The 72089-nt window shown below is 38.4% G+C and overlaps 1 long non-coding RNA gene across 1 annotated transcript; it reads right to left on the bottom strand.

Annotated features, from left to right (window-relative positions):
* Positions 1–26802: 26802 nt before the first annotated feature.
* On the bottom strand, positions 26803–53400 carry LOC144285391 (uncharacterized). The gene is made up of 3 exons (XR_013353663.1): positions 53267–53400; positions 27984–28129; positions 26803–27198 (listed from the first exon to the last, which is right to left on the bottom strand). It is a non-coding gene; the product is annotated as an uncharacterized LOC144285391 (long non-coding RNA).
* Positions 53401–72089: the final 18689 nt, after the last annotated feature.

Below are 72089 nucleotides of genomic sequence, written 5' to 3'. Positions count from 1 at the left end.
AGAACTGATGTTTACCTTGCTTATTTTTCCCCTGTCACACAAAGGGAAAGAATAAATCCTCCCAATGTACGATGAAGCTCAAAGCAGAAGTTGACAGGCACAGGGCAAGTAGGCTGAATGCATCTAGCCTCATCAAGGGTTGTTCGGTTGAGTGACATCACTAAATCCCTGCCTCCTTGCCTGTGTTTATAGGATTTGGAAAGAGACAAGGACTATCTGATGGATTTGGAAGAGCTCAAGTTTATGTCTTCAGATGTGCTAGAATGAGAACCATGATGTTCTTGGATGCCAAATGTGAAAGAATTTGTATATTAGCACCCTTGCAACCTTCCGGGGTGAGCTAGCTCATTGCTGGGCTGCGTAGATGAGGGCTGTTCAAGGCAACACTATGAAGTGCTCATCGTGGAAAATGTGCTTCACTCTCCAGGCACTCTACCACCATCATAAAGACCCATAATCCTGGTCCCTGATAAGTGCTGCCTTCTACATACCCTGGCAGCCAAACCAAATATAATTTAACCTGTTTGCTCTGTGAGCATGAAGTGAAGAAAGCCACAATGACTCTCCAGAAACTTTATTAGTTGTTGAACAATTGAGGGCTTTCATGGTTGCATTTTCAGGGTGATACAAATTAGTGGCAAAATACTTTTGCAGGTAAGGAAGATTTGGTCCTCAATCAAGTCATATCTCATGGTAAGGTAGAAATTTGAAATGTAATTATAGCAACAGCCACCCAGAATTGCTACTTGCCATTAAAAATTAAGTATTTCTGTCCCAATTAAGGAATATTCCAGGAAACACTGGAATAGACTTTGCTAACATTTGCCATAAGACTTATTGGTCTGATTCCTTTCCTATTCAGTTCATTTTATTTTTTTTAAAGATTTACTTATTTATTTGAGAGAGAGAGAGAGAAGCAGAGGGAGAAGCAGAGGGAGAGGGAGAGAAATCTTCAAGCAGACACCTTACCAACACCACCAAGCAGGATCGTCATGCTGGGCTTGATCCCAGGACCCTGAGCAAAAATCAAGAGTCAGCTGCTCAACAGGCTGAGCCTCCCAGGTACCCCCTATTCAGCACATTTTCAAATTTCCAAGCTGCTTCTATATAGATCATATTTTTGTGACTTCCCAAGTACCTTAAGAGTCAAAGCAAGGCAACCACCTTTGCAAGTGAGAGAAGTAACATCCTGAAGTGATAGACCCAGGGGTCAGAGCCACATAGTCCCAAGTGCCAGGATCAAGACCCCATCCAGATCCACACATGCTCTATCCGGTAGAGCTTTCATACAGAGCACTGCTTCCTCCTGGAAAGAAAATGAGGAAAGACAAATGACCGGAATTTCAAATTTCCAAAGAGAAACACCAGTGATTAGAAGAATTCCAGCAAATACGAGGGATGGCAAAGAAACCCAGACCTGGTCTCAGAAACAGGAAAAAGAGAAAGGGAGCTCTGCAGGGCAGTAAGGTTTACTCTGTGCTGCACTTCGGTTTTGCCATTGTTTAATTGTTTTAGGCAAAGCCATTCATCTTTCACGGGCATCAAATAAGCTGGGTGGTAAAAACAAGGCCTGTGTGATTCATGGGGAACAGGGGAACAGCGTTCGGGGGTGCAGGGGGGAGAACCGGGAAAATCAGACTTGTGAGACTTGCTGCCTGGATCTTAGCATGGGACTCGGGGGAAATTATTGTTTTTCATACAAAGTGAAAGAGGGGAACACAGGCTTCCCCTTAAGCAGCGCTGTGCACTAGGGATTCCACGTAAGGAAACTGATCCCGCTTTTACCCCAAGACCCATATCGGTTTCAAAGCCAGATATTTTTCTTCTCCTCCCAAGATAACAGATAACATAGGTATAGTGAATTATCAATATCTGCTTCTAGAAGCGTAAATTCACAGCCACTGCTGGCATAACCAGTTAGAAGTGGAGTTCGAAGTAAAAAAAAAAAAAAAAAAAAAAAAAATTGCAGAAAATTTATTTCACTTTTTCCCCCATCCCATGCACATAAACACTTCTGTGTGTTATTAAAATGACTACAAAGCTCCGAGTTCTAACAAATGCAGATTTCCTCTCTGAAGACTAAAAAATAACCAGTATTATTGTTGGAAAAATGGAAATTGAAAAACTTTCTAATTTCTTTCCTTATCAGAAATGAGGCAGAGCAAATAAGTTACATGATCTATTCCTCTGGCTGTGCACACCACCACCCCCGCAACATCTCCTAAGATTATAAAAATGGTATTAGGTTTTCTTTGGGTGCTCATTAGCTGAGCCCCTTTCTCTAATCTTAGGTCAGGGAAACAATCTCCTACTCTGGTGGGAACACCTAGACACAATGTGAAGAAGAAGGAGGAGGAAATATGAAATCTAATTTTTTTTCTGCCAGAGACTGAATTACCTGGAAAAGACTATGTTTTTTTTTATTTTTTTTATTTTTTGTTTTTTGTTTTTAATTTATTTTAATATTTTTTTAGAGAGGTGGGGAATGGTAGTAGGAGAGACAGAGAGAATTTTAAGCAGGCTCTATGCTCAATGCAGAGCCCAACATGGGGCTCATGAAGCTGAGATTGTGACCTGAACTGAAATCAGGAGTCTGACACTTAGCAACTGAGCCACCCAGGCGCCCTGGAAAATGCTATTTTTAAACCAGAGGAGACGAAGATATTATTAAGTGGCAAGTTATAATCCCCTTCCCGTGGTGAAAGTAGAAATTCAGAATCTGATGCAGGATCTCATAGTACAACACATCTTGTGGATATTTTAATATCTGACAACCTCCAAGAAACTTTCTGAAAAAAAATGTTGGCAAAGTGGACAGGGATTGCTGCAAGTCTTAAAATGGATAGGATATTTGGAGACCAATTTGTAAAGTGTCAATAAAAATGTGAATTTATAAGCAAATTTATTTCACATAAATTCCTAATCCTTTATTTCCCTATATAATTGTGGAAATTCTGGTAAAGAGTATTTGGAAATGGAAATGTACTGTATTGGGTTGGAATAGAAAGTAATTTATTACAAGCTTCCACCCAACTAAAACATTCAAGCATCTGAAACCTTAAGCCATGTTCGATTATTCTTATTAGGGCTGTTGTTTATTCCACTCATAAAAACGGAAATGGATGAAATTTCTTAAACTAGGATTCACTGGTTAGATAGATCACTTATGCAAGGGCTTTTCTTTTCTTTTCTTTTCATCTTTTCTTTTCTTTTCTTTTTTTTTTCTTCAGTGAATGAGTGAAAATCCTCTTATAGCCACTGCCTGTTAAATCTTTACTACTCATTCCAATCCTGAGACTGCCATTGACGTCAGTAGAAATCCTTGATATGAAATAAAAATATTAAAAAAACAATAAGCATAAAGGACTCTGTGTGTTCGTGTTTATAGTAGGTTACAGATGTACGTACAGGGCTCTCTGCAAATTGGTCTACTTAAATAAAATGTGTGCTTTTGCTTGTACAAATAGAGTTTACTTATAAGATGAATTAAGTACGATTAAGAAAAGAAACTTGCAGTAGCTATAAGTACCTCCCGTTTTCCTTATTTTTTTTTTTTACCAGAGTATCTTCTCTACCCATGGAAACATTTTCCTCATGAAACTGCACTCAAATATTTATTTTAAGGTGGCCAAGGACTTCCACCTAACGATACAATGAAGTGTTTATACTGACAAATCTAAAACAAAGTGAGATGTTAGAATGTGGCTCAGTTGTTAACCTATGATTTTTAGAGGAGAAATGTTCTAAAAAAAGATTTTGAAATAGTATATGATTTGCTTCCGTTAAGATGAGACAGAACTATCTGCTTCTTTTTTTTTTAAGATTTTATTTATTCACTCATGAGAGACACAGAAAGAGGCAGATACACAGGCAAGAGGGAGAAGCAGGCTCCCCGTGGGGAGCCCAATGCAAGACTCGATCCCAGGACCCCAGGATCATGACCTGAGCCAAAGGTAGACGCTCAACCCCTGAGCCACCCAGGTGCCCTGAGAACTATCCATTTTAGAGACAAATTATCCTTTCATGAAGTTGGTTAACTGGAAGGGTAACGTGAGGGAGACATGCAGACATAAACTGGTGGAAATCTGACACTGGTGAGAATAGAACATTTTATTTATTGCTGGAAGGGTATGAAGGATATCTCATCGTGTCAGATGTCAAACTTTCCAATGGTTGTCTAAAGAGTTTTCTAGAGTCATAAGGAACTTTAGGTTTCATTCTGTATTCTTTCTGATATTAAGTTAAGCCTCTTTCCCCATCTGTGTGATCTTGGGAGTGCCTCAACCTCTCTGGACCTCAGGGGCCTTCACTATGTAGATATCACTCTCTACCTCATGCTGATGAAACGTGCAACAAGGTCCATGAGTTAGCATATAATACATTTGCATTAATTAATGAGTCACATGTCTAGACGTTGGCATAAAGTATATTTCCACATCTCTCTGAGGAGTAATCTGAAAAATGTTCGGAGACCCTCCAGCGATAGATTCTCACAATCGTTTTGTCTCCGTAATCTGGACGTTTCCAGGAAAAGTCATTTTTCTTTCAATAAAATGCCCAGATAATTGTCTCCATTTCCTATCAGTGAAATGTACTTGATTTAAGCAAAAGTGAGTGTCTGTAAACCAGAGTCCGGCGAACAAGAGAAGTTGGTAGCTAACCTGTTTCACATGTGGCAACCACAATTACATTTCATACTGGAGCTTGTTTGCTTTCTTTGCCTTCCCCAAATGGATTCCACGGTAGCTGGGAACTTGCAAAATTATTGCCAGTTATAACTAGAGGAAAAAAATATATTGAGTTTAACTTCATTAGAGCGACAGCACTTGTATCAACAGAGCCTGGCATAAAATGGGAAAGTTGCCGAAATCCATCAAGTGACGTCACTGTTTAGAATAGGTGGTGGCGACTGTTGCCACTCCCAATTCCAGATCTTCTTATTGATTCTGCTGTTGTGGTCTTCTGGCTCGATGGGCTGTCGACTTGGAAGACTGAGGCCTAGCAGGCGTAGGCCATGGGCAGGATGAAGCCGATAGACCTAGGTTAGAGCTGAGGTAGGGCAGGAAGAAATAGGAAGGTACAGGAGTCCAGGCAGCCGGGCAAGATCCAGGGCCAAACAGATTAATAAGGGAGCAGCAATGAGCACAAATGAACATGGATTCTAGTTCAGAAACCTTGATTTATTCATGTCTTTATTCCTCGAGCATTTATTGAGTGCCCAATATCCGTAAAGCACTGAGCTGAATTTTGACATAGACCAGACCTGTGTGCCTCAGCCTCAGCCATTATTGACATTTTGAGCCAGAAATTTCTTTGTTTGGAGGCAGAAGGGTTCCTCTGCATTGTAGGATGCTGGGCAGCCTCCCTGGCCAGTGGTGATTGAATGTCAGGAGCAACCCTTCTCCCCAGCTGTGTCAACCAAAAATGTCTCTGGACCTTGTTAAATGTCCCCCGGTGGGCAAGATCTTCCCCATCAAAGATTTTAGGCTAGAGGGATAGAAAACACAATCCCCATACCAGAGCCTTCACATTCTCGGAGAACATTACCTCTGGAACTCTTGAACATTGCCGCTTGTGTGTGATTTGGGGCTTTGCATTATACCTAGAAAGTTGTCTGATAGACAAGAAAATCCTTTTATTTTCGGTAAATTTTGGGTAGTCACTCCCAAAATTTTATCAGATAAGGAGGTATAAAGTTTAGAGGTTCTCCTTTTCTTAAGCTAACTTTCCACAAGGAGATTTCTGAACTTACGACTCTCCATATATTGTTCGACTGGTAAGAAGAAAGTAATATGCTTGAAATAATCAGGGAGCTTGTAATGCTGAACTTTTAGAGTTGACTTTATATGAAGCAGGCTTCCAGAACAGTGAGAAATCACTTAGGTAATTGGAAATGAAAAGTGTTTGTAAAGAATCTGATTCAAGAAGAGCCGTGTGATCCCATTCATGGTGATAAGAGGCAGAGACCAGGGAGACAGAGAGAGAGAGAGAGAGAGAGAGAGAGAGAGAGACATATGTGGGAGAACAAGGAGAAATCACTTTAGAAAGAAACTCTCTTTGGGGCCCCTGGGTGGCTCAGTGGTTGAGCGTCTGCCTTTGGCTCAGGTCATGATCCCGGGGTCCTGGGATCAAGTTGCACATGAGGTTCTCCGCAGGGAGCCTGCTTCTCCCCTGTCTGTGTCTCTGCCTCTCTCTGTGTGTCTCTCATGAATAAATAAATAAAATTTAAGGAAAAAAAGAAAGAAGGAAGCCCAAGGAATTGAGCATGCAACTTAATCAAAATACCTCTGCAGCACTTTGTTCATGTGATTTTGACTCAAAAGATCCCCAAGGGCAACACTTCGTTTAGGACATTGACCACTTGAATCAAATTTCATCCATTTTTTAAATCTCTAGGCCTAAGCAGCAAGCCATTCAGCCAAAACCCACCATCTCAGGGCTCAGAGCTCCGATGTCACCTCCATCCTGAGACTGACACGGCTGGGCTTCATAGTTCACACACCAGGCCCCCAGTTCAAAGCTAACAGTGTCTGACATATGAAGCAAACACATTCTGCAGGCTGTTTGTTGCAGCAAGAAGGCCCACAAGCTTCTGGGCCCAGCCCGTGTGCTGGGATCCCTGGCCATGATGATTAATGAGAACGTGGAATCACCATGACCCAACTCCCAGGATGGTGGCTGTTGAAAGAATTCAGTAAGAAAAACAGTAAAACAGAACATTAAGGTAAGCACTGGGCTCAAAAATACCTCTGGGAGGCAGGGAGGGGGCTGGTGGTGGGGTGGGTTAATTTGTTTTTATTTGCAGGTTTCATTCTAAAAGGTGATGTTTGCTGTTACCTCCAGAACTGGTCCAGGGGAGGAGATAGGCCCCCATGAAGCGGAGGTGGGCTTCCCAGGCAGAACCCTGAGGAGATGTTTGTCAGAGTTCCAGACGCAGGTAAACAGCCCCCTGGATTCCCTGAGCTTGTTGTTATTAAAAGTGGGTTGAAGGCTGATGAAAGCTCCCAGGTCAGTAGCCTCTGAAAACTGTAGTTTAACAGCAGGGAAGATACAGCAAGGACATCCTCCAGTGCAAAGATAACCGCCCCCCCTTCCTTCCAAGCACTGCCTCCAGCCGAGCCAGAGTCTTTGGCAATGGACCTCAACTTTGATTTGCAGGATCCTAGGGGAAGAGAAAGTTATTCAAACTCCAGGACACCTTCATGCCAGACCCTCATTTCTATAAAAAGACCACTGCTTGTCAGTGACCCTTACGGTGTCTAATGAGGAGCAGGGAAATGGGGAGCAGGAGTTCTCATACATGGAGAAATGAGCAAAACGGGAGCAGAGAGGGCCCCGCAAGAATGAACGTGTGTCACAGTGTTTCCAGAAAGACAAAGAGGTCCTTCGTCATCTTAAATGCTGACAAGTTCCTCTTGCATTAATCCAACAGATCATTTCTTATATGATCTCCTGAGTAGATGTAATCCTTCAGAAAAATTAATGATGAACATCATCTTTCCTCAAACACAGTTTAGTACTTCAATGGCTTCCAAAAATGGTTACAGAGTCACTTGATTAAAAAGGCTTTATCTCTGTTTTTTTTTTAAGATTTTATTTATTTATTTATGTGAGGCAGAGACAGGCAGAGACATAGACAGAAGGAGAAGCAGGCTCCCTGCGGGCAGCACGATGTGAGACTCGATCCCGGACCCTGGGATCATACCCTGAGCCAAAGGCAGACACTCAACCACTGAGCCACCCAGGTGTCCCTTTATCTCCATTTCTATTGCTCTTTTCTCAACTGGAACTGGGTTTCAACAACATTTCCTGAATTTTGGAGTATCTTCCTTTTAGTGCTTTCTTTTTAAAGTGTCTTTTCTTCAGGCTTAACAGGCTGGGTCTAGCAATCTTATGTGCTGGGTAACTGCTCTGTTCATATTACTTGACTCCCAATGTGAGACACATTAGAATTGATTTCAAAAATCCTGACTCCTTTTCCAGAAGGCTGTGGTTGATATTATTTCTATTAGTTACTATACACCTGATTAATTTCATGAGTAATGATGGATTGCAACCACAGAAGGAGCGTGTGGGACCTGTATTCTGGAAGTCCTCAACCCAGTAATGAACGATCTATAACACATGTGACTGCCTGTCCTTTGCTCCAACATGCTTTTGCACAGACACGCCACTCCCCAGCACACATGCACACAAGCCTCGGCTATCATTGCTGTTGTCTTCTTCATACTCCCCCTGTCTTCGCGAGACCAAGGCAGTACATATCCAACCACTGGAATGATATGTGGCTTGCTGGTTCCAAGTGGAATGGGAGAGCTTATGTAAAATGTGACCTCTGTAGAGAAAGAGACATTTGAGGGATTCAAGTACAGAAGGCATTTTGTAAATGATGTCGGCTGAAGCAATTCCTAGGAACTGACTCCTTAAAAGTATTAGCCTGTTATAGAATATTTCTAGAAGGAGTCTATTTTGTGTTTAATGGAACTTTTTTTTGGAAAACCTTGAAAAAGATCCAACATGTAGATATATATCTGAGTTAGCACAATTGTAAAAATGCAGTGTCTTCAAGGAAACATGGCCCAGACACCTATGCTTTAGCGAAAATGGGTTAAATCAGTTCTTCCAGCCATCAGATGAAATCAACTGAACTTGGAGGGCTGGAATTTTGATGACAGCAATAGAGATAATGTTCATGAAATCAGGTAAGCTGAAGCCCTGGGTATGAGTAGTGAGAGCAGGGTATCTGTACCAAGGATCTCCAGTCACTATAGGAAGAGATGAGTGCAGGAAGAAGCATGAATTGTCTCTTCTAATCCCCTTAAATCCTTATTTTTTTAATACACCCCATCACTTTGAGGATTTAGTCTTTCCAGCACCGTCAGTGATGTACTCAATTTATTGAAGGCCATAGACTATAAAGGAGACCAAGAAAACAGAGAAACCAGTGCTCAACCTAGAAAGAACTTCACCCACTAACTTAAGTAATCAACTGCTGAGTAAACAAGATGGATTTAACTGCTTTGGAAATATCATGAATTTTCTAATGTGCTCAAAATGCTAATCCCCTTAGCAAAAGTGAAATGTTGGCCAACTTAAGGTGCAAATACATTGATACACAGAGAAAGCTTTTTTCATTTTTTCATTTTTCTCTGATTTTCAATGTATTTAAATATATGAACACATTCATTGTCTCGAGGCAAGCAAGGTTAAGTTATCTCTGGTCATGAATCTAGATGAGTCCCTATGTCAGAATACAGGTAGCCATTCCGTTAATATTCCTCTGTTTATCTGTCAGAAACATTGCCTTTTACACTTAGTTTTATCTGGATTCTTTCACTTACTTGTTCATTCTTTTGATTCATTCAAAATTATTTGTTGACCATCAACTAGGTACAACATACTATGTATTAGGCTACATACCCTGGAAAACAGTAGGATGGTTAAGGCTTTCATTTCCATGGCACTCACAATCTAGTGGGAAGCTTATAGTCTATACTTGTCATCTGTCATTCATTTCCCAGAACTTAATGCAGTAATATTTGTAGATACGGACAGTTTAACGGCATTTTTTTCTCCAAGCACGTGAGATTTTTTTTCTTGGTACTCTAAATCAAAGAAAATGTAAATGATGTTCTACTATTCCTTTTGTTAGTATCACAAGCATTATGATTTGCAAATATTTGTAAAAAAAAAACACTACTTCTATGAACAAGAAGTGATTCCTATTTATTTTGAAAAGTGTTCCTCCTTCCTTGAGAGGTTATCATCAAGTTACAGAGACTAGATAATCTCACCAAATGATGATGAATCATAAACCAAGAAACCAAGATGAATCATAAACCAAGAAACCAGTCACTGAGTGCTAAGTATATGACTCAAACAAGGAGTCATATTAAAATGAAGGAAAGTGAATAAACTCTGGAGAAATCAAGGAAAAGTCTGTGGATAGGATGGTTCTGATTGAAGATGGAGCCTGGGAATCACTTAGGATGCAGCAAATAGCAAGGAGTAGAGCATAGCCGGTCAGAGAAATGATTGAAGCAAGGGCAAAATGTAGAATAACACTGTATTGACAAATAAAATAAATGGGTCACCTTAATGGAGGCAGGGTTTCTGGGAGGGGAGAATTGAGAGAAAGTAAGTGTGATAAAAGTAATGATAGAGATATACAAATATGCACTTGAATTTGTCCAATATTGGTGGAGGAGCTCAGGCAGGAGGGATGATGCTTACAGAATATAACTGTTAACATTTCCTAAGAAACACTTAGCTCTGAAAATCTGTGTTAGTATAGGGCTAATAAATATTGTCGTAAGAGAATAAAATGAATATGTGAATCTGAAAGCAAGTTGATCATAGTAATTCAAGAAGTCACAAATGGAAAATTTACCTCTCTCGTTTAGTTAAATTAAAATTCTCAGAGGCATACGCGAGCATTACAATAAGCTTTGCGCCCTCTCACTTTCTTTCCTGCCACTTCCTGCAATTAGATTCTACAAAAGGAAATGAGTTACATGCTTGTTAGGAAAATTTCTGTTTGATTTATGTATGTTGATTAATACTTTATTTTTATTTACGTGTCTCTGATCTTAACACTGTGGGTCTCATAGGTCAATGCTATCACAATAATCTATCAGAAAAATAGAAGTCTCTTGAAATTCAACAAATATGTGCACATTACTCGTGTGCCAACTTTTCTTTCGTGGGAGTTTCTCAGTTCACAAGAATATTCAGTTAGCAAGGAAGGGGTTAGATGAAGAATCTCCCTTTTAATGAAATGTATCAATAAAGGGAAGGCTGTAAGAATCCCCAAACATGGGTTCTTGTAAAAATGTCTAATGATCTTTTACCTTTCCATGTTATCAAGATAATGATGATTTGTGATAATTATTCTCCATCTCCAATTCAAGAATCTTTAACCAGGATGGCAAAAATTCAATTGAGGAGGAGGGTTAATCCCTGTGGCACAGAGGTGGACAGTGAAGACTCTTGATGGTAGAGCTGAAATAATTTTCTGTGCATTGAACACAAGTCAAGAGGAAGGAAGCAGAATGTGTTCTTATTCATCCAACGGACTCTTTGGGTGAAAGAGGTTAAACTCATGCTCCAGAAATGACAAAAGCTATGACCGGATCTTACCTTAAAGAACCTACGTACGCTCTCCTAGAACAGAAGGCACAATGAAGAGAGTGCCGTGGGAGAAAAACAGTGAGGTGGAGTTATTTTGGCCACTGGGTAAGGAGGAATGAATTCATTTGTACAATTTAAATGTGAGGAAAGGGATTGCTAAATCTTGGTGGTCTGGGTGGGCTCAATGTATCTGGTATCCATTAAGATCCAAAATTTACTCGAACCTACGGATTAATTCTCCTGCAGGAACTGAGGCAAACCAAGAGCAGCTGAAAGTTAATCAAGCACTGATCTCCCCCAATCCTCCTAATCACCGCCAGCTGTGGTTTCAAACCTCTGCTCTGAGGTTCCCTGGGGCAGTTCTGCACGAGCCCTGGAGTGAGCACCCTCGACTTTTGAAGGGCAAGAAAGAAGTTAATAAAATAAAACTTAATGCCTTCAATCAAGGAACTGAAGAATAGGACTGGGACAGTCCACAGCTTTCTGTGTATTAACCTCTTTCCTTTTTCCCAGCTGCCTATCCCTGGAAGGCGTAGGATTTCTTCCGAACATTTGCTGGGAATCCTTTATTGAAGAGAGTAAAACAATTGGGAACAGTTGGTTGTTGGTCCATTGGGGAATCTCTATCTGTGTCTTGAGAAGTGATTTTTTTTTATAATGCCTAACTAAGCTTTGAAAATTTTATTGATATGATAACAGAACTTTTGAGTTTTTATAATAAATGTCACCCAGGTTGATAGGAACATCACTGGCCCAAGCTTAAGGAAGTCAAAACATATTTTGAGTACACGTATCTGAGCCCAGGCAGTTAGTAAATTCTAATACTTTAACTGCAAAGCCATAAAATTTGCAAAGGTGCTTTCCATAAGGCCGGTAGTTTTGCAATTTTACTTTTAGTTCAGCAGGATGAATAAAAGATAGTGTGACAGATAAAATGCTATAATTATCTAGCTCTTCCTCCGGTCTCCTATCCGCCTCCAAAGTTTTGGTACCTAAACTTCCTTTCTGAGCCAGTTCTCTTCCCCTGGGATTTACCTTTCTCTTTGCTATCATAGTTCAGCTCAGAAACTTGGGCCTTCCCTCTCTGTTGACAGAATCATGAAACCACTTGTCTATCTTCTTTTCCAAGTGTCTGTAATATTTCTGGACGTCTATCTCCTTCAGGGTTATGCTTTGTCATTTTTGGCATACTTCTATGCTGGGGCTCTCTGGTGTAGACAGCAAAGTACAAATGTCATTCATTGTTGGCCTTAAGTGTTAGAAACCATATTTTGTCTACTAGGTTAGGCTTTCTTCTATTGTTAAAATACCACAGAATTCACAAAAGCATCACGCAAGCATGCACTGAGCCACCTGCAATTTAGGATTAAATTATAAAATGAAGCCATAATGGATAAACTGATGTCTAAGTTAACTTCTCATAAAAACATAGAATAGATGTCATAAGCATATTGGTTACGTTAACATACCAGAACTGCTCTGTGACATGGTGATTTGGGCACAAATGTTTAATCTCCATCTTTAACTCACGCACAAAGGAATGTATTGAGAGGAGAGTACGGAATCCGATTTAGAAATAAGGGAATGCTTCCATCCATCTATAGAAATTTCAAAGAATGACTCGATCATGTAAAAATATTAAAGGATGGATCAATTGACCCATAATACACTGAATGCAAGGTGGCTGATTAAATTGAAATTGCATGGAAGGTATGACTCCTGGAGAGCCACACAACGATCTCCTATGAGATCCTTTGAGATAAGCTGCAAAATGTGTGGGGGTCATGACAGGATGTGGGACCATTGGCCAGCCACAAATCCAGATCCTTGCCAATATTTTGGAAAGTTCTCCGGCACAAGAGTGTTGAGAAGGAGGGCAAGATCCCACAGAAAACTTACTCCTGCTTTTCATTTGATGCAGACAGAAGTGGTAGGCAAAGTAAAGGTTTGGCTGCACCTGTTTTCAATCATAGACACCAGGCCTAACAGATAATGAGGGCACTGCCCCCAAGAATCTTTGATCACTGCAACAAACAAAAAAAAAATCCCCTATGTAATCTCCCAGTACTTTGCAAGTAGAGACACATGGGGATGAGTAGAACAAAAAGGAACCAAACACGTAGCAGAAGGGCACTATAAAACAGAACTTTCCAAGTCAGGATGACAGACCAAACACATGTATTTGCCTAATTTTCTTCACCAAATCCCACTGAACTAGCAATAAAGCTATTGAAAAATAATGAAGCCACGGTAGCAGTAAGAACAAAGGATAAAAGGTGCTGTCAGTGATTTAAAATACTAGAAATCTTCCTTTCTTTCTTTCTTTCTTTCTTTCTTTCTTTCTTTCTTTCTTTCTTTCTTTCTTCTTTCTTTCTTTCTTTCTTTCTTCTTTCTTTCTTTCTTTCTTTCTTCTTTTCTTTCTTCTTTCTTTCTTTTCTTTCTTCTTTTTTCTTTTTTTCTTTTCTTTCTTCTTTCTTTCTTTCTTTCTTTCTTTCTTTCTTTCTTTCTTTCTTTCTTTCTTTCTTTCTCCTTCCTTCCTTCCTTCCTATTTAGAGAGAGTGAGAGAGAACATGCAAAAGCAGGGCAGGGGGAGTGGCAGAGAGAGAGAGAATCTTAAACAGGCTCCATGCCTGATGAGGAGCCCGATGTGGGGCTTGATCTCAACCCTGAGATCATGATCTGAGCTGAAATCAAGAGTCGAATGCTTAACCAACTGAACCACTCAAGTGACCCCCCAAATCAAAACCTTTCTTAAAGAACAAACTTGTCATGTAATTGACATTATAGAAAAAGCAAACCTAAAGCTGAAGTAATGTTGGAGCAGCTGACTGCAAGGTAAGATCCGGTCAACATAGAGACAATGGCTAGGCTGTGCAGCCCTAGGGATTGGAGCTCACTGGAGGACAGCTGCACGGACGAATCCCTTCCTCTCTTCCAGGAAAATGAAGCAGGTACCTGCTGCCTTTTTTCCCAGCAGAAGCCCTAGCAGCTGCTCTCTAGGTTATACAGAGCAATTTTTGGAGATGGCATTGAGCCTGGAAGAAATTCAGAACAGAGACATATCTAGTTCTCTACCTTCCAATAGATCAGTAGGGAAAATTCTCCATCTGGCAGGGAATGACACCAAAGAAGCTTCATGCAGTCTGCATTAGCTTCCTGTTGCAATTGTAGTGAATTACCATATATCTAGTGGCTTAAAACAATATATATTTACTATCTTACAGTTCTTTTTCAGAGATTTTTTGAAGGTCTTTACAGAGTGAAATCCAAACTCTAGATCCAGCTGCCGAGGAGACCCTGTTATGCTGTGGGTACTGGCTGTGGCTTGGCAGGTGGCTCTGGCTTCCCACCCTTCTGTTCCATGATGTGGGTGGTGGGCAGTACCTCAATTTGGGTTCCACATGCTCATATGATCAGGGAGGGGCTTCTTAGGGCCAATCTTACATCTTGAGTCCCAGGGAAGCATGATTTTCACTTTGACACCCAGCATACGAAGAGGCTGCCACAGTTAGAATCTGGCTGTGGTTGTACCGCTTTCATAATAGGATAGAGCGGAAGGAAGAGAATAGTAGGTTTCTCAATACTACCTCACAGTTCTGAAGATCAGAGGTCTTAAATGGGTTTTCTTGAGCTAAAATCAAGGTGTCAGCAGGCTCTGCTCCCTCTGGAGGCTCTAGAGGAGATTGCTCCCTTGCCTTTTCCAGTTTATGGAGGCTGACTGCATTTTTTGGCTCGTGGCCCCTTCCTCCTTCTTCAAAGCCAGGAGGGTAACATCTTTGAATTTCTCTCTGATGCTAACTTTTCAGACTTATAAGAACTCTTGTGATTATATTGGTTTGTACCCAGATCATCTAGGAAAATCTCCCTCTCTCAAGACTTTTAACATAATCATAACTTCAAAGTCCATTTTGCCTTGCAAGGTGATATATTTATGGTTTTCAAGGATTAGAAAACAGGCCTCTTTGAGAGGGCTTGTCCCACCACTCACAACTGAGCAAAGTGATCCTTAATCTGGGGGGACTAATGCCTTAGTTCTCTCTGTTCATATGATATAAATGGAAATCTGACTGTGAATTCATAAGAATCATGATCTTTGAGATAAACAGGATCTATGCATCAGTAGAAGAAACTCAGTCAAGTTGCCTATGCCGATATCATAGCTCATCATTCACATATGATTAACCTCAAAGCAGAAACAGTAAATTTAAATTTAAATTTAAGATTAATTTATTAATATATTGGAGTCCTATTGTATGCCAGGAATGGGAGATAAATGGGGAGAAATATAAATATCAGGTCTCAGTATCATGTAAGTTATAGAAGAGGAAATTGATTTATTCATTTGCTCCTTTGACAAAAGTTCTCTGTGGCAAGGACTGCCATAGCCACTAATATTTAACAGTGAGCTAAACAGAAAAGCTCCTGCCTTCATAAGTTCACATTCTAGTATGAGGAGATAGACATGTATCTTAATATATAGGCATATATTATATATAATGTAGTAAATATATTTCTGTATTTGTATGGACACAAACTCTACTGTAGCAGGTGATGATCAGTGATGGGAAGGAAAATAGAGCAACATAAGAGGTGTTTTAAACATTAAGATATAATTACCCGTCCAATCTAGACAATTTTGAGAAGACTGGAAGATATTATTAATCATTATGCCATGACAAGGGGCATAATCTGAGACTAGCCCAGGCAAATTGGAAAATAGGATCATTGTAGATGTGTGTACATATGTATGTGTGTGTGTGTTTGTGTGTGTGTGTGTGTAGGAAGATAACAGAGTGTGTTATATACACAGAAGATCTTATTGACTCAGTCACTTAACTTCAGAGATTTGAAGAAAGAGTAAGGAAAACATAGGCTGTGGATAGTGCTATGCATGGTCTTAAAATAGAATTGTTTTGTTTTGTTTTGTTTTAGAGAGAAAGAGTGTGCTACACGCACTCAGTGTAGAGCCCAATGCGGGGCTCGATCTCATGCCCTGAGAACATGACCTGAGCTGAAATCAAGATTTGGATGCCTAACCAACTGAGCCACCCACACACCCTCAAATAGGCTGCTTTTTTTATACAAAGAGGTTAAAAGCTACTTTAAATTACAGTCAGAGAAAAACCTTAAAGAGATGACATTTAGGCTGAATCTGAGCAACAAAAGGAAGCAGCCATACTTCCATCAAGGAAAAAAACTTCTATGAGTTTCTACTTCCAGTTTTGATCGATAAGCTTTTATTGGACAAAGTGTCCTAGAGATAACAACTAAAAGCTCTGGACAAAATACAGAAACAATTACCCAAAGATGCTGGAGAATAACTGCAACGTGGCAGAAATTAGTTGGGGATTGACGCTTGAAAGAAGGAAATGGGATTGAAAGTTTTCTAGTCATTGGTTCCAGACTGAGGACATGTACCATTCTGGGTCTCAAGTGGAAGCTGTGGGGGCAGCAGGGAGGGCTAACACTTCTATAGAAAACCCATAGTGATTCTGGTTTGAAGAACCAAATGATGAAGTTGGTGTGTTTTCTAAGATACACAGAATTCCAAGCGTAAATTAAACGTGCCGTGACTTAGAGTGACAGGTGGAAGGCAAAGAAAGAGAACTTGCTCTTAGCATTTGGGACGTGGTTGCTTCCTTCCCTCCTCCTTCTTGGGAATGGAAACTACAGGTCATCCAGATAAAGATCGCCATTCCAGATTCCCTGCAATCATACGTGGTCATGTAATTTATTTCTGATTAATGGGGTGTAAATAGCAGCAGTATGACAATGCCAAAAAGGGCCCTGAAAGGGTAAGAGCCATATATCTCTCCTAACACCTGTCCCATCTTGCTGGGTGAAAAGTGAGTAGGATAATCAGTTGGATTTGAACATGAACTGACCTATCTCTGGATTTTGTTTATGTAAGAAATACATTTCCGTTTGTAATGACACTATTATCAGGGGTTCTCTACTACTCACACAACCTCCGATAACCTTCACTTTTTAAAGATTTTATTTATTTATTCATGAGAGACACAGAGAGAGAGACAGAGAGAGAGGCAGAGACACAGGCAGAGGGAGAAGCAGGCTCCATGCAGGGAGCCTGACGTGGGGCTCGATCCCGGGTCTCAAGGATCACACCCTGGGCTGAAGGCAGGTGCTAAACCACTGAGCAACCCGGGCTGCCCCGATAACCTTCATTCTTAAATTTTTCCCACGTGTGCTTTTATTAAATCAATTCTAAATGCCAAGGACAAAATTATTATTCATATTATGGTAACTATTAATATTTTTCTCCAATGACCATTGTGGTTTTGAAAATGCTGGGTTCCAGAGAACCTTCCGGTTCTACACAAGTTGTTGTAGTGATTCTGCACACATGGCATTCCGCATTTTTGATATGCATGATTTATATGCTTTCTTTGACACCGTTACAAACACAATATTTATCTGCAAAGTGTTTGCATTTTAGGAACATGTTCCTTTGTGCTGTAAATTGAACAGATCATGGTGAAAATTTCACAATGAGATATCGCTATTATGATACTTTTCCTGAAACTTGAGGGTAGAGCTTTAAATCGGTCACCATGTATTATTTGGTTTAACAAATCAAGGTTTTCTGAGTATTGTGCAACCAAATAAAAATACAGGAGCAAATAGTAATTGAAATGTAAGTAAAATTGCCATTAACACTTCGAAGCTATTATTTCAAGGATGTCCGTGTTGAACAAGGTGATCTTGTGGTTTCTGTACAATGCCTCAGCCATCATTGGAAGTTAATCATTTAATAAACATTAAATTTATAAAATAAATATAGTAATAAGATAATTATTTACCTGTTTTCACATATTAGGATTTCAAGTAAGATTACATGGAAAATCTGCTTACTTATGAAGAATTTGAAAATCATGGAGCTAGCATAGATAGAAAAATAAATATCTTTAAATATTTAATGGTTGCTTGCTTGCTAAAAAAAATTCTAATGTGGAATGACTCTAACAGATTACTTTTTAAAATAAAATGTTTTTTTCTCTAATGCGCAGTACTCACGTGTTTATATATTAAACTTCAAAATTTAGCTTCCTTGAAACCCACTCGAAATGAATAGAAAAGTTGAGTATACATGTGAATGTAAGTATATTAAATCATGTTGATTATGCCAAATCTATAAAATATAGAGTAGTTATATTACATTACTTGTAACACGAATAAAAAGAGTAATTTGGATGATTTAGTTAACCTACTAAACATACAATATCTGTCTGCAAATTTTTCTAAAAAGTTGCCAAAACCTAGTTATGTCATTTATGGAATCCTATAATTATCTTCCAGATTCCCTTTCAAATAGCCTCTGGCTACATGCTTCACAATGACTGTTTCTATTTTGCACAGATGCTTATTAATAGTAGCCAAATCATCTTTTTTTCTCTACACATCAAAATCTCAAAGAAATCAGGGTTATCAACAGTGAGTCATCATCTCATTGGAATTGAGGGGCTTGTCTTGATGGTAACAAAGTCCCTTTTAAATTGTTGGCAGCTAGCAACATTTTTAGTAAAGGGGAGTTAAAGCCATTACCCTAAATTACTTCCTCTTGGAAATGCTACAGTGTTATATTTTATATCATTTAAATCATACTATGCAGCTGTAAGCATATTATATTTAACAATTTGAAGTCATAGCTAGGCTATGCACTTGATTTTCTCATTAATGCTCTATCTGAGCTTTTGGTTGAGAAGGGGGTGACAGTGCTTCCATGTAAATTCACTCCAGGCCAATCCAGTTTCTCGAGTTGTACTATTTGCTTCCTTCTGGCCTAACCAATGCTGACCTTTTCTAATCAAATATTCCCTAAGCTAGAAAGAATGGTACAAAAGAATGAATTAAACTCCGATTTCACAAAAAGTTCTTATTAAAATTGTGATCAGACTGTGATGATCTAAGATTTGATCTCCTGATTCTGTCCATTGGAAAAAGTGATCAGTTTCTGTTCATTTTAAGGTTCGTGCCTGCCTGGTCATTCTTTAGTTTTTAAATTTTTTTTAAAGATTTTATTTATTTATCCATGAGAGACACACACAGAGAGAGAGAGAGAGGCACAGACACAGGCAGAGGGGGAAGCAGGCTCCATGCAGGGAGCCCGACATGGGACTTGATCCTGGGTCCTCAGTATCACACCCTAGGCCAAAGGCGGCGCTAAACAGATGAGCCACCCGGGCTGCCCTGGTCATTGTCTTAAAATGTAAGAAAGCTATAGAGTAAGCAGAGTACAAAACTGACAATTGGATGAAAAGTGTGACATTTAGAAAGTATAAGATTTTGGTGGGTCCTACTAGGCCCCACTTGTAATGAAATTAAAATAAAAAATTTGAATGGCAAATGTTCGTTTTTGAGATTCCAGTCACATCTCAATTTTCGTCCTTCTGATGATTCATAACAAGATGTGGAAAATGGAGCAAAATCAAGTATTGTACTAACATGGGTGTGTGTTCTTTGTTTACCAAAGAGCCCCTCGTTAAAACTTAAGGTCAACACAATGCTTGGTTTTACATGACAATCAATAGCAAGCATCCAGATCTGTTTACTCAGATGTATTCGAATATCAGTTCACTTGACTTTTGGCACTTTACAAAAAAGAAAAATACTATTTTTTGTTTGCTTAATTGAAGTCAGAGATATTAAAATCCAAAATGGTTTTCATTTTTCAGATCCTCAGGTGTTTTAGACTAAAACGTGAATCGGTCTGCAATGTCGAATGGGTTAATACAATGTTTTTCTGAAATGTAGATACTTTGATTACTTATAGGGCATGCACACAAAATTCAAATCTAATAAAACATTCTTATATAATCTTAGTGCACATCAGCCAAATATCTTACCATCACGTTATTTGCTCTATGGGAAAAGCAATCTAAAATGAAAAGTGGTTGATGTTAATGCAATTGCATTACATTACATTTAGCAATACAATACTATGTTAAATTTGGGTGAGAAATGGAAAATCTTTGAAGGTGAAAGAACCTGATTATGACTCTTTATCTTATAAACACATTGTATTTATTAAATTCCCATGGTTCTTTTAAGCATAGCTAAAAGAGGATTATAAGGGTTTTCCCCCCCATGTAGCAAAGTAATTTATATTCTATACCAGAATGCGTTACTGTAGGTGATGATATTCATTTGTGAATAAAAGGGAGTTCATAGAGAGTTAGACCTGCCCAGAGGTCTGATAGAAGTAAATACGGTCTTATTAAAGAATCATCCTAGTTATAGTATAAATGTTTTAAGTAGGTAGTCTAGGTTCCAACGTTGCCAAAATATGCCTTTAATTTAAAAGAACTTATTTTCCTTCAGAATGAGAAAGTCTGCTTCCATTTATTTCAGGCGACCGAAAGACAACGGGGCAGAAGGAAAAGTTTAACACTGGCACTGCAGTGTCTTGGAGCTAATCGTTTTTCACCAAACACACACATGTAGCAGCAAAACATCCTTAAAATGTAAAACATCTTGCTTTTTTTAATAACCCCTCATGGTATGTTTTTGCTTTAGCAATAATTGTATTTTCTTTTTTGCACATTTTATTTAACAACATTGCAGTGCCAGATAATCGGTTCCATGTGTTCAGGGTACTAGCAAAGTGCCTAACGGAGAAACAATTAACTTTATTGGGCTCCTGTTATTGGCAGACACAGCCTGACACCCTTACTTTTTCATGGTGCTGAGCCACATATGAGCTGCAAAGAATTTGATGTCCTAAGTAATCACACAGCAACCTGAATTGAGAGCCAAGTTGTCGTTAAAAAACATCATGATCATGAACTAGAAACAGAAGTTAAAGTCCATGACAAGATCAGAAGATAAAGTTCACTTTGGTTACAAAAAGCACCATGATTAGCGTAGGGCGTGTAGCCAATGGTTGATGAGCAAGTCTGGACTTTTGCAGAAGAACGTACAGCATGGTTGGAAGCCAATCCGAGCTCTGTGATTGGAATGCAAGCCCAGCTCCTAGAGTTATAGGCATTGAAACAATGGTTAAATGCAGTTAAGTGCAAGGAGTAACATAGTTAGGTTTTATCAAACATTAACACTTGTGCTGGAGAGTCCATAAAATTCTAATTGCCCTCTTCTGCAGAAAGCAGCCCCAAGAGGTTCTTTATGTACAAAACAGCTCTGACTTACCCCAGGAGTACCATGAGAAATAAACCCTGCTAGCCTAGCAGCTATTGATTGGTCAAGGAAATGATGCCAAAGCTGCAGCCACGATAAATAAGTTAGGCGTGAGATGGAACAACCAGCCCTGCTGTGACCCAAACCAAAACTCTGCATTTCTTTGGACAAATGGAACAGAATGAATCCTCTCTTACAAAGCAGTGAGAAGGGGAGGTATACTCAGGGAGGGAATATCATCTGGTGGAGGATGATGTCCTAAAGAAACCTGAGCTATGGGTCTGCTTCCCCATGCAACACACGATACATCCCAGACTTAGAAGTGCTGGCACCCAGGGTACATGTTACCCTGCCACTCCCTGTGCTCCTGTAATAAACCCCCATCGTTGGACAGAAGCTAGACAGCTCTTTTGGATTAGGTCTACTCAACTCACACTATGTGTTCAACCCATCCATCTGGATCTTAGAAAACGGCTGTTAATGAATGAAACATAAGATGAGACTATGGAATCTGACAGGGAAAGTCTCATTGATAACATGTTGCTCTAGTGAATCCTTAGTGGAAGGAAGCAGCACAAAATTAAAAAAGCAACTCCAGGGAATTTGAACCACTGAAAGGAGATGAGCATGTGAGAGAGGAAGAAAGCGGTGGTGAGGACATATTTCTATTTATTTTTGTTCTAGATGGTTCCTCTTGAAGGGGCACAATCAGCAGGGCACCATTGGCACATCATATATGTATCAACTCTTAAATTCATGAATTTAATTTTTTTTAAATGACACACATAAGCTATCCCACTACTTATGAAAATATGGCCCCACTGAATTCTGAAATGCTTGGAGATGATCCAAGGATTATTGCTGCTAATGCTGAATTTAACATTATTTTCCTATGTTAAGAAAAACAAACAACTGAATAAAACTACTTCAATTTTAGATTTTTTTTTTCTTGAGTTAGCCTTGTATAGTTAGTACCTGTCTTATCTACGTTAGCATCCAATATGTTGGAATCACTCTCGTGATATGATTACACAGGTAATTTCTTTTCACGTTTACCATTTCGATATTTCACAAATGAGATTCCTAAATTGTGGCAACCAGGGGATATAGGGCTCAGATTGTGCCTCAGGAGAGAATCCATTGAGACAAATATGGATGGTGGATAGCCTCCAGCTGCCACCTTTTGGGAAGGCAGGCTACGCTCCTTCCAGCCTTATCCCAGATAATGCCTGAGCACAGCTGGGATATTAGAGCTCAGCGTCTCCTTCTGAATGAAGGATTCTTCTTACAAATGATCTTTCTTGCTCCCCATCAGCCTGGCTAAGATTTTGTCAGAGCAGTCCTACAGGGTGAGGCCCATCCTCCTTCATTTCCTTCCTTCCCTCTCTTCTTTCAAAGATGTCAGACCTCTATCTGCTGTCTTCAAGCCTCTTCCCCTTTTTAATCCTTCAAAGATGTTTCTTCAATTAATGTGCTTATATCTAATTCCATTTTTATGTCTGTTTCTTAGAGAACTCAGATTGATACTCTGAAATTCAGGTACTCTGTTTCATAATGTTAAAAATTATCTTTCTAGGGGCACCTGGGTGGTTCAGTGGATTAAGCATCCGATTCTTGATTTTGGCTCAGGTCGTGATCTCAGAGTTGTGAGACCAAGCTCTGCGTCAGGCTCTGTGCTGGTCGTGGAACCTGCTTAAGATTCTCTTCCTCTTTCTGCCCCTCCCACCACTTCCTCTCATTAAAAAAAAAAAAAAAAAGATTTATCCTTCTACAGGATACGTAAAAAGTGGATGATATTACCTATATGGCTGAATCAACTATCACTTGAAAAAAAACTAATGTCACAAATAAGCTCGGATGGACTAGTACAGACTAATTTACAACTTGTAAGGAACCTGTTTGGGAAGAAATGTAAAGGAATATATATATTTGTAATAGCAGGGCTTGAGTCACATTATGGAAAGATCTAGAGTGCACAGTTTAAGTATAATGTTTCCTATCATATACTAAAAAGAGACATAACTTTTATACCGCAGCAGTCTCTGAACAAGAAGTCTTCTTTATTTCTATGGTATATTCTATTAATGAAATGAATAAAATGTTTTATATGCCATCCATGTTTTCAAACATTACCGTGGTTATAGTTACATGGAAATATAACCACGTCCTCAGGCATAGCATGGTGTATGAGCAATTAAATGCAGTTCAGTGTGTTTGCCACCCATCTCTGCTGGGCGACAGAGTCATCTAAGCAGTTACGTCACCATGTTCAAAAATCATTCTAAGTGGTTAAAGTTGGTGCTGGAACATAGTTTGGCATTCCCTTTCTTTAGCCACTGATACATTTTTTTTTCCCTGAAAGTCGATCTCATTAAGCATAACCTCTCTCTCAAACTACTTCACCCTATATCTGGAAAAACGATCTCACTCAGACTTCTGTGATCCCGAAACTAACTGATGAAACATGCACTCAATCTGTCTCAAAATGAAGTGCCTAAACTAATTAAGCTAAAAATATTCTTAAACTCTCTGGGTCTTCTGTTCCAACCACCCAGAAGACATTTGGATTTTTAGCAGCCCCAGGAAAACAAGAATCTTTTTTTTTATTCTCAGGGTCGTGTGAGAAGGGAAATTGATTTCATATTATATTTTGCACTTCATTGCTTCTGCCTCCCCTGTTGAGAGACCCTGTTAGATCTAAACAAAAGACATCACTTTTATGAACTGCCTATAACTCTAGGTCTTTGTTGGGTTATGGAAAAGTCTGCCAGTGGAGAAAGCTCGAATTCAGAGTGCTCAGTGAGGCTTGCCCAATGGAGGCCAGCTCCGTAAATCATATCTGACAGCCTTTTGTTAAAGGACTTTCTCAGCTCACGCTGTGGTGCTCTATATGGTCCGAGGATACAACCCCCACCCCTACCCCGCACCATACCCATCGCTATTGGAACCCACGATTTTTATATGTGAAGATTTTATGGTGCCTGCCAGCACCGACCAATCTAATTCTCGACTAGTCTAGTTACAGACTCTACTTTTTGAAAATAATTGAGAGAGCCTCAAAGGTCTTCTCTCTCTTTCTCTCTCTTTCTCTGTAGATGATGATACTATTGTAATTTACCTTTGCATCTTGCTGATAAGAGTTCAATAAATGGAGTTAAACTTCAAATGGCACTGTTTTGCAGGGGCTATTTCTAACTTTTGATAGACAGAAAATGATGTCAAAAATAACGTATAACCTTTTAAAACCCAGGAAGCCACTTACTTGCACCTCGGCCCCTTTCGTGAATCTCAATAGCTGAGATTGTCAGGGGCTCAAGTGAAGGTACCACCACCATCGATTCTTAAATAGATCGAGAAGTGAACATCGCTTCCTTGAATGGCATCACTCTTTATAGCCAAGAAGAGAGTGACTCTGCCTCTTTATGAAATTTGTTTTTTTCTTTTTTTTTCTTCTTTTTTTTCTTTATAAAATTTGAAGGGAATACAGTCACTGTCAGATTTCTACCCTTACCTCAGCTCTCCCTCTCCCACTTGACATTACTTTGTACAGCAAAACAGATGCTTGCATCTGTCAGATTGTCTTTTCATTTTACACTTTGCCGATACCATCTTTGTTGTGTGAAGAGCTGTGCCTCCAACTGCTCATACTTCCCGCAGACAAGTCATTTTCACCTAACTTTATATTAATGAGGAGCTTTAATCTTAATATTTATGTTGTTTTAGCATCAGCAAAGCCTTCATAAATGGCTGACATTCTCAGATGTCATATATATGTACAACTGTGAAAAAGTTTAACTTGGTTTTCTCTAAAAGCACCATTTAAGAAAAAAAAATTAAGAATGGAAATTGTAAACCCTGTGATCTCAGGCCAATGTGGTAAAGATATTCAGACAGTTTCTCCAAAACATTTTGCTCTTATTGGAGAAAAACCATCAATATAGATGAAAGTTAGAAGGTAATATTATAAGGTGACTCGTTCTTAGACAGACAAGAGAGCTACGGACATAATCCATGAGTGCAGTTTCTGCGCTGATGGCTCAATGTCTATATCAAAAATCCTAAAGCAGTGGTTTATCTCTTCTTTGAGCTTTTCATGTAATAAAAGTTGTAACAGTAAAATTGTACAGAAGCCAAAAGTGTACATAACAGCTCCTCCGAGTGGCAGTTGGCTCGGAGCAAATCATTTTAGAGTCTCTTTTTGAAATGATGGAGTCCTGCATAAAAGGCTATTTAAGGTGTTGTCTCCACAGGGAAGCCAAGGGGATCACTGAGGCAATTACCTTCATAACACAGGCAGAGAAATGCTGTTATTAAGGGGAAAATCAGTATTTGAGGCTGGTTTCTATTTTTCCTTAAATTATTCATTCTTGCTAACTTCATTAATCGGATAATGTAGAAAATATTTACTTTCTTTTTCACTTCCAACAGTAATTGTGCATCAAGAGCTGCATTCGGACCACTTCTACGCAAATCAAAAATTACCACCAAAAATCAAGTCCCCAAGTGGCTTGCTGCCCCAAATAAAAGTTTTGGTACCCAAACAGAAGGTTTAAAATCCCGATTCTACATGTAGCATTTCTGACCCTGGGTGAGTCATTTAACTTCTTTAAGCTTTATGGGGCTTAAGAATCATACCTGTTCTTTGTAACTCACAAGGTTGTTACCGGAATCCAATGAGATAAATTGCGTGGAGGTCATTTGTCGCACACCACGTAAATATCACCTGCTATATCTATATAAAATACATTTTGGATTGTTCGAGATCATAAATAACTGCCAAATTTTTATTTTTACTCTTTCCTCATCTCTGGTAACACTTTGTAATTTTAATAGTCAGAAAGGGAATAAGAACTTAAAATGGTGCGTACCGTGCTATAAATAAAATACGTTGAATGATGGCTTAAAGCAGCCCATGGACCAAATCCTCCTTGCTGCCTGTTTTTGTAAATACAGTTTTATCAGATTGGAGCTATGCCTGTTCATGAATGTATTGTCTCTGGCTGCTTTCACACTGTAAGGGCAGAGTTGACTAGTTGGGCCAGAGACCATATGGTTTATAAGCCAAAAATTCTATCTAGCCTTTCACTGAAAATTTTGGCCAGTCCTCGGCTTAAAGGGACAACATGGGAACAAAGCTGTTTCATAAGACATACCTTTTGTGTCTATCAAATATTTCGTAGCCCTTTACTTTACAAATCTCACTAAAGCTACTGGGATTTGGCGAGCAAGTGTATTATGTTACACACGCGCACACACAAGAATGTGTGTTTGCCTGAAAATGTGCACCTTGTCTGACTACAAATTTGGTTACATTCAATGGCTTAAATATTCTGACACCCAGCCAGAATGATTCCATGGTGATAGTGAAAGCAGTGCTTGCTTCACAAATGAAACCAATTGCAGCTGTCATCCACTGTCACTTCGACTTAATTATTAATATAAAGACAATTGGTTTGGAGCACACAGAACATTGGAGATTTGAAGATAATTGTTATGAAATAATTCTGCCTAGAAAACCAGTAACAGTACATGATTTTTATTGTGCGCCTGTCAGTGCAAAAATCTGACTGTCAAGCCCACTTTAAACATGGATACAAATATAATAGGAGGTTTGCCTATGCCTTTGGATTGGTAAACCGAAGCGAGAAACAAACACACACCTGCGGACTAGTGGGCAGACAAGCTTTAAGTGCAGATACAAAGAGATGCTACTTCTTTAAGCGAAAAATTCAGAGCAAAAAAGAGGGAGCTTTTACAGGGGGAGAACTCTGCACAGTTATTTCAATGTTGAAGAATATCACCCTTGGCTTTCTTTTCTCGGCACAGATGTTCATCTGCATCCCATCTGATCCGAATATTCGGCTCTCTTGGCACACATCTCTTTATCTCAACTGTGTGTTCTTCCTCTGGGCCAAACTCCAGTGTCACAGATGTGCAAAGAGAGAGAAAGGAAAGAGAATATAAGGGATGGAAAAGCCTGAGCTCAAATTTATCAACAGGTCCTTATGGGTGCTGTTTATTTCCCTAAACTCCCACCTGTGCTCGTGCAAGTCTGATAGACCAATCTGGCCACAAATCTCCTCTCTGTGAAAGAATTCTTTTTCAAGAACTAATGCCTTACGGAAATAAGTCTTAAAAAAAAAAAAAAAGTTGAACACAGGATAAACCAACCGCAAGTCCTTTATTTATTTACTTAGTTTGTGTAGAAAGGGGGAACATAATTCAAAATACCCTTTGCCTTGAAGTAAACTTAAAAACTGATAAAACCAACAGAATCTTACTTTTTATACCACATCTTGTCTCTAACTCTGGGCAGCATCAAAGAACCATTGGCTATTCTTCTGTCCTAGCGGATGCATAGACTCTGGGGAGAAGCCTTTTAGTTAAGGTTCATACATTTTTCACTTTTTCAATCTCTCAATTCCCCAGTGAAAATCTCCAAATAGCCTAATTTTTTTTTAAACCCTGGGTTTCCTCAATGCATTAATTTGTGCTGTAGTATATTGTATTTTGTCCATGGACAAACATTTTATCATGGTTTCCACTTCTTATTCTCTATGATAAGACTTGGCAATTTTTTTCCCCTGTAAAGTGCCAGATACCATCTCTCACAATTCAGCTCTGCAATTGCAACACAAAAGCCACCATAGACAGTATGCAAATGAATAGGTGTGGCTCCGTTCCAATAAAACTACACAAACCGTTGGCAGGCCGGATTTGGCTCACAGGCCATAGTCTGATGATCCTTGCTGTACCCCATTGTGGGTTTCTCAGGAGAGTGTATTTCCCTTGTGACTGTTTCCACCAAATGACATTTTTCTTCAATCTGAAGAAATCCTTTTCACATCTGTAAAAAGTTGAAAGCAATTAATTCTCCTCTATTGTTTGGCTGGGATTCTCTTAATTTCATCATCATTTTTTGAAGGATATTTTCACTGAATACACAATTCCAGGTCAACATCTTCCCTCACCACTTGAAAGACACAATTTGATTGTTTTCTAGCATCTGTTGACATCAATGAGCAATCAGTCGATTTCATATAATAAAATCAAATTTCCCCAGCTGTAATCTTTCTTTTCCTTTGGCAGAGTTTAAATTTCTCCTTTTCTTAGCTTTGAGCAGTACGATTGTGATACACCAAGGTATGGTTTTTTTGGTATTTATTCTACTTGGTTTACCTTGAACTCCTTGGATATGTAACTTGATTTTTCCCCCTGAGAATAGGTAATGTCTTCAAAAAATATTTTCTTTTTCTTAAGATTTTTTAAAAATATATTTTTATTCATGAGAGACACATAGAGAGAGGCAGAGACATAGGCAGAGGGAGAAGCAGGCTCCCTGTAGGGAGCCTGATGTGGGACTTGATCCCAGGACCCCAGGATCATGCCCTGAGCTGAAGGCAGAACCTCAACCACTGAGCCACCCAGGTTCCCCTCCAAAAATATTTTCTGCCCTCCCTTTTTCCCCTTCCTATATTGGTCTCCAATCACCTATATTAAACCAGTTTCTATTTTTGCACAGGCCACTGAGTCTCTGTTCATTTTTTTTCAACCTTGGTTTTTTCAAATGTTTTTAAACTTTCCCTCTTTTTGTTTTTTGGAGGTTGTCTTTTTATTTTATTTTATTTTATTTTAAATTCAATTTGCCAACATGCAGTATAACACCCAGTGCTCATCCCATCAAGTGCCCTCTTCAGTGCCTGTCACCTAACTACCCCCTACCCCCACTCACCTCCCCTTCCACAACCCTTTATTTGTTTCCCAGAGTTAGGAGTCTCTCATGGTTTGTTTTCCTCCCTAATTTTTTCCCAAAAAGAAATAAAAGGCATTCAAATGCAAAGAAGAAGTCAAACTCTCCATCTTCGCAGATGACATGATACTGTATATAGAAAACCCAAAAGACTCCACCCCAAGATTGCTAGAACTCATACAGCAATTCAGCAATGTGGCAGGATACAGAATCAATGCAAAGAAATCAGTGGCATTTCTATACACTAACAATGAGACTGAAGAAAGAGAAATTAAGGAATCAATTCCATTTACAATTACACCCAAAACCATAAGATACGTAGGAATAAACCTAATCAAAGAGGTAAAGGATCTGTACCCTAAAAACTACAGAACACTTCTGAAAGAAATTGAGGAAGATGTAAAAATATGGGAAAACATTCCATGCTCACGTAATGGAAGAATAAATATTGTGAAAATGTCTATGCTACCCAGGGCAATTTACATGTTCAATGCAATCCCTATCAAAATACCATGGACTTTCCTCACAGAGTTGAAATAAATAATCTTAAGATTTGTGTGGAATCAGAAAAGACCCCGAATAGCCAGAAGAATATTGAAAAAGAAAACCAGAGCTGGGGGCATCACAAGGCCAGATTTCAGGTTGTACTACAAAGCTGTGGTCATCAAGACAGTGTGATACTGGCACAAGAAGGACACATGGATCAATGGAACAGAATAGAGAATCCAGAAATGGGCCCTCAACTCTTTGGTCCACTTATACTTGACAAAGCAGGAAAGAATATCCAATATTTTTTTAAGATGTATTTATTTATTTGAAAGAGAGAGTGAGACAGCAAGCAGGAACAGGAGGGGCAGAGGGAGATGGAGAGAGAATCTCAAGCAGCCTCCAAGCTGAGCATGGAGCCCGACTTAGGGTTCGATATCACGATACTGAGATCATGACCTGAGCTGAAACCAAGAACCTGATGCTTCACCGCCTGTGCCACCCAGGTGCCCCACAGTTCTAGTAGTTTTTATTATAGTCTGCACATTATGGCGATATGTTATAAAGCGTCTGTATTATGCCACCTTTCTTAAAATAATGGGGTGTTTTTTGGTTTTGTTTTTATTTTTGTTTTCAGTTTTGTTTTTTTCCTGACAGGCAGTTAAGCTACTGGCAGATCCTATTATTCCTGTGAGGCTTGATTGTTTTATTATTTCTGAGAACACCGAGATTTCAGTTTTCAATTGAGCCCTAGGGCATGGCCTTTATTCTAAAAGACAGTCTTTATCACTAAGCTGTGACTTTTCTAGGCTCTTACCTGAATGCTTGAGCTTCGCAGAGACATTTCTCCAGTTTTCCTGGGCCAAAATTCCATTTCCACTGTTGAAAAACCTTTGGTGTCACCGTTTCTCTCTCATCTCTGCAGGAAGCAATTTCTGCTGTACCTCACAGTTACTTGCCCTGCATCAGCACAAATTCTCTCAGTGGAGCTCCCTTGATAAATCCTCGTGTAGATCTGGACCTGCCTCTCGATGCAACTCCTTAATTTCCAGGATCTGTTCTGCAAATTCACATTGCTGCAGCAGCCTGAAACTCCCTGTCTTTATCTCTCAACTCAAAGACATTTCTCCTCTCCCTGGCCTCCACTTTGCTCTGCCATGAAGTCTGAACATATGTCCCCAGGCAAAACACCAGGGAATGTGTTTACCTTCTCTTGGGGTAGTTCCCTGAACTACCGATTGCCCAATGCTGGACCACATTGCGTTTCTTTAGAATACTTGTTTACATCAGGAGGACAAATCACAGACAAACATGGATGGGAATTTAGTATCCAATTTTAAACTAATATTTATCATAGGACAGCTGCCACTATGCAAAATAAGTGCCCAGATATTTTAAAGAGCAAATATAAATTACAAAGCAGTTATGGTGAAGTGAGAAAGCTTACCAGTTGTTTAATCAATCAATCAATAAATCAATCTTTCCTAAGAGTTTGATGACTGTTCATGAGCAAGTTGAGTGATGAAAACTTGTAGTAAGTGCATTGTTTTCATGTCTGCAAAAGGAGCCTCATATCTACCTGCCCCATCTGCTAAGTATGTTTTTAGGACATGAGCTGGCATAGTTCAGATAGACATGAGTTTAATTCCCCATGTGATTGATCTCTTACAGTTGTGAGAACTTAAATGAGTTACTTATCCTCTGTGAATCTGAAATTGGGATGGTAGTAACTGCCTCATACCAGTTTTAAAGAATTGAATAAGATAATTTATATAAATTCCCTTAGCATATTAATTGACATATGGTAAATACTCAAGAAAATTTTTTTCAAGAATATGTTAACTAATAATTATATTGGTAATGGTTGTTAATAGTAACACATAGCAGTGTATAACCAGACAAAGTGAAAAATTGAAGGTTATTAACATTGCATTACATAATCATGAGACTAGTCTCTTGTGTTTGAAAAGATGGCTGGAGATAAATTTTTTAATGACCCTGCTTTGATTCAATTCTGGTTAACTGAATATATACAATTACACAATAAGCTATCCAAAAAAAAAAAAAATGCTTTTTGGATACTATTTACACAGGCAAAATGAAGAGGGAAAAAGTCAATGAGTGGAATCACCATAAACAATCAATATGAACCAGCCAGGAAAAGAAAGATTTTATCAAAATATTCTATTTCAAAAATAGTTTTTCTTACGTTTTGTCATTTTTTAAGTTTGTTTGTTTATTTTATCTGCTCTAAAGAGGTAATGCTTCAGCTTAAACCATTCTCTTTAGCTTTCATGTGGAAACACAGAAATTGAAGAAAAAATAAAAACATTTGGGATCCATTAATACGTCCTATCAGTCCATTTGAAATTTTTCCAGCTGTCATGTTGTTATTCTAATAACTTCCTGTGCTTAGTCTCTTTCTTTACAAATCTCAATTCTAATTAAAGCGGAACTTTATCACTGAGAATTCCTGAATTACAGGGGAATGCTGAATTTTATCATAAGAGGGAAACACTGAAGGTTGCATAAACAAGTAAAAAATCACCATGTAATGGAATATGTATGAGGCATTATGAATATATGAATATATACTTTGGTGATCCCTTTTAAAATGTGATTTCTGTTTAGGTCTTATTGAGGACACATTTAGTGCTACATAATAGTTAACTGAGACATGTTCTACATTTTTGAGGATTAAATATTAAGAAAAAACCAATTAAGATTCACTGTGAAAATGCTAAGTTACATATTAAATAAGCAGAATAAATATTAAAACTCACAGGATTTGTACAAATTTCTCTAGAGAAGTACTCAGGTCACAAAATGGTCAGTCTGGAGATTTTGCCAACATCAAGCTAATACTGTACAAAAATGAAAGACTGTGAAAGTATGTCTTTCAAAGTATGTCTGGAAGTATATGGTAGTTCCTTGGGCTTCAGTAATCAATCTAAGTGTTAAGACTTTAAAATCAAATAATGCACTTTTTATTAATTTACTTTTTTAATGTCTCGGTGCTCTCTTTGTAGACAAACCATTTCTTTTTAAAATAATCTCATCAAGAATGCTGTTTTTGTTTTGTTTTGTTTTTGTTTTTGTTTTTTTCCCAAGCAATGTCCTTGTTTTTGTCAGAGATCCAATTCAGTAAAAAGCATTATCAAGGTTTCCGGAAAGTATGAATATATATCATGTATTAAGTCAGGATGGAATCTCATTGCCAGCTTTTATTTACAAGTTTGCTGAGAGAAGAACGAGTTGAAGTTTTACATCATTAATAAGAACTGAAGATGCTTTATGCTGCATTCACTGAATTGTAAATGTATTGCCATGCTAAATTACGGCAACGGTATTACTATTTCTTATCATCTGACCTCATATTGTGAAAGCACTAATTTTGGAAATTCTCAAAATAGTTTTGTGGGGCAGACATTAAGTTCAATTTCCTCATTTGCAACATGCAGAATAAAAGAATTTATTCATGCCACTAGAGACAACATATGCAGCAAATCACTCTGTCTTTGGATTCCAGATCTTCGTTCTCCTCCTCTATGTTTGTGTTTAGCGTGGCCATTATTTCTTTTGTATGATACCCAGCACTTAGCAAAGGGCTAATTATACAGTAGATTCTTAGGAAATATGTGTTCCTTGATACACTTCTTTTGATACAAATAGAAAGGTTTTGAAACATAGATTTAATTAACTGAGAGTGAACACGTATTATTCATCAGGTTTCAATAACAAAAACAAATTGAATGTGGAGTTTTGTGTACAGGTGAAGAGATAAACACATAAGAAATGTACAATGTGTGAGAAATGTGCTTGGATAGACAAGCAAAGGGTACTTTGACACTGCAGAGTAGGGATGCTTAATTAGCAAAGCCTCCCATTATATATTATTAATGAGTTTTGTTTATATACACATAAATGAATTATACTTAGCAAAAGAGAGAGAGAGAGAGAGAGAGAAATACACAGTCATGTTTATAAAGACCATCAATGGACAGTGAGACTAGGAGTGATTTTTATTTTGTCAACATATCTGAGGGTCTCTATTTGTGAAAGTCTGTATAGACTGTTTAAAAACCCAGGAGCAGGTGAAGCAAAACAAGGTTAATCAGAAGAAAAAGATGTGATGATGAAGTTGCAGAACTAAAGTGATCAAAAATAGTAAAATAAAAAAAGAAAAGAAGACAGAAAACTGAAGGGATTCAGTACACACCACCCTCAAATATGCTGCATGAGTCCAACTACACGACATTTGGAAAAGGAGAAACGATGGAGATGGTAAAAAGATCAGTGGTTGTCGAGGCTTCAGATGGGGGAATAAATAGAGCACAAGGACTTTTAGGGCAGTGAAAATATTCTGTATGACATCATAGTGATGGATGCATGTCACTATGCATTTGTCCAAATCCACAAAATGTACAACAACAAGAGTGGACTGTAATGTAAGCTATGGACTCTGGGGGATGTTGATGGGTCACCATAGGTTCATCAACTGTAACAAATGTACTACTCTAGCAGGGGAGGTTGATAACAGGAGATGCTATTCACAGGTGGGGACAAGGGCTTCTGTCAGATTTCTGGGGAAATCTTCATACCTTCCCCTCAATCTGGCTGTGAACCTAAAGCTGCTCTAAAAATAAATAAATAAAATAAACATCAAACAAACGAAAACACACCATATAACATTTAGCATAAGAGTTTGTAAAGAAATATCTTCTCAAAAGAGCTTGCTTAGTCTTCCCAAAGGCTTTTCTCGTATTTCCTTTAAAAAGAGAAACATTTCCAATCGGACTCTGCTTTTGTAATGATTACGTCATTCAAGTTGTCTACAGAAATGGGAAGCCTTCCTAAAACTCTCAGACTACAAATGCCAAACTTGGATTTCAAATTCATAAATCCTCAGGTGTTTGGGAAATCATCAAAGAACAAAACTAACCCTGGAGTTTCAGGATTAGACAAAGTAGTTAGTGAATAAATTGAATAATAAGAAAATTTTCTTATACCTCATAGAAATCCCTATTAAAAATTCCTCAGAGATACCTACTATTTAATCATGTCATATTCTTTAATGGATTTATGCAATCAGGTGACCAATAGAAGCCATGAAAACTTAATATCCATTTGCGTATTTATTCATTGATTCAACAAACATATACTAAGCTTATTTGTTTTTAAGGGAAAAGGAAAAACTGATGGAGAAAAGAGATAATATTAAAATAAAGAAAGGGATAAGCACTAGTAGAAAATTATTACAAAACTGAAGTGAACATATGTCTCTGGAAAAATTAGAATGGAATGAAACCAGAGGAGTTAACGAAGGATTTACACCAGAGGAATAGATCATTCTCTACTAAAATACAAAATCATTTTTGTTTAAAAATGAAAGAAAACAAGAAGGTAAATATGCATATTCGCATGTTTTTATCAGACTTATTGGTACTTCAAAAAATCCGTAACACAAAAGTCTACTATATAGAAACTTATTAAGAAGTAGAAGACCCAGGCAAACAAAGAGGCAGAACAGTATTTTGTCATAAGGTCAAAGGGGTGTTGAGAAGTCAGGTGTAATTTTATGATGATCAAATTACAGCATTTGAGGGGAAATGGGCAAGTGAATCTTGTGGCCTAATTTAGAATCTAACTTAAAATGAGTTAACTGTTCAAAAAATGTTAATAAGGAACCTAGATGAATTTTTTTAAAAAGTCAATGAAAACAAAAACTTCAAGTAAGTCCCAAGGGAGGAGGCAAAGATCAAACAACATAACAGGTAAACCAGTGACCAGAAGAATGCAAAGAATGAAATCAAAAGAGTAAGACAAGAAGGAAGCCATTTTGTACAATAGAAAATATTAAAAGATGATAGATGTTCATTGGGTTATATGAGGAAGAGGCTGGTTAAGGTTGGAATATATTATCTTGAAATTATTGAAAATAATCTTCATAAATGTCAAAGCTGATATCAATAAATATCAAGGGATAATAATATATATATATATTTCTGTCAACTCCATTTTTGCCCAATCTTCACATCAGTCTTATATTGTAGACACTGACATTATTAAGGTTACCTGCATTTCAGAGATGAGGGGACCTGAGCACAGAGTGTTAATGGTTAATTGCTGAAATTTCTAAAGTTATTAAGTGACACAGCTAGGACTTTCAACTCCAAAACCTCCAAAACTTACGCTATCCTCTCAGCAAACACTTCCTACTCCATCTGTCCCAAGGAAAAATTCTATTATCTTCCATCCCAGTGACAATCACAACTAAAATTGTATGCACGCCCTTTCTCTCTTGTATTGTACATTACTTAATTACATTACATGCATCATATAAAGTGTCCTGCTTTGTAGGTATAGCTCCGTATTAGCAAGGTATTCCTAACATTTCCCGATATCAGTGTTCTTCATCAAAAGGGACCTCTATACTACTAATTGTAGAAAATGTATTGCAAGCAAGTATGTTACTGGCTAGGACAGGTTAATTTGATCGTAGAGAAATCTCCAAGAAATTATTTACCTCCGTGGAATTTAACTATTACATAGATGAAAAGCAGAAAGAAGCATTCAGCACTGAAATAGAAATGTCTAAGTCACAGTTAAATACATAAGAACTTTCATAGAACAAGTCAAATAGATGCTAGCTCCCATCCCTATGACAAATTTCTCAACTATTCCGTTGCCCTGGGTCCCATTATTGCTGTATCTCTCAGCATGATCAATAGTAGAATGAGTTTAAACGGAATTGGGTAAACTGTATGCAATTATATTGGAAAATTAGTTCCAAACCATTTGATGAAAACTCCCATTTTAGTAACAAACAAAATCATAGGTTAAAATTCCTAACTATAGAACATAGGAGGGCAATATGTTGTTTCCTGCTGTGTGCTGAAAAGAACCACTTTTTTGTACTAAAAAAAAAAAAAAAAATAGAAGTAGCTAAGCTCTAGGTTCACACATGTGGGGATCCATCCTTACCAGGTCTATGATTTAAATTAGTAATAGCCCTGTAATAATAATAATAATTGTATCTGTCTAATGTTTATTTTGTGTACTGACTGTGAGTCAGGCCCTGAACTCCGCTCTCCAAACGCCCGGTCCCTTGGTATGCATGGTTTTCGATTTTCATAATAGTTGAAAGAAACACATATTATTTTCGTTTTTTTTAATTAATTAATTTATTTATTCATGAGAGACACAGGCAAAGACATAGAGGGAGAAGCAGGCTCCCTGTGGGGAGACTGATATGGGATTCTATCCCAGGACCCCAGGATCACGCCTTGAGCCGAAGGTAGATGCTCAACCACTGAGCCACCCAGGTGCCCCACTACTTTCAGTTTTAAAGCAAAGAAACACAAAAATAGAACCTACAAAATGAATCAGACTTAAATTGAGTAAGTTAGTTGTGCTGACAGTCAAATCCACCAAGACTTAAATTTTGGACTTTCATCATCCATTTTATTTTCTCCTCACCTATTATGGAGTTTAGAATACTGACATATTAGAAATAGCCCCTCCAAGAAATGTGGCCGGGGATGGTCCATCCACCTTGCCATCATTCTTCCAAATTCAATCTAGTCAAAAAATCTTAAAAGCCCTAGGGAGAAGCACTACATAAGAGGGGTCACGATTCAAATGAAAGAATACTGGTTTCATCCTGTGCTCAGCAGCTTGAGATTTGATAATTTGGTGTACAATAAGCCAGTTGCATATATCCTTGCAAAATTAATGGTGCATGCATGTCATATGTGGATGCATTTGTATGTGTGTGTGTCGAGCAGGGCAAGGGTCTTCTTTTTCTTCTTCCTCTTCTTTTCCTCCCCTCCTTTCTTTTCCTCTTTATTTTCTCCAGGCAGGAGTTTGATGCCAAGCCTATTTACAAAGTTCAACGTTGGGGTCATGAGAATTTTGCTGCACACAACTGAGAGTTTTATGTTCCTGAGACTCAACAGAGCTTTTATGCTCTTCCTTCTCTTTCTTTGCTGTCGTGTATCTTAACCTCTTCTTCTTGACCTGCCCCAACTGTTATTCAGAATCAGATAGTGAAGTGTGGACGCGGACAGCTAGACATTCAGCTTATTACCTGAGAGTTACTGCGGAAACGCATTTGACAATATTTTGGTGAGTTTTTGCCGCAATGGGATCTATCCAGCTGGTTAGACCACAGTCTTCCTTTGAGCAAGCTTGATCTCCAGAAAGAAATAAGATTAGGGATTTTGGAGTGGCATAGTTCATATATATACACCAGTAAGTTTGTGATTTCAATCGATGACCTTAAAAATAAATTTATAAAGAAAGCCCCCTGAAGGGAATGCTCTTTATAGGACCAGAATCTAGAAAAAGGCTTTCTTCACTGGAGATCAAAAATAGTCCATGTCACAATTTCTAGCTGTGGGTGCACTGTACCCTCAGGAATTAATGACTTCAGAGCCAACTTGCTTTCAGTTGTAAAAACAAGAAAAAAGAGCACCCGGGTGGTTCAGTCTAGTTAAGCTTCTGCCTTCTGCTCTGGTCATGATCCCAGGACACTGGGGTGGAGCCCTGCATTGGGTTCCCTGCTCCACAGGGAATGTGTTTCTCCCTCTCCCTTTGCTGCTCCTCCTGCTTGTGCTCTCTTGCTCTCTCTGTCAGATAAAATCTTAAAAACAAATAAATAAAAACATCAAAAAAGATTTCAAAAATATTTTTAAAAAGAAGAAAAAATATAAGCAATTTTCAATGTACAAAGAAGCTGTGTTGAATTTGTTTTTATGTCAGCTTTTTGGAAACTGAAACACATTTTTCTCCATGGAACCAATGATATATATTGTAGTTAGGTTCTTTAAAAAAAAAAAAAAGATTTTATTTATTTATTCATGAGAGACACACACACACAGAGAGAGAGAGAGAGAGAGAGGCAAAGACACAGGCAGAGGGAGAAGCAGGCTCCATGAAGGGAGCCTGATGCAGGACTCTATCCTGGGTCTCCAGGACCACACCCTGGGCTGAAGGGGGTGTTAAACTGTGGAGCTACTGGGGCTGCCCTGTGGTTAGGTTCTTAAGTTGGTCAACAAAAAGTCTATTTAAGTAATAATATATTTGAAATATAGTGTTAATGGCACTCACCTTAGGTCCAGGTGTTGGTGGCCAAGGGCCAGAGAGAACTGGATGGAGGAACATAGGAAAATAGATTCCCCCCTCCCTTTAAAGATCTGATATCAAATCATCTGTAGATATTGCAAAAAGGCATTTAGTGGTAGCTTTTTCTTTTAAAAACAGAACACGTTTGTGTGTTTTGGAGTTTTGAAAAAGAATAAAACTTAGCATCACCATAAAATCACACACAAGAAGTAACCACTACTAGGATGCATTGAATAAGTGCAGAGGCTGGTTGCAAACAAAATACATGGTATGAATTATTTGTCTGTCTACCTATGAAAATCTCTAAAAATACATAAATACGATTTTTATTTGTGCAGACTATTTTCTGCTAAAATAGTCGTTCGGAATACCTAAATGCTTTTGTTGGGATAAATGCTTCAAATTGTTCTTGCTGGGCCAGAGTATCTGCAATGCAAGCCCTTGATGGGTATTGCCATTGACCCTTGAGAAAGGTGGCTCTATTTTATGTTTTCATCAGAAGTATGTGCAAGTAGCTGTGCTAAAATTTTGAAATAAGTTTTTGTCTTTGGCGTCATTTCATTTTCCTTCCTGTGCTCTTTCTAAACCCATCCCTGTTGGTTGCTCTTTCTGGGTTTCTTCCACACCAAAGACGGTGGTACCTTGTGCACTGTAAACTTCTCTAGAAACACAGAATTACTCATCCTATTGCATTATTACTTGGAAAGCGTTCTTATCCTATTGCATTATTACACAGAAAGTGCTCTTTATCCAAATTGCCACCAGGTCTCCAAAAATTGCATGGATGCATCCGTGAAAAGCTTCCCAGTGAGTGCATCTGCAGAACTGGAAAAGGTTGGTTTTAGGAATGAACGGCACATCCTAAGGAGCAAGTATTTTCTACGGCGTGCCATCATTCAAGGTATATGAAAAGCCCAGTGTCAAAAGAAACACTAAAATACTGGATTTCTGAATACATGGAGGCTGGAGATGATGAATTACACTTATTAAATCATTAACAAGAGCCTAAGAAATAGCTACATATTTTGACTTAGATGAGCCCATTTCTAAGATGTAATCAAAGGTCTGATGATAGATTTAAGTAAAAGGAGTTCATCTAGGGTTGTTTAAATACAGAAAAATAGGGACACCTGGGTGGCTCAGTTGGGTAAGTGTTTACCTTTGGCTCAGGTCATGATCCCTGGGTCCCTGGAGCTAGCTGTGCTGGGCTCCCTGCTCAGTGGGGAGTGTGCTTCTCTCTCTCTCCCTCTGCCCCTCCTCCTGCTTGTGCTCTCTCTCACTATCTCTCTTTCTCTCTCTCAAACAAATAAAATCTTTTTTAAAAAAAATAAAATAAACAGAAAAATATTAGATACAAATGTCAATCATAACACATTCATGTGAAGGAATGAATAAACACTCTTAACATACCACATGTGAGAGATGTTAATGGTATACAGGATGATGGTAATACAGTTAGATTATAAAAGTTAAAATCCTGGGGTGCCTGGGGGGCTCAGTTGGTGGAGCATCTGCCTTCAGCTCAGGTCAGGATCTCAGGGTCCTGGGATCCCGTGTCTAGCCTGCTTCTCCTTCTCCCTCTGCCCCTATCCCTGTGCGTTCTTGAGCTCTCTCTCTCTCTCTCTCAATCAAATAAAAAAATAAAATCTTTTCAAAAAAGTTTGAATCCTCATAAATTTGTTAAAATTGGATTCCTGGGTCGATCAATCAATCAAGCTGCAGATACTAGTCATTTTGATATTGATCATAAATGGCAATTTCAACTTTCTTTTCCATACCTTGCTGCAGGATGAATTTGCACAGCTCTCAGAGCCTGAGTTGGGAAGTTTGTTTTAATAATGAGCTCTTACAGTCAAAAGTCAATAATAAACTCTCTGAGCCTGTATTTATGAATTTTTGTCAGTGGCAAACAAGCTGCGGAAAAACACACATGCAAATTAGAGTCCCCAGATCCTTAAAGAAACAACGGCCCTATTTTTGCCCCTGCCACTTCTCATCTTCAATAGTACAGGTGCTGGGTTCTTTTTCCCATCTCTATGGCCCAGAATAAAAAATAAATAAATAAAGACACACAGTCTCCTTGTCATTGCCATGCTCAGCAACAAGCATTTCAACTGGGGTTTATGAGGCAATAAATTATTGTTCCCTGTCCTGGCAAGTAGCTTTTCTGAAAGGCCACATCCGGTCTTTGGGGCACTAGCTTTTATTATGCATTTCATATTGAAACAAAGGTCAAATTAATTGACCTTATCTATGTGAAAAACCAGCTGGTTGCCTAGAGAAATAAAATCTTTTACAGAGACTTTGGGAACAAGTAAACAACAGGAAAACCCAATCCAATGGCAGCTGGAATCTGCAATTAGAAATAGAATAAATTTGGAGGAATTTAATTTTTAAACGATCAGTTAAGAATCAACAATTACATTTTCTCCAAGGAACAATAGGCCAATGAGACTCCAAATGTTATCTGCACCTACACAAAATGTTTCCCAAATTTCTTCACGAATATTCACGTTGAGGGAGGGACACAGAAAAGTTGCAAGCCTTCCATTCTGTGGACAAATGTTGCAACCCTTTCTACATGGTTAACTAAATCATTCAACATTCCAAAGAAATCACTTTTCCATCTGAAAGAATCAAAGTCAGAATATAGTTTTATTTTCCCAAAAGAAATACAAAATAGATACTTTATGCCCTCTGAATCTCCCGTAATTATATGTACCCACCCAAAGACTGAAAATTTTAATGCAGAGACCAAATAGAATAGAAGAGGAGGCTGAGTTATTTTTCTAAAGCATCTGTTCTTCCATTTTTTCATCTGGTAAATGGGATGATAATTCTTCCATCTCATCACGTTAGGGAAAAATCAAAACAGAAAATGTAAATAAATATCTCAGCACTTAGTGTCTGGCAATGCACAATAAACATGTTAACCTTCAGTGTTGCTTTTAAAAAAGTCCAATAATGATTCAGAACCACAAAATGCAATTGTCCCCACTTGTAATACACACACAAAAAAAATAAGCTTAGGTCTCCAATTTCTTAGTTTATTGCTTTTCTCCTTTCTTTCTTAGTTTAGATATGCAAACACAGCCCTTGACACGGTTTTGTGTGAAAAATGATTTAGAGTGCTGTGCTAGTGGACAGGCATTATGAGACCATAGATAGTTGTGACTCTCCTATGTGAATTTGACTCACATGTGAATTTAACAAGTGTGCAAAGAAATAAGGGATTGGTGAGACCTGAGAGACGTACGTTCCCCATGTCTCCAATTTTAATTGCCAGCAAACTTATGACTCTTTGCCATGCAAAATAAGTATTTTGAATTTATCATATGCAAACAAAATGGGGACATTGGATTTGATGGATGAGATTTTCCTGCTGTCACAAAGCCCACATCGGGTGGAGGCCTGCTGTATCATCCAGTATGGAAAAGATTAAGCCAGAGAAGGCACATCTGCATGGTGGGACGCTGAAAAAGTTAATGGCTGTGAAAAAGGGTTTGAACTTCTGGCTGAGGTCAGAAGCAGGGTGATTTAGTGACTTTAGTAAACAGACTCGCAATGAGGTAAAATGAAATTTGGTTTCATTTTGGTCAGTACCTAGAGAAAGAACATCAATAAAGTTTTCAGTGCTCAAAGGTAAGTTCAAGGCCTGTTTGGAAAGGGAATGACTTGCAAAAATCAGTTCATTGTTCTAGTCGATCGTAATTGTATCTTTTTTATTTCACCCAACTCAGGATGTAATTTTAGAAATGAGACACAGAGATAATGTGAATCAGTCAAATTACAAAGAATTCCAAAAAAAAAAAAAAAAAGAAAGAAAGAAAGAACAAAAGAAACAAAAGAAAAAAAGAAAAAGAAAGAAGAAAGGAGAGATAAGTGACCCTGGACATTTGAACATAAAGGTTGGACTGAATCTTCCGGAACCAGAAGAACTGACTCTTACCTCTTCCTTAAATTCATAGGTAAGGCAAATGCTAATCAATATGCGAGGCTGATTTAACATAACAACACCATGTTCCTGAATATGCTTTTTAAAATTCCTGGTGTTTGCTTGTGAGGTGATATCTGAGGTTAGAGGGAAATAAATTCAAAATGAAAGAACAGGTCAGAAGTCAGTAGAACAAAGCTACTGATTTTGGAGCTGGGTGTGGAGAAAAGAGGGACAGAGACAATGAGATGCCTCTGCAAAGAATTTTCTTTCCATTTCTCTAAAGATGTAATAACCAAAAATGATCTCTACTTAGTAGAAAGGACTGATGGCACGTCTCCAGAAATCTGTGTACAGACAAGGGCATGGACACAACCTCACAGGAAATATATTACTGGATCTTGGGCCATCAGGTAGATCCATTGGCTTATCAGATTTTTGGAGGGATGTGAGATTCAGACACAGTTGCTGGTATTTCACAGGCATTCATAGGAGTCTTGGAGGAGTGATCCTATGTCCTTTGCTGCATAAGAAGGCCAGTTTGGGGACGGAAGGCTGATCAGATTCCTGTAGCCTCCACGTCTCCAAGCTTCCTGGTGGAAAGCAAGAACGTGCGTGAGCTGCTTTGACTCCAAGTACCCCAGGAACCGCCAGTGAACCTGAAAGCCCCCACATCTGGCTACAGCTTGCCCTTGTTTGCTTTACATTCTGCACACAGACGACCACCCTGGCTGTGAATTCAGGGATGGCCCAGCCTTCTTGACGCATGGCCAGGGGAGGTGGGGAATCTGTAAACTCACCTGGTCCGAGGGTGAGGCCCACCACATTTTTTTTTAACCCGCCTTTGTTTTTGTTAGTGTTAGTCCTTTGGAAAAGGGTTTCTGCAGCAGCGAGCACACATTCATCATCCTTTCTCCTTTGCTTATTCCTTCTCCATCAGGTATAAACTGTGTCCTGGCCAAGAACTGGTCAGTGCATTACAGGGACGTTCCCAAACACATAACCCTACAGAACAGAAACTTCTGGGTAAGATGCCTCCAGTAACAACCCACTTTCTGCAGATTTTGTTTAGCTGTGTGGCCGTTCAGATGGTTTCTTTTCCAAAATTATCTTCTATCTAGAAGAAAAAATTAAATACAAGAGCAAACTCTCAAGGAGCATAGACGTGATGAAGTCCAACGTGTTGCACTTAAAAATCAATGTTTGGGAATAAGACAAGCAGAGATTATATAAGAGAACGGCAACCTGAATGCTCTGGGAGTTAATAGACAACAGAACAAGCTGCTCTTTTGTATTTTCAGAAATTCATTAGTTTTTTTTTTTTAATGGTGTATATACAAAACTGAAAAGGAATCAGTCAAGAAACAGTTCTTAAAAAAAATCAAACAATGCAATCTTTAACCTTTGTTTCTTTTCTTTCAAAACAAAAATAGGACTGTTTTTGTGGGAATTCAGATTCCAGGGACACAGCATCAGGGAAAGTAGTTGAACAGTGAAAAATTATATTGAAACATTTGTCTGTCCCCACACTGGACATATTTCTGGGCACAAATGACAGGATGAAATGCTATTTTCTCATTTATTTGTTTGTTATAGGTGCCTTTAAGTATATCATCAAGTAACTAAAATTTTCTGCTATATTAAGAAAACCCAAACAAAAACAGTACAACAAAAACAATCTAGATTCACACTTTTTTCCTTTTATATGTTAAATATGTAAAATATAATGTGTGCAGGAAAAATCTAGATTATGTCTAGGAATCACACACCACTGCATCTGTTGCCACCCTCCTGGCCTCTCATTCATTCTTCTCCTCGCTGAAGGGTCAGTAGGATTGTCTCCTCTCCCTTGTTGGGGAGGTTGCCCCATAGAAGCCCATTGATCTGCCTCCTACCCACAGAGTAAGGCTTCGCAGAATTTTTCCAGAGCATATATTACATCTTATCTTTCTCAATCATAAGTGTCCAGAAGTCATTGTCTAGGTTTTTTATTTTTTTTTTTTAAGATTTTATTATTCATTCATAAGAGACCCAGAGAGAGAGGCAGAGACACAGGCAGAGGGAGAAGCAGGCTCTGTGCAGGGAGCCTGATGCAGGACTCGATCTCAGGACCCCAGGATCACAACCTGAGCCGAAGACAGATGCTCAACCACTGAGCCACCCAGGTGTCCTTATCCAAGTGTTTTTCTTTTCTTTTCTTTTCTTTTCTTTTCTTTTCTTTTCTTTTTTCTTTTCTTTTCTTTCTTTTTCTTTTCTTTTTTTTCTTTTCTTTCTTTTTTCTTTCTTTTTTTTTTTTTTTTTACCAAAAATGCTGTCTTATAATTGTCTAACGGTTGGGAGAACTTGATTCACAGAGTTGTCTACATTTCTGAGGAACAGCTTTCTAACTACACACTTAAGTCTGCAGATATTATAGGACTGGCTCTATTAAGCCTAATCCCTGAAAATTCCACTTATGGGAACTGCTGCTCCAAATAACCTGGATAAAGATTAAATAGATGGATATGGACATAAAGCAAAGGAGAGTATAATGGGGAATGTGGTGGTTGGACATCACTAACAAGGAAACGAAATGCATCTTTTTGAAATGCGCACCATTGCCATGGCTGTGGTTGGCAGTGTATGTGGGAAGTGTTGCTCAGACATTGTCTAAATTTCAACTGCAGAAAATATATGTGCAAATAAAGAAAAGTAATTAGACCCTATTGCTAGAGACAAATAGTGTTGTATGTTTAGCACTAAATGTTCAATGTTTCAACTGTGGATGGTAGATTTTCTCTATTTAAAAGAGGCAAATTGGGATCCCTGGGTGGCGCAGCGGTTTGGCGCCTGCCTTTGGCCCAGGGCGCCATCCTGGAGACCCGGGATCGAATCCCACGTCAGGCTCCCGGTGCATGGAGCCTGCTTCTCCCTCTGCCTGTGTCTCTGCCTCTCTCTCACTGTGTGCCTATAATAAATAAATAAAAAATTAAAAAAAATAAAAAATAAAAGAGGCAAATTGAACACCAATAAAAAATAAATTTATTATTGAAAAAAAAAAAGAGCCAGTAGAGGGCACCTGGGTGGCTCAGTGGTTGAGCTTCTGGCTTCGGCTCAGGTCGTGATTCCGGGGTCCTGGGATCGAGTCCTGCATCAGGTTCTCCTGCAGGGAGCCTGCTTCTCCCTCTGCCTATGTCTCTGCCTTTCTCTCTGTGTCTCTCATGAATGAATAAATAAAATCCTTAAAAGAAAAATAAAAGAGCCAGTATCGATATGGATTTTCCTGACAACTGGGACAGGAATAAATTCTCAGATTTCTAGCATCTTTTAATTTGAAAAGCAGGTAAAGATGTATTTTACACACGACACATATCTAAAGAGCTTTATAACTTTTGTGATAACTCCAGAAAATGGACAGCTCATTATTTGTGTATTTCAGTACCATCAGCATCTAACATAATGTGGTCCGTGGCAGTGAGTCCATAAATATTAATTTGTCAAATTATGGCTGAATCACTAAGTTTCCCTTTGTGCCGACTTATGTCTCATATAATCTTTCTGAAAACAGTCCTGGTTGCCTCTCCTACCTGTATCAATCTTTAGGGAGAAAGTTTACACAGAGAACAGAGAATTTGATTGGCCCAGTATCCAAGTCATAACAAATATCTGATTGCTCAAACTAACAAATGAAATTAATGAATTGGAAACCTCAAAGTCAGCTTTTTTTTTTTTCCTCTTGGAGATAGGAATCTATTCTTAATTCCTCTTTTTGGGTTTTAGAGATCGCCTTCCTAGTGACACCTTGCATTGGCCAATAGCAGAAAGTGCTTTTATTTCCTGAACGATTCAAGGTGTAAAAAGAAAGTGGCAGGAAGAATGCAGATTGGTCCTGTAAATGGTAGCATCCAGTCTAAATGGTTTGTCTGTACTTAAACACATCACCCATACTGAGGCACTGAAGCATCGTGCTGATGGTTTTAGACTTCCGTGCCTTGGTAGGTTCAGACATTGCATGCTACACTTACGTCTGGGGAAAGATAGATGTCTGTTAATTCTCCAGATGTGCTATCGGTCCAACTACACTTAGATTCACGTCTGGAAATGTTTAAAATAAATGGCTGGATTTTTTTTTTCCACTTTATTTCTGGATATCTTAGTATCCTGGATTCCTGTCCACAGCCAGTTTGTATCTTTCTTGATCTTCATCACCATACTAGGAATTCTCCCTCCGACTATCTATATAATAATGACATATCATAGCATTTTTCAAAGGTCGTTTGTTTTCAAAGGGTTGGGTTAGATTTTTTTTTTTTTTTTAACTTCGGATGGAAGAGTGGATTTTTACTGATGTGCTGATACTTCCACCTAGTGGCCACAGTGGAGGGTACAACTGTCTTCTGTTGGACAACTACAAATACATTCCTGGATCTTCTATAATTCAATCAGTTGGGAAATATTTCTGGAGTTCTTTCCATTCACTACACGAAACAAACAGAACATAATGAATAAAACTGTCTCGCTTTAGAAGTAAAGATAAGATAATGAATTTAAAAATACTCCAATATGCTTACTGAAATGCATGGTTACCTATTGAATTTTTAATAAGCATATTTTTAGAACGATTGTATATTTACAGCACAGCTGCAAAGATAATACAAGGGTTCCTGTATCCACTTCATTCAGCTCCTCCTTATGCTAACATCTTACTTTTTTCATGGTGCTTCTGTCAAAACCAAGAAATTGACTTTGGTACCTTATTATTAACGATTAGTAGTGTCTTCAGACCTCATTTGGATTCCACCCGGTTTTCTACTTATGTTCCTTTTCTGTTCCAGAGTCCAATTCAGGATACTACATCACATTTCATTTTATGTCTCCTTGATCTCTTCTGGTTGGTTCTTTTTAATATATCAAATTATTGTACTCTACTGCAATTATTTGGGTAGCAATAAAAAGAACAAAAAGAGAGTACAATATGTGTATCTGTGAGTGAATTAACTATTATATTCCAAAGAGATTATCTTCAAGGTTTGAAAGATGTTAAGAATTGGGGAAATGACAATGTTTGGAAGAACAGAATGAGAATGTGCTGACTCCTTTTCAAAATAAGAATCTGGGAACAACATTTTCTTTGTTCGTTTCTGGTTGGCCTTTGAGCTCTTCTCACAAGGGACCAGTGCTACCCTGAGCTGGTAGGTGACCAAGCTGCTACTTAATGGAAAAAAAAAAATAATTGGAAGAAGCAGCAACAAATACCACATTTAAGAAGATCAGAAGAGGGAGCTTCATGGTTAAAAAAATATCAATATCCTTTCAGAACCCAGATGTACATCTGTATCTAGCGAGTGTAGACTGCCTTAGCCCACAGTGACTTACAACTCTCCAGGTCATCACAGTCTACACCACTTGATTGGCAAATAATAACTTCTAATCTGAAGTTATACTGATGCTATAGTATAACTTTTATATTTAACTCACAAATACTATTTGTGGGACTCTCCACCCAACCACTTTGTAATCACTCATAATAAAGAATAATGTATTTTACTTTGATCCTGTTATGTGCTTCACGTAAATATAAACTGGAAGACAAAAATCATCTACTCACCCATTCACTCATTCATTCGTCCCACAAATATTCAATGTCTATCACAGGCAAGTCATCCCTCTAGTTGCTAGATAGGCAGAGAAAAATAACAACATCCCTGATTTTATGAAACATCACAGACTCTGAGTTGGAAATAAAAATTTCCTGATTGGCCATGAGAGTAAGCATCTCTCTACTTTTCTCTTCTGCATTACTTTTTCTCTTTTGCAATCCACTTGTTCTGTTGCTACTTTCTACGACCAAGCTCAAGAGTCTTATAAAAGGCTGCTACAGGATCAAATGGAAGAGCCAAAAGCATGCAGCTATAAGATAAATAAGCTGAGTGCCTCTGGTTGTATCAGAGCTCAATTTCTAAATTATGTGAGACTTTTTAAGAAAGACTCCAGTGGTAAGGGGATGGCAGTTTGGTAGCAAATGAGCACCTGCTTTTCCAGAAAAAAAAAAAAAAACTTATTTTAAATGCAAAGAAAACCATTATTAAGTGCTTCAGGTAGAGTCAAGAATATATAAAAATTTAGTTTATGATAAAGATAGCTAAATAAGTAGGGAAAGAAAGAAAAATTTAGTTTATGATAAAGATAGTTAAATAAGTAGGGAAAGAAAGACTCGTTCACAAACATTGAGGAAGAAATTTTCTTTCTTTGAAGAAAGAAAAAACAGATTTCTCCTAAATCACAAAACATACTGAAAAAAATTAGATAAATTAAATGGTGTGGAAGGAAGAGGACGCCGTCCAACATTTGAAAAAAAAAAAAAACTGAATTCACTCCTTACATTGTAAGATTTTTTTAAAGTAATTTCTACACCCAACATGGGGCTTGAACTCAAGCCCTGAGATCAAGAGTTGAATGTCCCACTGACTGAGCCAGCCAGGCTCCCTGAATTTGTTATTTACTTAAGGAGGCAAAGCTGTGCTTTTTTTAGGCATGGTTTCCCTGATTGCAAGGCAGGAAGCTTATCTTAATAGGGATTTGGAAAGGGTAGAGTTCAAGGCTTTTATAGTCAGGAGGGGATCTATGTCAGCTATGGAAGTATGGGAATGTGCTTCTCCAGGTGGGCTTATTGTTGATTGACTGACTAGCTTTCAGAAATGGTTGTGGTGGCCGTAATGCACCATCTGAGCTTCAAAAATGTGTGGCTTTACCAACTGTCTGGCTTTCAGAAGCATAACCATGGACCAGAATTGTCACCAGTCTTTAAACAGACTCTGCAGATAACATAATGAAGAATGGGCAAAAGATTTGATCAGGCATAGTGTATATATATAGTAAATATATATAGTAAATATATATAGTAAATACATATATATAGTAAATATAGTGTGTGTGTATATATATATATATATATATATATATATATATATATATAACGAATAAGCATAGGTAGGTAAAAAAGAAAGATGTTTGGTACCATTAGTCCTTAGAGATATGCAGTCTAAAACCACAATGAGAAACCATTACTTGAATTAGGCTACAGTGAAAAAGATTGATCATAGTAAGTGCCGGAAGGCACTGGAATATACTCTTGGTGGGAACGTAACATGGTACCATCTGTTTGGGAAAAAAATTTGATGGTTTATTTAGGAAGTTAAATATACATCTGCCATTCATTCGTGCCATTCTAGTTCTACATTTTTAACAGAGAGAAATGAAAGCATGCGTCCGTACAAAGACTCATACACAAATGGTCATCGCAGCTTTATTCGTAATAGTCAAAAAATGGAAACAACACACACAATGTTTACCAAGAGAGGATGGATTAAAAAAAAATTAGCTATCTCCATATGATTAAATACTAGTCAATGAAAACGAATGAGCTATTGATACACCTAGCAACGTGGATGAATCTTAATAACTTAGGCATGCTGAGTGGAAGACATCAAAAAGGTATATACTTCAACCTTCTATTTTTATCAATTTCTAGAAATACAAACTAATTTTTAGTGACAGAAAGTGGTTGATGTTTACCACATGAGTGGGGGTGGTGGTGGTGGTAGAAATTACCAAAGGGTCTGTCTAGGAATGAGATTCGTGAGTAATATGGTAAATCCATGTTTAACTTTATAATAAGCTGACAAACATTTTGTATTCCCACCAACAATGAATGAAAATATGCCTTAAAATTTTATATAATATATCCTTGTTGGATTTCAGTATTTTCATTTTTCTTTTTTTTTTCTTTCTTAACTGTAGCCATTCTAATAATTGTATAGCAGTATTTGTTGTGGTTTAAATTTACATTTATTTTAAGGCTAATAATGTTGAGCATCTTCTCATATGGTCATTTGCCATCTGTATATTTCCTTTGCTGAGGTGTCTGACTATATTGCTCTCTCTTTTTAACTTAAATTATTTTTATATTGTTATTTTGTAAGAGACCTTTATATATTTTGGACACAAGTCTTTTATCAGACATGTATAACAGAAAAATATTTCTTCCCATTTTATGGCTCGTTTTCCCATTCCCTTAGCAATTTTCTTTCACAGAGCAAATATTAATGGAGTCTTTAATTTGAATGGAGTCTCATTTACTTTTATAGATTGTGATTTTGGTTTTATATCTTAAGATCTCTTTGCCTAACCAAATGCCACAAACATTTTCTCCAGTGTTTTGTTTGAATTTTTCTATATTTTTGTGTATTAATTAGGTGCATGATCTGTTTTGAATTAATTTTGTATAGGGCATGAAGTATATAGTATATCTCTTAGTCTCTCTCTCTCTCTCTCTCTCTCTCATAGAGGTCTAAACATTACCATCACTATTTCAACGTGCTGACTAGGATTGGTGATGGTGGACTGTGTTGCCATATTTGTGATCTGGGGATAAAAATAACCATTAAGTCTATGCCAGTTGTAGTTTCTTATTATTGTCAATGCTTTCCAGGAACTTAAAGAAACTTCTAGTGAACTAGACGTTGTTATGATAGATAAATGTTGAATTTTGAGTGTCATCTGTTGATTAATTAGGTTGTTTTGGTTGTCACATCTCCTATATACTTGCTGACTTTCTGTCTACTCCTATCATTTGATGGGAGAAGAATGTTAAAGTCTCTGAGGAAATTGATAAGCTTGTCTGGTTTTCTTTTCAGTTCTATTATTTTCCTTTATGCATTCTTGAATACTTTTGTTGGGTAAACATTTAGGATTCCCATGTTTTATTGATGAATTGACCATTTAATCATTATGAAATGTTCTTTTTTTTTTCCCTCTGTCATTTTGTTTCTGAATTTGTTTCATATTAATATAGCCACCGCATCTTTATTTTGATTAGCATTTACATGTTATATTGTTGCCATTGTGTTTTGCTCTTAATCCATCCATGTCATTATATTTCAAGTGTGTTTGACAACTCATTGGAAATAATGGTAATGTTTCTCAAATAATGGGGAACAATCCCAAAAATTGGGTTTTGTTAATGTTATTCGGTCTGACAATTTCTGACTTTGAGTCCTTGTCTTTAGGCCATTGGTATTTAATGGGACAATGATATGATTAGACTGGGTCTCACACTTTAAAAAAGTTTCTGTTTATATGTTCTTTTTGTTCTTCTGTATACCCTTTTATTATAGACTATTTAAATATGTTTAGTATTCTATTTTAATCAGTCTATGTATTGGTTTAGGCTCTCTCTACTTGTATTATTAGAAGTAACTCTAGGGGTGATAATACACACATCTAATTTTTCAGTCTGACATTATTATTTTACCAAATCAATTGAAGTTTGGAAATATTACAATCATAGAATGACTTTTACTTTATACAACCCTTATGTCATAGTTGTCATACATATATTACATTTGCAAAACATTGAACATTGTCAAAATTTTTGCTTTCAGTACTCTTCATACTTTGAAAAATATAGGAAGAAAAAAACATAGTGTTTCCTTACTCAGATATTTTTCCTTTCCATGGCTTTTCCTTTATTCTTAAATCTCCAACTCTCTCTATGGTATAGTTTTCTTCTAGACTAAATAATAATATTAGCATTTCTTTTGGAGCAACTAATTCTATTATAACTCCTACAACTCAGAATGTTTTAATTCTCCTTCATTCCTGAAGGATATTTTCATTAGATATAAAGTTCTGAGTTGATAGCTACTTTTGCTATTACATTGAAGATGTTTTCTACTGTCACCTGGACTCCACGTCTTCTGCTGAGTCATCTCTAGTCTTTAAATCATGGCCCCCAAATATAGATGACACTTTCACATTTTTCTCATCTTTGGTTTTAGATGGTTTGTCATAATATGCCAAGCATGGTTTTCTTTGACTTTTGGTTTCATTTTATTTTTCTGTTGTTATCCAATACCAAGGTTTCTTTGAAGCAAGTTCAAGTAACATGAAGACAGAAAAACAAAGCAAGAAAGCAATGTAGTTTACCCAGAATTTTCTTTCAATTTTTCCCTACCAACTATAATCATTTCATCCCTTCCACTCATTCCTAACTGACTCAAATTATGATTCTTCTCTTCTACTCCATAAATAATACTTTTGCCTATATCTCACATAATATCTATTTCAATAAATGTAATGGAAACATTTTGGTCCTTATGTTTATGGATCTCTCTGCTGCAGCTTGTAACACATTTGACCACTCCATGCTTCAAGAGAATTATACTGGCTTATGGAGCACTACACATTTGATTTCTGGTGCCCCTTCCCCTTTTCTAAACCAGTTTCTCTTCATCTTTTAGTTCCATAAATGCTGCGAGGCCTCATAGTTCTCTCTCAGTCCTTATTTTAATACCATTCACAAGCAATGTAATCAATGTCATGGTTCATCTTTATCCCATAAATGCAACTCACAAATATACATATGTCCAAAGTGTATCTTTTTGCTGAACAACAAACCAGTCTAACCCAACCATCTATTGGCCATCTCTACTTGGATAGCTCTCAAATATCTTGAAGTCAGCATTGCCAAATTTGAATTTGCATTTCCCACCAAGTATGCTCTTCTGCCATTATTTAAAGCACTTTCCAATAAATAATAATATACTGTGCCTAATCAGAAACCAGAAATCTTAGCATGGGTATAAATCTTCGTCTTAACGTGCTCATCTATCGGGTAGCACACCTTGTCAATTCTCCCGCCTACATACCTCTTAGGTGAGTGGATATGACTCTTTTCTCACAGCTGCCATGTGCTCTAATCCAAATCACCATTGCATATTAGTGTAATGCAAGAGTCCCTCTCACATGTTTCCTTGTGTCCACTATTGCTCCCACTCACCAATTCTCAGTGAGGCCAGTTGGCGTGATCTTTGAATATGCAAACTGGACGATGTCATCTTCTTTCCTGAAATAGACAATAGCTCCCTGTTGGCCACAAAAAATAAAATCCAAAACACAGCCTAGAGAGCTGCCCTAATCTCCCCACTGACAACACATCTAATGTGTTAATTTTCTGTTGCTGCCCAAGCAAATTCTCACAAGCTCAGTGACCTACAACAGCCAAAATGTATTCTGCGCATTCTCGTATACTTCTTTAAGTCAGAAATCCAACACAGATCTCACTGAGCTAAAATCAAGAAGTGGAGCTGGGTGTGTTCCTGTCTATAGGCTCTACAGGAGAAGCCACTTCCTTGCGTTTTCTAGCTGCTTGATGCCACCCAAATTCCTTGGCTCATGACCTCCTTCATCCATCATCAGAGGCAACAGTGATGCGTCAATTCCTCATCATTTCTTAGACTTTTCCTCCTTCTTTTATCTCGTCTGTCTACCTTACTCTTTTCCTCCCTCCCCTACATTTAAGAGCTCACATAATTAGATTGGGATCATTTCTGTATTTGAAGGTCAGTGGATTAACGATCTTAATTCCATCTGCAACCTTAATTAGCTTTCACCAGATAAGTGTTCACAAGTTCCAGGATTAGTATATAAATCTCTTGGAGAGTGGACATTATTCTGCCCATCACATCATTACATTACTGTTGCATTTCCTGGTCTACTCACGTCCAATTTCCTTCTGTTTCTTGGGGAAAAGGCTAATTAATGGTGAACGTACGTAGTTCCAAGGTTCACATTGTCCCCAGTGCCTAGTTCATCCTCTTACCCATCCTTCCCCTGCTCCCTTGTGTCCCTGATTAACTGTCTTTTTTACTTCGTTCTTTAAATTAAATTTTAGTTTGTCATCTTGGTCTTCTCTGACCTTCAAAATCAGAGCAAATCCCTTTGTTTCAGGACAATCTACTCCCCCTTTTTTCTCACTCATCTCCCATATGTGACCTCCCTTATAAGATACTATTTGCATGTGTGCCTTGTCTCCTGTGACACCCTGGCACCTGGTGGGATACCTGGCAAATCAATCATAAAGACATTAGAAATCTGACTAAAATTTTTACTCCTCCTCTCTACCCATGATATTCCCTCTGCTTTGATTCCACTTCTTCCCGTACCTTATTTCTTCCCAGTTTTCCTCTGGTTGGGGGGTTTCTAGACAGATTAATCTAGGCGAATCTAGATTATTTTCTAATTGTCAATATTCAGTTCTCATGTTTTCTTTTTTTCAAGACCCTCCCTACCCCCACCCCACCCCCTCCATGGTGCCCACCCCCGAGGGCACCATTCTGAGCCCGGTGGCTGACCTTGGAATTTCTGTAAATCGTTTGATCATCACCCTTACATTGTAACAATATTTACCTTCAGTTAGATCTTGAGCTGTTTGAGGACAGGCACATATTCTTGTTAAACCACGTATCTCAGGTCTAGCACAGTGCCTAATATATAGAAAGCACTTAATCAATGATGTTAAAGAATCAATAAACGAGTTTAATCTTAAGAAAAAAATTACATTCATCCTTTTCCAAAAAAGAAAAGCATCAAAGTTGCTAAATAAGTATACACCAAATGATGTGTATGCTGATAAAAACCCTTCTGTTTTCTATCTATCTATCTATCTATCTATCTATCTATCTATCTATCTATCATCTATCATCATCTACCTCTTTTGCTTTCCTTATTTTGGGGAAAGGTGCCCTGGAGCCATGGCATTAAGATAAAACCCACTACATCAGGGGAAATAATATGGCTGTTAAATGTCACGCTACCACAAGATGGCAGGATCGTATTATGCTTACCACTTACTTATAAGTATTTTATACATTTATAAATACTTTATATGGTATATATATATACCATATATATATATACATACATATACATACATATATGTGTATATGTATATACACCCATATATAAAATAATTTGTGTTTTTTCTGAATAATTAACATATTATTATAGAATAAGTAAATAATAAGTTGATCCTGTTCAAAATAAATTATACAGAGGCAAATTCTGCCTAAACTTTCATTCTTATTCCTTCAGCTAAAATCCATGATCCAGCCACTAGCCTCATAATTTCATTTTCCTTCCTAGCACTAGTAGCTATAATTTGACACATGGCTGTATGAGCAAGTGGTCAGTCTATAGGTGCATAACATCTCTATTTTTATAAGGAGAAACTGAAGCGAGGAAATGTTGACTACCTCATGTAAAAATATCTGGTACAATTGTGAGCTAAAATGTAAACTCAGGCCTTTAGACCTTTTAAATTCAAAATTACCAAATTTTCTACTAGACTCTTCCACCTCCATAGCTTTGTGTGCATGCATGTGCATCTAAGTCTGTGTGTATGTGTGTATGCGTGTGTTTTCTCCCATGTGGGCCTCTATTCCTAATACTGCTTGGTTTTGAAAGATAGGATTATAGCCTAATCAATAGATTCTTCTCCAAACAAAACGTTAAATTAGACGTCCCCCTCTGTGCATTCCTGATGCTCCTAGGTTCCCTAGCCATTCTGGGGTAGGCTGAGCCAGGGGTCTCCCTATGGTTCCTCTGAGATGATCATAGTACTTGAACTGATCAGATAAGAACCTTGAAGTCAAAGAGTTTGTAATTAGCAAAGACAAAACAAAATTATCACTTTGAAAAGCAATTCTACTTAAACATGTTGAAATTGGGAAGAGCTCTCTAATAAACAGATATAATTAATACATTTGGTACCCAGGCATTCCCTGCAATAGTTATAGGATTTTTTAAAAAATTTTAAAGATTTTATTTCATTTATTCATGAGAGACACACACAGAGAGAGAGACAGAGACACAGGCAGAGGGAGAAGCAGGCTGCACACGGGACGCCTGACATGGGACTCAATCCCGAGACTCCAGGATAATGCCCTGGGTCAAAGACAGGCACCAAGCCGCTGAGCCACACAGGGATCCCGTTATAGGATTTTTAAAGTAAGAGTTGGGTGAATGGTACATTGGAACCATGCAAGTTTGGGACATATTCAGTTAAGTCTGCTTTAGAAACTCAAGGGCACCATTTAACAGAGATGCTGAATGCTGCCTCCTTACTTTTTAATTTTTATTTATTTTTAAAGATTTATTTATTTATTTTAGAGGAGGAGGAGAGAGAGAGATTGAGTGTGCAAGTTAGGAGAGGGGCAAAGGGAGAGAACGCATTTTAAGCAGACTTCATGCCCAGCACAGAGCCCAATGTGGGGCTTGATCTGAGCCGAAATCAAGAGTTGAACACTTCACCAACTGAGCCACCCAGGTGTCCCATCTACCTTATTTTTAGTATACTTGACTCAAAGTCTCTAGGATTTGAATAACTGGAAGAAATAATTCATATATTAGGCAGTGTCAATAAGCCTGAGAGCTGCAGTTTTGTGATTCTAGATAAAAAGATTGAACATGTGAATAGCAGGTGGCTGTAAAAGAAACCCCAGGCTGGTGCAAGTACAGCAATTATCCTTAAAACAAGGGCAAAAGATGTCAGTAATGCTGCACCATGTATAAGAAGCAGTCACAAGGGTCCTTGCTCCAAAGGTTAAGTCAGATACATTGACACAACCAGATGAAGCCCTAGTTTACTCATCTTCCTATAACTGGTTGAAGTTATCGTCAGGGCGTTCTAACCAACTCTGATGACAGACACACAAGTAAATCCATGGTTGATTAGAGAGTAATAATTTCAGTAATGTGTTATCGACTAATAACAATTAAATGAATGTATAATGTTGCTTCATCAGTAGGGAGGAGAAAGAAAAAAACCTCCTCACTAAGAAATTTACTTACTGAATAATGGAAACTTGCATTTAAAAATTTTAAAGAGTATCTAATAACATTTCTTTAATTTAAATATGTAAATCATGGATCTAATAATAAGTGTGGTGACCAAGACAATAATTATAATTAAAATAGAATGTTGAGGGCAGCCCCGGTGGCGCAGCGGTTTAGCACCGCCCGCAGCCCAGGGTGTGATCCTGGAGTTCTGGGATCAAGTCCCACGTCGGGCTCCTTGCGTGGAGCCTGCTTCTCCCTCTGCCTGTGTCTCTGCCTCTCTCTCTCTCTCTCTGTATGTCTCTCATGAATAAATAAATAAAATCTTTAAAAAAATAAAATAAAAAATAAAATAGAATGTTGAGTATTCTAGAAGTTGTGTGTTTTTTCCCAAGGAAAATAATCATAATAGACCAAATTTTAATCTCAAAAAAAGTTTAATTGGCCCTCAAATCCCCCAAACCCTACAATGATCTAATAAATTTTCCAAGTGGCAAATGAAGCTATATTCATTTCTCCTTAAAGAGGGAAGAAAGCAGGTGGTTTCACAAGCAGCTAACTTTCTATAATATGGAATTCTCCGTTGCATGCTCAATGATAGCCTGGTGGATGAATTTGAACCTCCAGCTGTCCAACATTGGGCCAGAATCATTCAAGGTGTGTTGTGGAGACGGGGCAGGTGCGAGGCGGGCCACCATGCTCCATCACCTCTTCAAAAAATGATGACACAGACCATATGTTTCTAGTAGTCTAGCTTTTTCACTTTCTTGACAGCTGTGCAACCGGCATGCAGGCTGACTGAAGCTTTATCACTCTCCCCTTAGCAGGAGACACATTAGCAGAACCTCAAGGGAAATGGCTCAAGGGAATTGAAATTGTCTTTGTGGAAGCCGGAAGTTCCCTGAGCACCCTCCAGTATCAGAAAAAGTTTCTGGCTGACACAGTGCAACTTGAGATAACTCAGTGAAGGGAGTATCCAAAGAAACCTGGCACAACTTTTAAAATTTAAATTCCTCACTTAAAAAAAAAAAAAGTACAGCTAGAAATGGGATGCTAATCATTTTCAGAAGCAAGACTCCTCTGCATTGGTTATTAATTTTAATGACTTCTGTTTAGTGCCACTAGCTAATGGGCCTCTTCCAAAACACGAGGACCTCTGCTGCAGTGATTACTTAAATAATATCATACTGTTGAAGGAGGAAAATAATGAAACACTCTTTTTTTTCCCCAGATCATTAGCATTGGGGGGAATAAACAAAACAAGGCAAGACAAAATCCTAAATATCCTCTGATGATGTCTCTTTATCTTTTGTCTGGGATTAATAAAACTAGCTACTTATTAATAGTAATGAAAACATTGCTCCTGGGAAAACACATCTAATTTGTAGCCATTTTAGACACAAAGGTGAATGCGATCACTGGTGAAAAGAATCACTTTGGGACTTCCTCATTGTGATTACAATAAATAAGTAATTATAAGTAATTTTGATAGCTTTCTAGTGAAAGAACAACTTAGATTGACCCAGAAATATTTCAGGCAAAACTTGCCACTAATGACTTTGAGTTGTCATAATAGTGATCATATTAAAATGATCCAGAAGGAGTTAACTTTGGGACACAGCCATGTTTTCTGGTCAACTCCGTTACATACGCACACTACAGTTTGTTGATGAGCTTGCCCAGTTGCACTGTTGCTCAGAACTGCATGTTCTAAACTGTACCTGAGTCTTTTTGCAGTAAAAATACTACCATTTAGCATTATCCCTACTTGTGCTTAAAACTGTTAGCCTTAGGAAGTCATGTTTCCAGCGGTGAAAATAATTCACAGAATGACTGTACAAATGGGCCCCCCTCCCAGGCTAGAATATTGGTCCTGATTTTCTCCTCCTTTCCTACTTTCCATTTATTTCTAACTCATTCGTACTGAGATCAGTATGCTTTTGTACTTTGAATTTTTTAGTTTCTGAGAATTTCTTTTCCCCTAATCCAGAGCAATAACTGTTAAAGTCTTAGTAGGTACTTTTAAAAAATTCAACCCTCAAATTTTTTTTTAATTTTTTTTAATTTTTATTTATTTATGATAGTCACAGAGAGAGAGAGAGAGAGAGAGAGGCAGAGACACAGGCAGAGGGAGAAGCAGGCTCCATGCACCGGGAGCCCGATGTGGGATTCGATCCCGGGTCTCCAGGATGGCGCCCTGGGCCAAAGGCAGGCGCCAAACCGCTGCGCCACCCAGGGATCCCAAATTTTTCTTTTTTTAAAGATTTATTTATTTATTTAAGAGAGAGAGAGAACATGAGCAGGAGGGGAAGAGGGAGACTGAATCTCAAGCAGACTCTGCAATGAACACAGAGCCTGATGTGGGGCTTGATCTCATGACCCTGAAATCACAATCTGAGCCAAAAGTAAGAGTCAGATGCTTAACTGTACCACCTAGGTGCCCCAACCCTCAAAATTTTTTAGTCAGGGTAAAACCAGAAAACTACTGGATTTATTTCAAATTCTTTTTTTTCAGATAAGAAATACAATACATTATGCACAATTTTATATAGTTTTGTTAGAGACCACAGTAAGGATAAAAACAAAACCCTCCACTCTAAATTGTATTGTATATTACTAAAATTAATGGAAGTGTTTCCTACTTAAGAATTAGAATTAAAGAGTATTCTTTACATACCTTACAATGTATGGAGATTTTCTGGCGCTAATTGCTCTCTGAAACCAGCCAGGGTTGGACTGCCTTCAGGGCATGTGAGAAAACTAATTCTCAGTCTGAGAGGACAGAAAGATAGGCAACCAACAGTAAGACTGGCCAACGTACAGTGGGGAATGGGAGTTCATACCACTGTGGTTATTTCCAACTGCAATGCCAATTGAAAACGGGTTCATGTGATTGTGACACAGACCACTCTGGAGGAACTGCCAAAGTAGGTATGAGAGTCTATTCCATTCCTATTATACCTCTAACCCCCTTTCTAGGTATAAAATGTGGGGATTTGTCAGAATTCTTTGGAGAGAACTAATGTCATGACTGTGAGGGACTGCTCATTTGTCCCCAGCCTAGGGAGGATTAGGCTTCAACAAGACTACTTGGAAAGTCTAATATATGTCTTGGCTTTTGAAGACATGGTAGTCTGGGGTCTAACTTCCACCCAAGGAAATGTGAAGGGCATGAAGAAAGTTTGGGAAGGTGATTTGGCTGGTAAAATGGGAAAACTGCTTCTTGGTGTCAGAAGTAACTACACTTCCATTCCATAGCAGGCCAAAGAATACACGACTAAGACCAGATATGGGCTTGGGTAGGATAGAGAGCTGGCCTAGGGGCTGCTTAAGTCCTACCCAGGGGGCAAAGGAGATCCAACCTTTGAGAGAGGAGACGAGGTATAAAGTAAACCTCCCAAAGATAGGGCCTTAAGGGGGGGGGGGGGGAGCACCTGATGAAGAGGCAACCTTGCACACATCCAGAGTTTGAAATGGGGAGGGAAAATTAAATTTCCCCCAAAGAACCTGGGAAAGTACCTATACTGGGCACTCCAGTGTATCATAACAGATCCATTCAATCTCATTGTTCTCTGATTTTTGGCCACCACTTCAGTGATGAGTTTTGCACAGGCTCTAAATAGCTTCCTGCAGGTGCATCCTGGCACCACCTCACTTTAAGCCCATGCTGCATTCCTCTTACCTGCCCCTGGGCCTTTTTGTGACATGGTAGCAGAAGCTCACTTGGCACTCATGCATGTTCACCCTTGAACTTTAGGAGAGATAATGTCCTATGAAATTGACCTTTAAACAAAAGTGGATAGAAGCCAATGAATAAAAGCTTCTCCTCCCTCTGTTGAATGATTGTTTCAAAGGCTTATGCCATACAGCTTCTCAGAAGGTCCCACTGGATCGAACAACCAGTTATCCTGGCTGACCTGACAAAAAAAAAATCTTTATTTTGGTTCTCTCTCCTGCCTTGTTTCATTATCCCTGTCCATCACTTTTGCTCTAAGGTCATAGTCCCTAATAAATTGTGCAGGTTCAACTTTCTGAGGAACCATGGTTAAAAAAAAAGAAAAGAAAATCCTTGAGATAAAGAGAATTCTAAGCCAACACAGAACTCATTTAAATACATTTCCCATTCTTGTTTACCTTTCATACACTCCCTCATGCTCCACTTTCCAGCTCTTACCTAATAACCATTCCCATTCCAGCTAATAACTGGAAGAAAAGGTGAGCAAGAAAGGAAATGTACCATGGCCCTCCCTTCTTCCAGGGCTGTGGCCAATTCCTACAGCTCAGCTGTAGGAGGGGAGAAAATGGAACATTAGATCCATTCAGGCACATGAATATTACATAAACCTGAATATTTCAGCTTTCAAGTTAAAACTGAGTTTGCAATCTATACTGAGTGAAAAACTCCCTGATATCAAGGCCTCCTCAGGTTTTCATCCAGAGTTATGGAAAGGCTACACAACAGAACAAGTTGTAAAGGGACAGTATGGAACAAAAATAAAGTCCTATATGTTCATATCTCATTGATATTTCTGACTCAACATATAGGTTATGTATCTTTGATTCACTTGGTTAATATCTCTAGGTTTTTTATTATCCATACTTCAGAATGAGTTAAATACACCCTATCTTATTAGAATAAGGATAAATGAGATCATGTAAGTAAAAGTACCTAGTGAAATACCATGCAAATGGCAGGCACTCAGTCACTGTTGGCATCTTTCCTTCTCCAAACATTTGTGTCCTGTCATTCTTTGATCTAGGAGTAACATTGAAGAATCATTAGATAGGTCAGTTTATTAAGTAAAGGAAGAGTGGATAGAAATCAATGCTTAGAAATCAGCTGTGGTTGGAAGGCATTACTGTTTGATTATTAGGCAAACCATTTAACATCATTCTGGGCCATGGTCGTGGCTGGATTCATGGGTGTGAAACCTGTGCAGTGACACACATCCTCACTCTCTGAAGGGCTCTAGTGCTTGGTTTAATGCTCTACTTTCACCTGAAATTTTTAATAATGCAATCTTCGAACTGGTGTTTTGTGAGTGAAGTCCAAGGGGACGACAAATCCTATGTGTAAATGAAGGAGATCTGCATAATGTCTATGTCCACCGTGTCTTCTTACTGCACTCTTTACCTGCAGCATCTGCAATGCTCCATGACACAAAATTCTAGAGGACCCTCAAGGCATGGAAATTCAAGTGTTGGGGAGTGTTACCAAAAAGACACGACCACCAATTGGCCAATGAGCTACACCTCTACATTCACAGGTTCCTCTTCCCTTCCACTGTCTTTAGAATGTGAGTTCCACTTGGCTTTCCCACTCCCAGAGGCTGCTCCAAGGACATGGCCTTGAGATAGTAACGTGGTGCAGAACACACCTGCATGGCATATGTTACTGCACCTAGTGAGGGCCCTATAAGCTTTTCAGATTTGGTGGGCAGGTGTGGGGATCCATTCATCTCGCTGCCATCCAAGATAAGCCTCTTGTGCAAGTTGCCCTTGCTTATTAAAACTGCCACCTACCAGCTTGGAGTGGCCTGTCTTTTTTTTTTTTTTTCAGTCTTTCTGTGTACTCTGAGGACAGGGGTCAGTTTCAGATTATACCAGGGAAGTTCCTGAGAAGGGTGTAAAGAAACAATGGGATTACAAAGTGAGCGTGTTTCATCTCCAAGTGAGTAAGGAAAGGCTCTGATATACTGAGTGGCCACGTTTTCTATTCAAATCGGAAGTTGCTTTCCAATGCAGAAAGAAGGTAGTGACATTCTTGGAAACATAAATGACCAAGGAACCTATCATGTCTTGTGTTACTTCTTGCTTGTGTTATTTCTCGGTACCAGCCAAACATTTATGCTGAAAGGTGTCCACCAAGGTGAAAAGATAGTAGCATCCACAGTTCCCTTCCTTTCACCCCATCTTTACTCATTAGTAAGCCACAGTGTTGACAAAACGTGTGTCAAGAAGTGACAAAACAAGGGCTCCTGGGTGGCTCTGTTGGTTAAACATCTACCTTCGGTTCTGGTCATGATCCTGGAGTCCCGGGATCTAGCCCTGCATTGGGCTCCCTACCCAGCAGGGAATCTGCTTCTCCTTCTGCCTCTCACCCTGCTCAAGCTCTCCCTTGCTCTCTCTCTCAAATAAATAAATAAAATCTATCTTTTTTAAAAGAAGTGACAAAACAGCGGAAGTAGTTTTCTATGACATTTCCACTGTTGTGAAGGAAACACATATGCATATATGACCTACAGAACACAAATTGTATAATTTAGGTGAGTCTGCATACCAGTGAAATGCTCTTCTACTTGTATTTAAAATTGGCATTGGAGAATATAAAGATGAAGTAGAAATTCATGCTAATAAACACATTTTAAAATTTTCTTGCTGAGGACAGCAATCAAGAAATGACACCAAGCAAATTAAAAATACTATGACAAGTTGAGAGAGCTCTCAAAATAAAGTAATTTTAGTACTTTTAACAGTACCCTTTCCTGTTTTCTGAACCAGGGGTTCCCATTTTCATTCTGTACATGGCTGCGCAAATTGTGTAGCTGTCCCTGGTATTCATTTATTCCCTTGTTTATAAAATCAGTATTTCTACAAGAAGACCTTCTAGGGCCCCTGGGTTCTAACATTCTATCTGGAGTTTCTGATAGAAAAATGGGCTCTCCCTCTGGCTGACCACAAGTCCACCAAATAAAGTAGCCCCCCTATGGGTTTGGCCAACAGATGGCGCCTTTGTGTTGACAAGCAGTGGCTTGGGTCCTGGGTGCTCAGGATATAGCAGCTTGAGAAGAATTTAAAGCTTTTATTTGCCCCCCTGGCTGGGTGCCTTTATGCAGAACAAACTACACGGCAGTCTTGATTTCATCTGCTCAAATGTTTTCCTCTTCCCACTTGCAAATTTGAGTTTGCCTTCTCTTCTTCTAGCCCATAGTTAATGAATCGTGGTTCAAAGAAATGCTGCTACTAATAGGGAACTTGTTTCTGCGCTAAAAGCAGAATAGACCAGTTTGGAACGAAGCTTCTCGCATTGTTATCTGGGTTTTGGCAATTCTAAGCAAGTGGTGGTTGAGCGAAACCTTATGAACTTTTGGAAAAAATAGTAGGAATTGTACAAAAACATAACCCAGTTGACTTTTATTCTTTGCTGTTGGTGTTCTTTTGTCATCTTGTTTTGACATAAAAGTCATCAAATTAAAAAAAAAATTGCTCCTTTGGTAGTATGTTCAAAACAGAAGGACTCTTTAAACGATAGCATTTAAATGTGTATCATTGCCTTTCAAGAAGAAGATGAAACCAAAGACCTGTTATGGTGATTTCATTAAAAATTCAGTCAGTGCCTTCCCCTTTGGAGTAGATCCGTTGACTAATTAGATGTCCTCGATTCTCAATGATTGTCTTTTGCCCGGGTCCCTTACCCTCCCCAGGGCAGTTTAATTTAAGTGCATTGCTCTTCCCTGTTTTCCTCCCACACTGTTGTGAAGTGTTGCTATGAGGCAGCTGAACACCTGCTCCGCCTTTCCCCAGAAGTGGCTGCGTTCCAACAGTGGGCAAAGCAAGTTATGTAAAGATCATCCTTTTCAGGGTTTCCTAGGAAACTAGTGATACTGGTCCAGTTCTGATTTGACATGGAAACAAGAAACTAAAGTCTAACTTTGAGGGGCCTGGGGGCTGGCAGGGGGGCAGGAAACTCTAGAGACTACTTCCATACTAGTCTGCTTCCTTTTTCACTTTGAAAGTCTATAAATTCAGCTTAAAGGGGCTTCAATAGTCCCAATAATAAAAATAGCAACACAGGCTTGCAGTTCATGGCCTCGTCCACACATCCACAGTGACCTAAATTGACTTCATCCATTAAAAATGGGGAAGAAATAAAATCCAGAATGTTTCCCCTTCTGAACTAATAAAAGCTGAACCGAGTAGAGGTTCCAACGACCATCTGATTATTTCGATATATGAAAAGCCAAACTGGGACAGTTCAGCCCTAACTTTCCTGTAATGTATTCATTACATTTAACTGGTATAGAGAGAGAATTTACTTTGCACTCAGTGCTGTGTTAGACCTTGAGAAAACAGAAGGATTGAAGATCATAGTCCTTGGGAAATCTGGGTGACTTGGTCAGTTAAGTGTTGGACTCTTGGTTTCAGCTCAGGTGATGATCTCAGAGTCCTGGGATTGAGCCCTGAGTTGGACTCCACACTCTCTCCCTCTGCCCCTCACCCCTGCACATATTCTCTCTTAATCTTTCTCAAATAAATAAATAAATAAATAAACTGTTTAAAATCAGAGCCCTTGAAGCACCTGGGTGGCTCAGTCAGTTAAATGTCTGCCTTCAGCTCATGTCATGATCTCGGGGTCCTGGGATCCTCTGCTCCTTGCTCGACAGGGCGCCTGCTTCCTCCTCTCCTACCTCAATCCCCTGATGGTGCTCTCTCTCTATCTCTCTCAAATAAACAAAATCTTTCAACTCCAAATAATGGCTGCATTTCCTTAACTAAAACAAAACAAAACAAAAAACCCGAAAAACAACTACAAAAATTAAAATCAGAGCTAATAGGAAAGGGAATAAGAGATGCTGAAATCCTACTGTAATGTAATAAACACCTCAGGAGCATATAAGGACCAATGACTGTATAATAAAGGCTTGCTGATTCTCCCTGGATATTTCTGGAATGCCTATTATAGCATGATTCTTGCTAAATATTTGAGAAAAGTTATTTAGAGTTGGTTCTAAAAATGACGACCCACATGATACCAAACAAAAAAATGTCAAACAGCTAGTTGCTTTGCTACATTATGCCAAATAACTCATTGTCCAAAATATATTTCACTGAAGCAACTGACCTCAGATAGGCTAGACTAGATGTCTTGGAAGTGTACACAACTTATAAGGCAGTTTTGATTCTTTGAGAAACTCTCATCTAAAGAAATGGACCTTACCTACAAACACTGACTTTAAAAAAAAAAAAAAAAAGGAAATTCAAAAGATTATAGAAATGCACAAAAATTGAATTTTTATAAAGCTGTGATACTTTATAAATTTCTTGTTATGGGATATTATTGTTATGATATTTCAACTCTTTTAACAGTGTTTAAAGATTTTATTTTGATGTGTGTTTTCAGTGACCACAAATTTGCTTTTATATACAACTTCTGTTTTCTTTAATAATTTCCATCATTAAAAAATTAACTTTTTATATTTTTGGTAGATTGGATTTGTTATTTCTCGCCTAAAACAAAAAGAATTAGACATTTACAAAAAATCAATCTTGAGGGATGCCTAGGTAGCTCAGTCAGTTAAGCAACTGACTCTTGATTTCAGTTCAAGTCATGATCTCAGGGTTCAGGGATGGAGCCTTATATCAAGCTCTGCACTCTGTGTAGGGTCTGCTTGAATATTTTCTCTCTCCCTCTGCCCTTCACCCTGCTCATGCTCTCTGTTTCTCTAAAAATAAATACATGAGTCCTTAAAAATAAGTCTTTTAATAAGAAGAATTAGAGTTTAAAGGTCTTGACTGAGGAAGGCCTGAGTTGCTCAGTGGTTAGGTGCCTGCCTTCAGCCCAGGGTGTGATCCTGGAGTCCCAGGATTGAGTCCCATATCGGGCTCCCTGCATGGAGCCTGCTTCTCTCTCTACCTGTGTCTTTACCTCTCTCTCTGTCTCTCATGAATAAATAAATAAAATCTTAAAAAAAATAAAGGTCTTGACTGATAGATTTTGTAAACATATTGATTTTTTTTCTATGATCCTATGTTTTAGTTTTTAATAAAAAAAAAGGTTACCATTCAAATCTATCACATGATATTGTGGGGTGAGTCATATCTCCTTTGTCATTTCTAAGAATTGGTCAAGACCATTTGTTTTTCTCCTCTTTCTTTTTTCCTCTTCCTGCTTGTGGACCTCACAACAATCCTGTAGGTATTGTCTTCATCCTCACAAATAATTTAGCCAGAGAGTTGAGTAACTTTGTGAGGATGTTATGGCTCTCCTAACAAGGGCCCACAGAGTTCTCTCCCCTATTATATATTTCTTTTGGCCAACACCCATGGCCTAAATCCAAGGGCTGTAGCCATTGCACTTGGGAGATCATATTCTCATAAATTATACCGTTTCAAAGCAGGCCAGGCGATGTGTGGCTTCTGGTTTGTAAATACGCACTGTCAGTTCTCCTTGTCTTGAAAATGTGAATTTGTTCCAATGTGATTGGTACTTTAAGGACCAGTTTGAGGAGAACACACATTTTGTATGTGCTGATGTGCTTTTCATGAATGGGGTGCACTGGGTAAACACCGAAAACTTCACTCTTACGAACAGAGCCATCTAGGAATATACAAAGCACACAAACACACAGACCTCACCAGACCGCGAGCCACACCCATCCACATCTGGTGTGATGACTTTCTGGTGTTCCTTCTACCACTTCACAATAACTCCCAGCTGCTGAACCATCCCCACTTCCACCAGCAAACTTCCCCACGTGCCATATTTATGATAGTAGTTCAGTAGTTCTTAGCCATTTAGCAAGTGCTACCATTTTTTATGAGGTTCTTATCAGGTTTTTTTAAGTATTACTGGTTAAGTTTCTGGATTCTGTACCCCCTAACTCAATGTATCCCAAACTCTGTGGTTTTTATTGTGTGATTTTTTTGCATGAAGTAGTGATTTTGAGGAACGTGTGTGTCGTACTGTAGCAGAAATGATCATACGTGCAAGCTGAATGGTGAAGAGTAGGGAGGGTATGTGTAATAAACAGTTGGAAAGATTGTCATTAAGTCACTCACCTACATGTGCCATTAGTTATGCCAGTATTGATCATAGACAGTAAGAACACTGTGCTAACCCTTTCACTTCCATGACCAAGTCAATCCTCATGGCAAACCTATTAAATGGGCATTTGCTAAGTAGAGAGAGTATCTTTTGTTCACTGTTGATACTACCATCCACATGAAGGAAATGATAGGAGTGGGAAAATTCTAGTTGATCACCACACAGGGTATTAATGCTTGTACTCTTCTTCAGCCCTGAGGAGTTCACCTCCAGCTTTTCCCCCACCCATCTTTCCCTTTTTGTCATCCCCATTGGGTGTGCTCTATTGGACTAGACAGTTCTCATCAGCTCTCCCATGTACCCGTATCAGGTCCATGAGAAGTAGTGATGCTTTATTGTTCTTGGAAATAACTGGAAGAGCAGGGCAATCACCATGGAGCAGCATCTCCTGTGTCTCCTAATATGCAGACTATTTGGAAGATTGCTCATGCTCTAGGTTTCTCAGGTGCGAGGCAGATCCCGACCCACTCTGCCCCTGACCTGCTGGAATCATAGAATAAACTGTCCAGATAGCCTCTTGGAAGCCCTTTGGAAGTCTAGAATAGAGATAGATGGCCAGACCTCTCATAATTGGGATAGAATGGGATGAAATCCATGCACTATTTTCTCAAAATGCATTTTCATGAAATTTCTTCCTCCCTACTCTCTCGGTCCTTTTTTATTCTCAAAGTAGGCAAACAGAATCAATTGTCCTGGAGCATGTTTGACATTTCTATTGAAAATTTGCACACAGTGATTTGGGACTTCCTGATGTCCCCTGTGTATATGAAGAATATGGAAGAACTATAGAAGCTAGATATATCCACTAATTGGGTTTTGTTCTGGCTAAGATATATGTTTTGGGGCTGTGAGCACAGTGTATGTGAAGAACATTCTTATCTCAGTGGCTAATAAAGGCTTATGTTAACCCAGGCAAATTTTTACCCTCATGTATTTGGCTCTTTGCTGCTGTGGAAAGGCCATTCAGCTTTTAATTGGCTGTGCTAAGTGCCTGGTGCTGTGTGTGCTGCCTTAGTCCATAGCAAACTATTTCCATAGATTCATGGACACACATACAGGTAGCTTCAAGTGAAAGTTGCTTGGGCTCTATCTGCCTCAGTCAAAGGGGTATAACCTTCAGCTGAGGTCCTGGTTTTGGGCCATGGAGCAAGAAGGCTTCCAAGGATGTTCAGGTCACTCAGACCTCAGGCAGGGTATACGGGCTATTGAATAGCTTCAGTAAAATCATGGCAGCCACACAACATGGTCTCCAAAGACAATGGCCATCCAGTGGTCACCCCCAACAAAGATGCAGGTTGTGCGAGGGCCTCATCTAAGCCACCAACTTGCAGTTAACAGGTGTAGAAAGCCTCAGCATCAACTCCTATAGCTTATCTCAGAAGTATACCTTCTCCTTAGCAAAAATCAGACATAGGAAAAGAATCATTCTGTGCACAAGTCTTTTAGGTATTAGGGGATCAAACCACATTTCTGGTACTAGACTGAGTTGTGTGTACATTGGTTAAGATTCAGTCTTTAGCATAAATGTTAGGTCTAGATCAGCCAAAAGAAAGAAGAAAGAAAGAAAGAAAGAAAGAAAGAAAGAAAGAAAGAAAGAAAGAAAGAAAGAAAGAAAGAAAGAAAAAAGGAAAGAAAAGAAAAGAAAAGAAAAAAGAAAAGGAAAGGAAAGAAAAGGTGAAAGGATAAATCTTGCATCATGTGTCCACTGACTCCATCACCTCCTCATGTTGGGGTTTAAGTTGGGTCTTAATTGGGGAAGAAATTTTCCCTAGAAGGCAGGTGTCTTGGACTTCAGCAACTCAACAACAGAAGTGGGTCAGGTCACTTTGATACAGAATAGAAAATGCAATGCCTCCACTCAGAAGTATGGGTGCAGAAGTGGACTCAATTTAGAACGAGGGTGGCAGAAACATGAGTCTCAAGGGACAGATGGAAATTAATAGTTTTCGAATATGTAGATATGAAGAGAAAAAGAACACCAAAAGAGCTGAAGGTTCAGACTGTGCCATTGCAAAATTTTCATTTGGCAAGAAAGCAGTGATGTCTAAGAGAGTAACCAGTAAATTTTTCCTCCCAGGTGGAATAAGTGAGTAGTGCCAAAAGTAACCATCTGCAAGAAGCTTACTCTCCACCAAGCAAGTTTACAGATTGTAGATTCTAGATAACTGGCATGGACTGAGAGATATTCCAATAAAGACAAAACTAAGGTGTTCATCTTTTGTTCAGATAACATTGTTTTCTTCTCTAGCTTTTGGCAATACCAAGTGCTAGGTTCTGAGACCATGCTCTTTCCTAGGAAAAAGCTCTCATAGCGGAGGACGATCTCATTTTCTAAATTTGTTGGCGATAATTCTGTGGGTTTATTTCTATTGGAATCTGTAAAGAAAGAACATGGGCATCAGAGTCTCAGTGTTAAGCCAATTTAACTTCCAAAATCCTGAAGGAACTACCCAGATTCTTGAGAGAAACAGCCCAGGCTACAGCTACTGAATAAAAAGTAACTCTATGTTGACATCAAGTGCCCCTTAGCTAAATCTAAGCAGAACAAGAAGCAGGGTTGGCTGCATCTTACTGTGTGTGTGTGTGTGTATAATATAAATTAAATAAATATAAAATAAATAATAATGAAAAGAATAAAATAATGTAAATAAAATATTGAAATAATATAAATAATATAAATAAATGACAAAATATTAAATATATATGCATATCTTTGATTTGAAAAGGGAAGAGAATTTAGGTGAGGGTTAGTTCTTTTGGACACTGATATATTATACTTAAGATACAATCTTTGACTTACATGGGGAGATACTGCTTGAATTCATTCCCTCTTGGAATCTCTAGTTTGAAGGAATTTTATTACTGAATATAAGACTGTCATTTAATCTTTTTACAGTGTCCTGATATGCTCCAGTGGATTATATGGCTGGACACAGTTCAAGACAGAAATAAAGAAATGGGCAGGGTGTGAATTTTCAGCCTTGGGTAAAAATATAGCCTAAGAGTCCATTTATTTTACATTCTATTCTGATCCATTTCAGAGCCTCCTGGGAGCAAAACGTGGACCCCCTCCTTCCACTTGTGGGTCTAGCAGGAGATCCCAAAGAAGTGTAGCTGGTATTGCAGGAGCCCATGAAACTGAACATAAGACCATCCTGAAAATCACTGCTCTCCTCTCCTGAGGTGGTGGCTGCTTCTCTGATTGATGCTTGGCATCTGAGCACAATGGGTTAAGACTACAGAAACCTGGAGGGATAATGTGAGGGAATGGTTCTTTCCAGCTTCAGAAGTTTTCCTCAATATGGACACTTCTGACCCTTTGTCACCCTTAATCACTATTCCAGCAGAAGAAATGAAATGATTTATTGGACCAATAACTTTGAGAAGAATAAATTAGTCATACTGACTTCAGCTCTTCTTCTTCTCATGCATTCTTTCTCTTCCCTCCCTCCCAGGACGTGAAGCCCCTCCATGCCCAAGGTGTGACCCTGGTGGTCTTGGCACATACAGGGTGGTTATCTGTTTCATTCTGAGATTCACATTGGCTCGGATACGAACTTTATCATTAGGCCGGGTGATAATTTGGACTCTGTCACTTCTTTATAACATTTTCTCAATTTTCTCAGAACTTGGGTAAGGAAGAGGGGTGCTATGTATGAAGCCTGTCAAATCTTCAGACAACTAGCATGGATCCCAATATGCAGATGAGAAGACTGAATCTTTGTAAGAGGAACAGACTAACCAAGTTCATATCATTAACAAGGGAACATGCCAGTATTCTGTAGTCTCAGCTTTCACCCCTTGCTGAGTTTTTGTTGTTTGTTCCTGGCTTGAATGCATACTTTATTTTCTGTGCAAAAAGACATCAGTCTCTTTCAACTAATTAAACAATTATTTAGTAACAAGCAGAATGAGTAGAAGTCTCAGACTCCTTTGTCCTTTTGAAGTAGTGTTAACCCAAAGAAGAGAATGTAGAGGGAAAGGAGGAGAAAAAGAGGAGAGCAGAAGAAAAGGTGGTGGGGAGAGAGAAC

This window comes from Canis aureus, chromosome 16 (genome assembly GCF_053574225.1).
Source record: "Canis aureus isolate CA01 chromosome 16, VMU_Caureus_v.1.0, whole genome shotgun sequence".
NCBI classification, from domain to species: Eukaryota; Metazoa; Chordata; class Mammalia; order Carnivora; family Canidae; genus Canis; species Canis aureus.
This window is presented reverse-complemented; position numbering and strand designations above follow the sequence as displayed.